This window comes from Lithobates pipiens, unplaced genomic scaffold, assembly GCF_037356315.1.
Source record: "Lithobates pipiens isolate NorthernLeopardFrog02 unplaced genomic scaffold, aLitPip1_a1.2 Scaffold_47, whole genome shotgun sequence".
NCBI lineage: Eukaryota > Metazoa > Chordata > Amphibia > Anura > Ranidae > Lithobates > Lithobates pipiens.
Genome location: NW_027507871.1, coordinates 1,611,350 through 1,683,438, shown reverse-complemented (window position 1 = coordinate 1,683,438; position 72,089 = coordinate 1,611,350). Strand labels below are relative to the sequence as shown.

Here is a 72,089-nt window from a genome sequence, read left to right as displayed (position 1 = left end):
TGTAGCTGCTGGCTTCTAAAAAAAATAAGTCAGTCTGTAAACTACTGACCCACGATGTCCAGTTCACCTACCTACAATACCAAGTGACAGAACAGCCTGCTAGGTAAGGGGATAAAAGGGGAAGCATTGCCATTTTTTAGCCTCTTGGGATGCCATTCAAGGCCAGCCTGCAGTGAGGTCTGTGTGTGTGACCAACAGACTGCGGCCTACAAGACGCGGAGCGGAATTGATCGGCCTCAGAGGTGTTCCAGAGCACAGCCAGCTGGACCAGAATCTGGAGGGACCTGAGGACCCAAGATTTCTAAAGTCTTCCTGCAGTACAGTCATCAGAAGGAGTGGTGCGATGTGACGACGCCAGCTTGGATCGGACTGAGATACCAGTAAAGGAGCCTTACAAACATCTGGGCCTGTTGTGGTGAGCGGGCACTTGCCCGGATCAATATAGTGTACTGTTGACTAAGTGTGTTCATCGATAGACTGCTGGTGAGACTTGTAGACCCACAGAAGTGCTCTCACTTATCTATACGCTGCATACAGTGGAACTTCAGGGTTGCCTTCCCTGTGGTATGAAGTTAATGCTGCATCACATCCACTGCTAAGGAGAAAGTATTACAATTGCCTTCTTATTACAAGTATACAATTATCAGCGCATCACTTATCATACAGACTGCTGCCCACTTGTTTCCCTGTTGACAAATACTGCAGTCTAATACCCTGAGCTAGCTGAAGACCAAGAAGACAAGGGACTTCTATCATCTCCTACAAAGTACTATAGTTCACTTTGCATTGGGAACGTTGCATTACAACCTAGGGGGAGCCCTTGAGCACAGGATATATTTATTGTGTTCATAACAGTTATTGCAGATTTGGTGTGTATAGTTGGAGGTCAGTGGGAAGGCGCTCAATATAAGTGTTGAGGATATTGAGCGTCTGTCTTACTGTGCGCCGGTCTGCATGTACATCCTTATGGTGGCCATTGAATTCTCAGTTTCATGTACACATTGACTGCTATCTATTGTCATTCTTTATTCCTAAGTCACCACAGTGTTTATTGTGCTAACTATTTTCTTAGTAAACTTCTTAAGTGGTTAATTGAGAATTTGTGTGAGACTCCATCTATTACTACAGCTGGCGAAGTGACGGGTTCCAAGGCCATGATACATATACTGTATAGTGTATCCTTGCTGTGTTTCTCTTTACTGCTGGGTCTCGCACTAACATTACCATACAGGTGTGCCAGAGGGGTTGAGACAGTTTTTGGGGTTGAGTGGCAGGGGGCAGTATTGAACATACATCAGCAGCTCCTTCAGGGGCAGTGCTACACATGGGGGCTCACCCGGGATACTCTGCCACTCTGCAATCAAACCCCTCCCCGCTACAAGGCACCCCTATAAGCAACGGAATGGATCCCGCTGCTGTGGTTCAGTGGTGTGAAGCAGACGTAGCTCGCTCAGAAATGAGCGTGGCAATTGAGCACCCAGGGGAGGCTTGGGAGGAAGAACAAATCAGTCAAGTTGTGAAGGCACTCTCCCCAGACAGAAAGGCATGGGTGATCGCCGTCAGACCAGATCGTGGGAACTCTCACACTCATGCACTGTTGGAGTGGAGAAAAGGGGTACCTGAGAATTTCAAAGGAGCAAGTGTACAACTGGCCAACAAAACAAAGTTTTGTCTAATACACCCAAAGGTTCAAAACGAGGGTCTTACCAGCTCCACACGGGTGAAAGTAGCTACAGTGAAAATTCCCTCCGGGCCACCTTTGGCCGTGGTTGGGCCCAAACTCTTTGCAGCCCTAGAGGACTTTGTGTCAAGATGCCAGAAGGACACTCCAGTATACTCTGGAACTGGATATCGCAAGCTCAGCATTTTCTCTGGAAGCCAACCCATGCCTCCAAGAGAGGACAACTTTGAAGAGTGGCTGGACCAGACCACGCAAGCCCTGGATGAATGGGACATTCCTGAGACTCACAAGAAACAGAGAATCGCAGAGAGCTTAAGAGGGCCTGCCTCAGAGGCCATCCACAGTTTAAAGCTCAGCAAGCGAAATTGTGTTGCCGAGGACTACCTGGACATTCTGCAGGATGTGTTTAGGCGAACAGAGAAGGTCTCCAATCTTATCTAACAGTTGGAGCACACTTACCAAGAGGAGAAAGAGAAGCTGTCAGAGTACATGAGATGTTTGGACAAGATTATACACCAGATCTTGCTGAAGAAGGGTCTAGATCCCCGGAAGGTGGATGAAATCCGAACCCAGCAAGTCTTGAGGGGTGCTCAGCCTTTAGACCCCATCACTCTCCTGTTGAGAACCCGTCAAGATGGTGCCCTCTTGAAGTATCCGGACCTGATCCGGATTGTACGCAAAGAGGAGGCCATACTGGAAAGCAAGAAGAAAAGAGGCCAGAGGCCAAGATCTGTTGTTGAAGTCAGGGCAGCCAGTGCAACCGATGGCGACCCCCAGATCAAGCTCCTCAAGATTCAAGTGTCACAGCTGATAGAGATGATGGCTCTGTTGATCACCAGGCCCACTATTTCACCCATTGAGGGAGTTCCAATGCCCAAGAAGTCATTAAGCTCTACAGTTGCAGTGGGGGAGAGCCCAGCACACCAAGGGACCTGCTTCAACTGCGGAGGAGTTGGACACTATCGACGAGTATGCCCAAGCCTAGCAAAGCCAGAGGCACAACACCAAAAGCCAGTGGGAAACTCCAGAGGGCCCTGGTGAAGGAGCCAACCCTAATGCATTAGCTAGCTCCAGAAAACCAGACACCACAAAGAGACCATGGGGGAAGTCTAAACCCTTACCTAGGGCTCCCATTGTCGCTTCTGAGCGCCCTAGTGTCCCACTCCCTTTAACCCAGACCACCCAACATCAGAGAGTCAATGCACACCAGACCCCCAGAGCTCAAAAGAGGATCAAGCCAGATCAGAAACTCTGCAGGAAAGGAGCCCCCAAACAGGCCAAGCCTGCCGCTTCCTATAAATTCCCTCCCAACTTTGTCGGCTTTTTTCCCGAAGTCTCCGTCCAGGTAGAGGGAATCTATACTAAAGGACTCTTGGACACTGGGGCTCCAGTGACTCTCCTCTACAGAGACTTCTATGACAAACGCCTCAAACACCTTCCAATACAGAAGCTAGAAGAGTTAGAGATATGGGTTATTGGGACCCAGAACTTCCCCTACAATGGCTACCCATCTAACTGACCTTTGACCCATCTGTAGCTGGGAAGGCTGAGATGTTTGATACTTTGGCAGTGGTCTGTCCTCGTCCAAGGAGAAATGCAAGTTCTATCAACCTTCAGTCAATTACCTGGGGCATATTGTGTCTGCTGAAGGAGTTGCCCACAGACCCTCAGAAGCTGGAGGCCATCACCTCTTGGCCGAGAGCCACTAATGTGACCGAGCTTAGGTCATTTCTAGGATTCTGCTCGTATTCCCGGAGACTCGTCGAGGGGTTTGTAAAATAGCTCACCCAATCAATGAGCTTTTGAAAAGTGAAGAGGAAGACGATGATCCAGATTCAGTTAAGCCTGTAAAACCAGCCGGAGGGCCCAGGAAGCCCAAGGAGTCCATCCAGGAACAGTGGACCGCTCAGTGTGAAGAGGCTTTCAGACGGCTTAAGTGGAGCCTTAAAACTGCCTGTCAGGATCAGTGTTATTACTTGGATCACCTGCTGGTGTCACTATTTCTTTCAGCACCAAAGGGTGCAGTTCTGGTGGGTGTCTCCCAGCAGATGCACCTGATGGGGAACTTCTGGGAGTATATAAAGCCCCGTACACACGAGCGGACTTTTCAACATCCAAAGTCCGACGGACTGATTCCGTCAGACTATTCGATCGTGTGTGGGCTGCAACGGACTTTTGACTCGCCAAAGTCCGAAGGACTTTAGAATATGGAACATGCTTCAAATTTTTCCGAAGGAACTCCGCCGGACCCGGTCCCTTCGAAAAATTTGCTCGTGTGTATGCTATTCCGACGGACTAAAACCGACGCTAGGGCAGCTATTGGCTACTGGCTATGAACTTCCGTATTCGAATCCAGTCGTACGTCATCACGTTCCAATCCGTCGGAGTTTAGTGTGATTGTGTGTGGCCAAGTCCGCTCAGCCGAAAAGTCTGTCAGAACTCTGTCGGAACTCCGGCAGAACTCCGACGGAACTCCTTCGGAAGTCTGTCGGACATAAGTCCTCTCGTGTGTACGGGGCTTAAGCCTGCCCTTCACCGAGGCTCAGGGCTTCAGAATTCCCCCTGCGAGCCTTGTCCCTGCCTGACCTGATCTGTTGCCTGTGTAACCGTATATTCGGTGACCCATCGCAGTTTGCCACGGAAGTTACGTTCCGTCACCGCCATCTTGCTACACCCCACACTCGACCACAGTAAGGATATGCTAAGAAGGGCTAAAGCGGACATCTTCTTACACCCACCAGAGTTTTGGATCTTACAGGTATTTATAACAGCAAAGTGACTTTACAGGACTTACAGCTCCGTCTGACTGCTTAGATCTTGAATTTTAAAAGCAGCGGCATCCCCGCTCATCTCACAGGTTTGCTAATCTGACAGAAGTTCGCTGCTTTTAAAATTCAACATCTAACCCGTCAGACGGAGTTGTAAGTCCTGTTATTTCACTATATAAACTGACTTCACTGTTATAAATATGTGTTCTTGGATTGCGTGGAAACGTGCGTTTCTGTGCGCATTACCGGAATGCGTAGATGTGAGCGGAGACTGGTATGGTGGAAAGTTGTCACCGCGGTGTGCCGCGTTCCGCCATGTTTCCATTCTTTATCGGTGACCACCATACAGAAAGCTCTTTTTAGAAGCGGGCAGACATGTGCAAAGTGTTCTCTGTGGATGGAAATGTCGGAGGAAAGTTCTTTGTCTCCTTTACTCCGGAGGATGAGGAGCTATAAAATGTGCTGTGAATGTGAGCAGACAGGGAATGTCTATGGCTCTGACCAATGAATACTGGACTTTCCTAAGGTGAGTCCCCGCAAACCACCAACCTTCCCGGGGGGGGGGGGGGGCACATTTTCTTAGAGGGGCTCCCCACAATTTTTGGGTTATGGGGGGTCTCACTGTTGCTATGGAGATAAAGGGTCTCGCTGTGTAATTGGTGTCTCCACAGGGGGGCCGTACAAGCCCAGAGGACCCCCGGCCACCAACAAACCTGTCCAGGGGATTGGCAGGAAAGCTGCAGGTATTGGCAACGAAGAAGAGGAGTCTGCAGAGCCAATCCAACAGGTAGGCCATGTGATAATGATCAGTCCCCCAAGGAGCTTACAATCTAATCTCCCTAACTCCCATTCATACACATACTAGGGCCAATCTACCTCCCAGCATGTCTTTGTAGTGTGGGAGGAAACCAACGCAGGCGCAGGGAGAACATGCACACTCCAGGCAGCAGGTGGCGCTGTGGTTGGGCATTGGAGCCACGACCCCGGTGCTGCCAGGCAGAAAAGCGAACCACTTAATTCCTCTAACTTGTGGTGGGACTGCAGCTTCTTGTTGTATGTTTCTGTACAATGTAACAGCTCCTATGCTGCACTGCAAGTGGATGAAGCTGAGGGACTCGTAGGAAGATCTTAGTCTGCCAAAGACAAGCAGTTACTCATTGGGCCGTTTTATATTTGTAGCGGATGACATTTTGGACAAGGTGTCATACAGGTGTAAATTTAGTTTTTGCCTCAGAACAGTAGTGGGGTTCTGAGGGTTAATTATATAGGTTGGCCTTGACATCAGTCTGGCTGGGCTGTGTTAGAAGTTCTGCCTGGTCATGTGTGTAGTGAGGTGCACATGACAGGCCAGAACCAGGTCTGGTTGGACGTTTTAAGTATCAGCCTTCTCGGGAACCAATCAGTGGGAGTGCCGGGCCTCGCTGAGGAGTCTGGGAAGGGGTACTTAAGATGCTGGGGGTCATGTGTTGAGGGAGAGGAGTTCGTGAGCCCCGTGTGCTCTGTTCTTGTTCCAGGACCGGGGTAGCCCCGTGAGGGGTCCCGTGTCACGGGGTGTTCGACGTCCCGCAACATGCTTCTGCTGGTTACCCTCAATAGACCCGCCTGGTCTGGGGCAGGGATCCGTCTGTTCCCGAGTCTCGGAACCGGCTGGTCCGAGGCGCAGTAACCGAGGGAGGATTCAAGGTGTCCGGGTGTCCGGGTGTGCTCTCGGTTTGGAGGGTCACCGCAGCTCGTGGAAGTGACCGGGGTGGGCTTTTGGGAGGAGGGGCAGAAAGTGGCATCATGAGAAGCGCCTGGTTACTGAATTGTAAAGGACATTGATGAATTCACACTTTTTCCACTACTATTAAGGAGACAGAGAACGTTCCGGGTACTGAGGAAAAAGGTTCCTGTTCACTCTTAGTTACAACTTGTCCACGTTCATAGGATTGTTTCAAGTTTGAATCACTGTGCTGACTGCCATGATCTCTGGCTAGAGATCTGTTCAGCCTTGAAGTGCCCAGCTGCGAGTGGCTACTCTCTGGGTGGAATTAGAGACTTTGTTATATCTGCAGTTCAAGGTGCCGGAGTTCTTCACCCCTCCCCTCTGTTCCTATAAGAGAGACTGTGTTATTGGATGTTATTACTGCAAAATAAAACCTTTCAAAAGCACTTTATTGGTGTCGGCGTCCGAGTTGTTGGGTATAAACTCTGGGAACCCCTAGATGTGGAAGAACAAGCCAAGCGGAGGTAACCGGTAAGCCCAATAAGTCATGGCCGCCCTGCAAAGGGTTATGGCCGCTACATATTTAAATGTCATTTTATTACAAAGAGAGAAATGAGAGTGAAAAGAGAAGAGTTTGTATAGAGAGGGAAGATGGGGGGGGGGGGAGGGGCGGGGCTTGGAGGATATTATGGGACAGAAATCTGGTGATGGAGCTGGTGCCGGTGTTCTGCCGTATAGTGTCCGGCCATCAAATAGTGTCCGCTCCGTATTGCGCATGCGCAGTACGGAGCAAACGAAGCTTTGGAAAATCTCCGATGCTGAACGGCGCCTGCGTGGTGAGTGGTGGTGGTGGCCCCACGATCCAAGCGGACATAGGGTTGTGAATATTAGAGGGCCCCTCACGGGCTCGTCACACTTCGGGCTCGGCTCTTTTTTATTCCTACTCTATGTCCACTTGGATGGCGGGGATAGAACCTGGACTCAGTGCGCAGGCGCCGTTCATCCTCTGCAATTTTCGGAATCTGTGTTGCTGTGTACTGCGCATGCGCACTACACAGAGGACACTATCCGATGGAGGACGTTATATGACAAGACACTGGTCTGCGCACTGGAATGTGGGAGGGGCTTCATATTGATTGTGGGAGGGGCTTATTCATAAAAGCGCGTTGTCCCATGACCTCGTCATTTCCTTGTTGGGTGATTGGTGGAAATCCATTGAGGGGAGAATATATCTATTGGATGAAGAAATGCTGATTTGGTGTTTTTTGGTGATAGAATAACGTGTGATTGGCCCAGAGGTCCTCAGGGTTCTGGGGGAGGGGCCTTAGCACCATCACTGGCGGGGGGGGGGGCACTTTTTGTATTGAATTTTAAGGATAAAAGCACGGGGGATGGGATGACGTTTGATAAATACAAGAAGACGGAATTTTGTGGATGAACATTTTCTAGGACTTTTTTTCAGGGTTTTTTTTTCATGTTTTTCACAAATCTGGATATTGATCTGATGATGTAATGCGCGGCGTTGTATCTGCGCGGCGTTGTATCTGCGCGGCGTTGTATCTGCGCGGCGTTGTGTCTGCGCGGCGTTGTGTCTGCGCGGCGTTGTGTCTGAGCGGCGTTGTATCCGTGTTTTATCTTCATATGTCTTTCACATATGTGAATATTTAGGATTTATTTTGGTGGTGAATGATATGGAAATGATATTGTTGGTAATAGAGATCAGCCGTTAGTAGTGAGGAGGATCGGCGCCAACTTTATTTTACTTTTTTATTTCTATATTTATGCCGTCTAGTTTACAGCTCAGGTTTGTAAACAAACCGGTTGCTATGACAACAGTGTTGTTGACCTTTCTAGCTGATGTCTCATGTAGAGGGCCCTATGTTTCCTTCTAAATCTAAACAACCTTGTTGTCATAGTAACCGCTTTGTTTATGTCTGTCGTGCAAGGCAAAGAGAAAGGCAAGACTCCTCCCACTGGCTCCTCTGGTCACATAACTCGCGGGCTTTTTCCAACTCCGCCCAGAGTTTTTCGCGCCAAGAGTGGATGTCAATCATTTTTTCCCCCCAAAATGGCGTAGTCCAAAAATGAAACCCTCTATCCGATGGCCTAGTACACAGTTCTTTTATTGCAAGGGGTAACGTCAAATCCCGGATTCGAGCCCCCACATGTACCACTGACCCCCGAAGGAGCGGCTGATTTAATTGGGCGTACCGTTACCTTCTTCACCTCGTGTGTCTCGGGGGGTTTCCCGGGGTAGAGGACCCCAGAACTGCAGAGACTGACGCCAGATCCACTTAGAGGGATTTTTATTTTCCAAAAAAGTAATTAAGGAGCCCCGCCCCTCAACATGGGGTTTAGGGGGTTTGGGTAGGAAAGTCCGGGAACTCTTTAGTGCTAAATAAAATAGGAAAAGTCTCTCACATCAGGAAATCCAGAGAACAGCCAATCACAGCTGGATCCTCACCCCCATCGGATCGTCCTTCTCTCACCCCCATCGGATCGTCCTTCTCTCACCCCCATCGGATCGTCCTTCTCTCACCCCCATCGGATAGTCCTTCTCTCACCCCCATCGGATAATCCTTCTCTCACCCCCATCAGATCGTCCTTCTCTCACCCCCATCGGATCGTCCTTCTCTCACCCCCATGGATCATCCTTCTCTCACCCCCATCGGATCGTCCTTCTCTCACCCCCATCGGATAGTCCTTCTCTCACCCCCATCGGATCGTCCTTCTCTCACCCCCATCGGATAGTCCTTCTCTCACCCCCATCGGATAATCCTTCTCTCACCCCCATCGGATCGCCCTTCTCTCACCCCCATGGATCGTCCTTCTCTCACCCCCATCGGATCGTCCTTCTCTCACCCCCATCGGATAGTCCTTCTCTCACCCCCATCGGATCGTCCTTCTCTCACCCCCATCGGATCGTCCTTCTCTCACCCCCATCGGATCGTCCTTCTCTCACCCCCATCGGATCGTCCTTCTCTCACCCCCATCGGATCGTCCTTCTCTCACCCCCATCGGATCGTCCTTCTCTCACCCCCATCGGATCGTCCTTCTCTCACCCCCATCGGATCGTCCTTCTCTCACCCCCATCGGATCGTCCTTCTCTCACCCCCATCGGATCGTCCTTCTCTCACCCCCATCGGATCGTCCTTCTCTCACCCCCATCGGATCGTCCTTCTCTCACCCCCATCGGATCGTCCTTCTCTCACCCCCATGGATCGTCCTTCTCTCACCCCCATCGGATCGTCCTTCTCTCACCCCCATCGGATCGTCCTTCTCTCACCCCCATCGGATCGTCCTTCTCTCACCCCCATCGGATCGTCCTTCTCTCACCCCCATCGGATCGTCCTTCTCTCACCCCCATCGGATCGTCCTTCTCTCACCAGGCCTCGCAGCCAACAGGGTGTTTCCATCAGATACAGTCTCTGCCACAGACTTGTTGTAGAAACACTTGAACTGAAAGATGTAGACAACTCGGAGAACCCTGGTATGGTACCGGTGTCTTGCAGCCGGTCCGGCGATTCCACACACGACCAGATTCACTTGGGGTCCTTCAGCTGGTCCAGGCTCTTGTTGAGAAGCCAACCCTTGCGTTGCCTTCTCCCGAAGAGTCCTCCCCTGGAAACCTTCACAGTTGCTGGGCCTCACCACAAACCGAGACGGCACCGGACCACCTCCGAATCCCTCTTCAGTTTCTTTGCCTCAGGCTAGCCAGCCCCCGAGACCTGTAGTCGGGTGGATCTGCACCCCAGGCCATGAGAGTCCTGGGGGCTGGTCAGGTGGACCAGGACCATCAGGCAGAAAGCCCTTCTGGACCGGAACCCCCGAAACACGTGACATCAGCACCTTAAGTACCCTCTCCCAGAAGGCACAGCAAGAGTGACACTCCCACTGGGCTGGTTCTGAGAGATAGTAAACCCTTAATGCGCCCAACTAGACTGCGTTCTTGACCCTGCCAGGGATGTCAGCGCCACCCATGGTCAGACAGAACACCGTGCAGTCCAGTCAGACTGGTACTGAGATCAAAATTTAGAATAATTAAACCCAAAACCAAACTGCGGTTCCAGGAAAAAGCTAAATAACAAAACACACAGTGCATGCTCTTCAGGAGCCGGCGCTACATACTTCCCCTGCTAATTTAGACGATGTCCTCATCGTCTGGGAAAGAAGAGAAAAACCCAGGAAAAAAAAATAGTTCTATCAAAATTGAGAACCTGAACTTTAGGGTTGGAATGGGGAAAAAGGGGAGGAAAAACAATTAACGTTAAACATTCATCCTCACACACAATGCAGCCCAGGACCCATCTACCTAAACCACCCTCTCTCTAGTGGCTTGATAGAAGATCTCCTGCAAGAAAAAAAACACATAAAACAATAAACCATTATTTTAGGAAGGCAAGTCCCCATCATACGCTGATGAGTCCTTCTCTTCCAACTTAAAGCGGGAGTCCGCCATTTTTTATTTTTTTTTTAAAAGCCAGCAGCTGCAAATACTGCAGCTGCTGACTTTTAAAATAGTGACACTTACCTGCCCAGCGCGCCCGCGATGTCGGCACCCGAAGCCGATCTCTCGATCGTCTCTCGGGTGCTGCCGCCGCCATTTTTGGTATGGGAATCAGGAAGTGGAGCCTTTCGGCTTCATTTCCCGGTTCCCTACTGCGCACGCGCGAGTCGCGCTGCGCAATAAGGATGGTCCCCGCTGTCTCTGGGATCCGTGTGTTTCCCAGCAGGCAGCGGGGGACCTTCGGAAAGGGGCGTATATTCTGCGGAAAGGGGCGTGGCTTCTGCAGAATCTACGCCGGAAGTGGGTGCAGATACCTGTACTGTACACGTACCTGCACCCCCTCCCCCCTGAAAGGTGCCAATTGTGGCACCGGAGGGGGGGGGGGGGTTCCAATGAGCGGAAGGTCCACTTTAGGGTGGAGCTCCGCTTTAACTGTTACCAAAGCCTAGAAACTTCAGAATATTCAGAACGCGCCCTTGCAAAACTCGCACCACCTAGTGGTGAAAGTCATAAGTGCAAGTCCACAAAAATGTTTTTTTTTCTTGCTGTGCAGAGCTTGACACGTAGTCTCTTCAAAGCCTTGCATCTAACTATCTACCCACAGTCCTTGATCTCAAACAAAAAATAAATAAATAAATAAAATAAAGTAAAGTAGAAAGAAAAAAAGTACAGTTCTGGTAACTGTCCTCACCAGTAAAGCCTGGGATCTGGGAAGGTCGGGGACTTTCCTTGGGCATCTATTGTGATAAAATAAACAACATTGTCCCTCCCAGTCTACAGATCACCACCTTGTATACGTGTCTTCCATCACTCCCCTGCTGGAGGCGCCCTGTAAACCTTCCATACATATCCAAGGAGAAAATCTTCTTCCGGAACGGCTTACGAGCCTTTAGGTAGTTCCAGACGTCCTCCGCATACCACTCCTCACGGTGCTGTTCAATAATGTCCATGGCATCCCTGGGCACATAAGGGAATTCAAACCCATATTCTGATGCCACCCATTTATTGAGCAGTCTCTGAGACCTCGCAAGCTTTGGCAAAGCTCTGGCGTTCCCATCCCCCAGGGGGTACACAGGAGTCGGGGGGCCTTGTGCACCAGAGAATCCAAACTTGTTTTGGGTGAAGGCAAAGTTACGGCTTTGGGCAAAGTTAAGTCTATTGTTGGGGTTTCCGCACTTGGCGTTCCACTCCCCGAATTCAGGGCCAGCCATCCGGAGATGCTGCAAGTTGCGGCAACATCATCCGAAATAATCCAGAGCATTTCGTGCGACATCTCCAGCGTCAGAGAGTCCAACTCCGAATCTCTCAGTTCCACCCCTGGGAGATAGTTCCTCACAGTCCCACCCAACACAATGGCCACCGATCTCTCACCATCAGTGTTGGCCGACCTCTCTGAAGCCACTTCCTTCCTCCGGTCAGGTTTAATTGAACTCATGAAGTGTCCTCGACAGCGGCCGCTGCAAGACTTGGATCGCCCCATCTTCTCCAAGGCAGGCATGGTTGTGGCAGTCACAGTAGACAATGCTGTATCCATAACCTGGAGTGCCCGCCAGAAGAGGGCGCTGCTTCCTGTATCTAGCAGAGGGCTACAACAGTCAATTGCAGATCCACCATCAGCCACATGAAGGCAGCATCTGCATAACTGGTTTCAGCCAAGCTGGCCCAAAGTAATCTAATCCCGGAGTTCTTCTTTAAGTGTGATTGGGCCCCCGGGATTGGAAGCTGCAACAATTGGTTTAAATGTACCAAAGGTCAAAATCAGATCTTCATTTCCACATTATATTTCAATGATTTCTCACCTCCTCCTATTAATTGTGAAGTTTGTGATGACCCCGCACATTTCCTTCCTGGAATTCTGGGACACGGAGTCACCACGCGCCTTGTGAGGAGACACTGCTGTGTCACACATTTCATAGAGCCCACCTTCTGAGAGGAGGGGTTTCAGGAGGCGGAGTCTGTACAGAGATCACGGCTTGCAGGCAAGGTACTGTGGGACATGTAGTCATTAGAAATGGAGAAGCTGCAAAGCATGCTGGGAATCTAGGAAGTTGTAGAAATAGGCAGCCAGCAGACAGACGGCACTCACAGCATGAAAGGAGAGTTTTCATGTAAGCCTATAATGGATTGCCATGAATAGCTATTGTTTGTATTGTTGGTACAATGGTGTCACCAGAGAAGGCAAGGAACCCAATGTGACAGAGGCTTTTGGAGGGGACTGCAGGGTGGCCTCTTGCCTACTGACTGTGGGTGGACCCTGGCGTTTGGGGGCTCTATTCTTTAGGAGGTGTGTGCTTGGGGGACCGTTGGAGTAATTTTACTTTGGATTCAAGTCCATGTCTCTCCAAAACACACAGACTCCTCTGGGAACTGGGGGACCCCGATACATATTTGGGGTCTCTTGGCCCAAACCAGAAATAACTGCTATAGACTGTGAGACTTAGAGCAGATGTTAATATAATCATCTCAAGCAACCTGATGCTGGGGTCTCCTGATGCTGGGGTCTCCTGATGCTGGGGTCCCCTGATGCTGGGGTCCCCTGATACTGGGGTCTCCTGATATAGTCTATTAAGGTGTTATGTGTTTTATTAAGTGTGTCTCTCCCATTGTGTGCCTCCTAGGTGTGAATTCCCATTGCTAATTGTGGTAATTGAGTCACCTATTGTTTCTGTCTGTTGGTTAACTCTTGGAGGAATCTATGATGGGCTTAGCCATTTGTCAAGCTGACACAAGGTGGTTTACGATCATGTGGCCACCGTGATTCACAGTCACATGATTGGAAAGCAGGTAGTGATTGGGAACTTTAGGTTGTCTGCTGGTACCTGTGCCGCGGCACGCTCTGGGCACAGCTGTATTTGCACCAATTCACGCAAATTTGCGGCTGCTTGTCGCCGAGGCCCACCTGCTCAAAGGTGCGGCCGGTGCCAAGTGGTTAAAAAACACAGCCCTGCTGCATTGTTCGATGTGTGGGGGTGCCACTAAGAAATAATGGCACCCCTGTCTACTAAAGAGCCAAGCATTTGCCTGTTTGTGATTCCTGAATCGCACAAGTGTGAACCCAGCCCAAGGTTTGAGCCCGAGCCTGAAGTGTGACCCGAGCAACGCTCCTTTAAATGTAAAAAGCAACGTTTTCTCCATACCTTCAGAGTGTCTAATAGTGTTGGGATTGACTTTTTCTTGGCGCCAACTTGGCGGCACACCTGTGACAGAGCTCAGTATGGTGCCAACATGGCAGCACACCTGTGACAGAGGTCAGTATGGTGCCAACATGGCAGCACACCTGTGACAGAGCTCAGTATGGTGCCAACTTGGCAGCACACTTGTGACAGAGCTCAGTATGGTGCCAACATGGCAGCACACCTGTGACAGAGGTCAGTATGGTGCCAACATGGCAGCACACCTGTGACAGAGCTCAGTATGGTGCCAACTTGGCAGCACACCTGTGACAGAGCTCAGTATGGTGCCAACATGGCAGCACACCTGTGACAGAGGTCAGTATCGTGCCAACATGGCAGCACACCTGTGACAGAGCTCAGTATGGTGCCAACATGGCGGCACACCTGTGACAGAGCTCAGTATGGTGCCAACTTGGCAGCACACCTGTGACAGAGCTCAGTATGGTGCCAACTTGGCAGCACACCTGTGACAGAGCTCAGTATGGCGCCTTGGGGGTACACCTGTGACAGAGCTCAGTATGGCGCCAACTTGGCGGCACACCTGTGACAGAGCTCAGTATGGTGTCAACATGGTGACACACCTGTGACAGAGCTCAGTATGGTGCCAACATGGCAGCACACCTGTGACAGAGGTCAGTATGGTGCCAACATGGCGGCACACCTGTGACAGAGCTCAGTATGGTGCCAACATGGCAGCACACCTGTGACAGAGGTCAGTATGGTGCCAACATGGCAGCACACCTGTGACAGAGTTCAGTATGGTGCCAACATGGTGGCACACCTGTGACAGAGCTCAGTATGGCGCCTTGGCGGTACACCTGTGACAGAGGTCAGTATGGTGCCAACTTGGCAGCACACCTGTGACAGAGCTCAGTATGGTGCCAACATGGCAGCACACCTGTGACAGAGCTCAGTATGGTGCCAACTTGGCAGCACACCTGTGACAGAGCTCAGTATGGCGCCTTGGGGGTACACCTGTGACAGAGGTCAGTATGGCGCCTTGGGGGTACACCTGTGACAGAGCTCAGTATGGCGCCTTGGGGGTACACCTGTGACAGAGCTCAGTATGGCGCCTTGGGGGTATACCTGTGACAGAGCTCAGTATGACGCCTTGGCAGCACACCTGTGACAGAGCTCAGTATGGCGCCTTGGGGGTACACCTGTGACAGAGCTCAGTATGGCGCCTTGGGGGTACACCTGTGACAGAGCTCAGTCAATAGATTGGAAAGGAAAATGATGGTGAACAATTGATACAATTTACCGTCATCTTCACATAGGAGAGTGAAGGCACTGGGCAAGGACTTCTCAATAAAGAATAAAATCAAAAAATATGGAAAACTAAATGCAGAACTTTATTGAACAAAATTATTTACAAAATAGACACAAGTCATCCAATGAAATCTCTACACAAAATTCTTTACTTTAAGTAACCAATAAAAGAGATTTTCTGTACAAACTTATTGCCACCATTGCAGAGGACGGCCGTTCTCCAATAGAAGACGACACATTCCAAAGTTTTTGTAGAAAATAAAATTCACTCTCATCCTAAAATTATGACTTCTTTTTCCTTAGAGACAGGAAGTCACAGAAAATCTCCCCAAAACAAGGAGAACGTCTCATCTATTGAGTGTCCTCGTTGGGAGGTTCTCCTGCACTCTTGTATTGGTGAGATTCCGTGGCCCTGAGATAGGAAGTGAGGGTGGATCTCTCCAAACTGACGTCCGCCCCCCATCCCCCATCCCCCCGTCCAACGTGTTTTGTCTGCAGTCAGCAAAGTGCGGGGTAATAAAAAACTGCCCTTTAATTCTTACAGCACTTTTATCACCCGTCCCTCCGCTCATTTCCCACCTCATTTAGCAGGGTGACAACGCTGTTCATTGTGCAGTGAAATCGCGCGGTGGCGTTGTCACCCGGTGGACGAGGTGATCTTAGTTGGATATGAAGTTAAGTAAAAGGCAAACCAACTGTGGACCCGTCACACAAGGTGCCGCGGTAACGGGCGTGCTACCACGCAGCTTCACCGCAATGTACGGCAAACTGTCCAATGAGGCACCAACCATTCTGAATGACACCCCCAGCGTACCTTTCCGGGGGGGGGTGTCAAAGGAAAAGATCCATAAGCCGCACACCATGAAGTAGTCCCAGGTTCCTGGGGTGAGATGAATGGCAGCCTCAGCCCGGACTGCAGCCAGGCCACACCCCCAATGCAATTTGCTCCGCCTTTGGAGAATCGTGGATCCCCATAATTAAGCTCCGAGGGGCCGCCATTCATCTCACCCCAGGAACCTGGGACTACTTCATGGTGTGCGGCTTATGGATCTTTTCCTTGGACCTTTCTGCAGCTTGGAGCTAGGACCAGCTCCCTGCCGGCACTCACAGCGCTCTAGTTGGACGTTACGTCTCCACCAGAGTGGCACCTTGTTGGGGTCACAGTGGCCACCTTGCAGGGGATGTTATGTGACAGTACACCCCAATGTGTGGCAATGCACCACAAGGCACGTTAGTGTGGGTACCTCACCTTGCACTTCATTGCTATGCACGTCCACCGGCATGGTGTGTTGGGGTGCCAAATGACGTGTGTGTTACACAGTTATTGCGGTAAGGTGCACCCCAATGTACTTTCCGATGGATGTGCATTCCATGCGGCACAATGAGTGGCAATCCATTGATGTGCTGCCAAAACTGGTGCATGCAACAGAAGGGCACTTTCAGTGTGTTGGCGCGAGGTGGTGCCATCCATTGTGAGTGAGATATAAATAAAATGTGCAAAATATTTTCTAAGTTTAGGAAAAGTGAAGTCGGAGGAATTCTATTGGCTACAATGCAGGCCGAGTCCAGCTTCGATACGTGGCTTTAGCAGCAGAAGGTCTTCTCCTGCACCATTGACTTAGTGTGACCTTCTAGAGAGGTTTCCGATTGTGAAGTCCAATGGGACTTCTTGCAAAGTCACTGATGTAGAAATGGGGTCTTTCACCTCGCAGGAAATTTAAACTATAGACCACCGGGTAACCTACTAGTGCAGCCATTCTTAACCAGGGTTCCGTGGATCCCTAGGTTTCCTCCACTGGTGGCTTAGGGGGTGACCTGAGTTCTGGCTGACCGACCTCCCATCTGATGGGGCCTCCATGGTTTTAGGTCCAACGCCACATGGCAGAGCCAGCAGCACGACTGCAAGGGCATCATTCTGGCCGACCAGTAAGGAGGCATTCTTCCCACCACCAGGCCACTTTCCCAATCGCCACCAATGGACTAATCTTACCAGAGGTTCCCTGAGGCCCAAAAATGATTTCAAGGGTTCCTCTGGGGGAAAACAATTGTTACTGGAAGGAAACTGGAGATCCCAAACAGATTCCATATCATGTGCCAACACATGATCCCACACCCACGTGTGATCCCGGATCTCCTGTGTAGCCGGCCACCATGCTGCCTACCTATCTAACGCTGCATGTAAATCCTACTAGCTTAAAAGTGCGGCACATTTGGCCTTATTTGTGCTACTGCTTAACTACAAAGTAAGGAATAAAATATTTATTTTTGATCATCTGCATTTCAAGATGGCCACCGTTTGGTACATCTGATATAGAGGATGCCTTCTACCCAAAAAACATCTCACTGGACGTCCAACCACCTTTTATAGGGGAGGCATATTAACTTAAAACACGGGTCTCCAAACTGCGGCCCTTTGCTAGACTTTATCTGGCCCTTGGGGCACTATTCTTTCAAATGACATGAGGCATTATTCCTCCCACTGACACCAATGATGGGGCATTATTCCTCCCACTGACACCAATGATGGGGCATTATTCCCCCCACTGATACCAATGACGGGGCACTATTCCTCCCACTGACACCAATGATGGGGCACTATTCCCCCCACTTATACCAATGATGGGGCACTATTCCTCCCACTGATACCAATGATGGGGCACTATTCCTCCCACTGATACCAATGATGGGGCACTATTCCTCCCACTGATACCAATGACGGGGCACTATTCCTCCCACTGACACCAATGATGGGGCACTATTCCTCCCACTGATACCAATGATGGGGCACTATTCCTCCCACTGATACCAATGATGGGGCACTATTCCTCCCACTGATACCAATGATGGGGCACTATTCCTCCCACTGATACCAATGACGGGGCACTATTCCTCCCACTGACACCAATGATGGGGCACTATTCCCCCCACTTATACCAATGATGGGGCACTATTCCTCCCACTGATACCAATGACGGGGCACTATTCCTCCCACTGACACCAATGATGGGGCACTATTCCCCCCACTTATACCAATGACGGGGCACTATTCCTCCCACTGACACCAATGATGGGGCATTATTCCTCCCACTGACACCAATGATGGGGCATTATTCCCCCCACTGATACCAATGACGGGGCACTATTCCTCCCACTGACACCAATGACGGGGCACTATTCCCCCCACTTATACCAATGACGGGGCACTATTCCTCCCACTGATACCAATGATGGGACACTATTCCTCCCACTGACACCAATGATGGGACACAACTTCTCCCACTGACACCAATGATGGGGCACTATTCCTCCCACTGACACCAATGATGGGGCACTATTCCTCCCACTGACACCAATGATGGGGCACTATTCCCCCCACTGACACCAATGATGGGACACAACTTCTCCCACTGACACCAATGATGGGGCACTATTCCTCCCACTGACACCAATGATGGGGCACTATTCCTCCCACTGACACCAATGATGGGGCACTATTCCTCCCACTGATACCAATGATAGGGCACTATTCCTCCCACTGATACCAATGATGGGGCACTATTCCTCCCACTGACACCAATGATGGGGCACTATTCCTCCCACTGACACCAATGATGGGGCACTATTCCTCCCACTGATACCAATGATGGGGCACTATTCCTCCTACTGATACCAATGATGGGGCACTATTCCTCCCACTGACACCAATGATGGGACACTATTCCTCCCACTGACACCAATGATGGGGCACTATTCCTCCCACTGACACCAATGATGGGGCACTATTCCTCCCACTGACACCAATGATGGGGCACTATTCCTCCCACTGATACCAATGATGGGGCACTATTCCTCCCACTGATACCAATGATGGGGCACTATTCCTCCCACTGATACCAATGACGGGACACTATTCCTCCCACTGACACCAATGATGGGGCACTATTCCTCCCACTGACACCAATGATGGGACACTATTCCCTCCACTGTTACCAATGATAGGGCACTATTCCTCCCACTGACACCAATGATGGGGCACTATTCCTCCCACTGACACCAATGATGGGGCACTATTCCTCCCACTGACACCAATGATGGGGCACTATTCCTCCCACTGATACCAATGATGGGGCACTATTCCTCCCACTGACACCAATGATGGGGCACTATTCCCTCCCACTGACACCAATGATGGGGCACTATTCCTCCCACTGACACCAATGATGGGGCACTATTCCTTCCACTGACACCAATGATGGGGCACTACTTCTCCTCCTACCGAAAACCAACCCTGAGGCCATGTTTATCCTCACTGATGCTGGGCCCAGGACATTTTGTTACCCCCACTGTCCACAATTTGGCCCCTAATGTCTGAAGGACAGAAAACGGACCCTTTGAAAAGTTTGGAGACCCCTGGCTTAAAATAAAGATGTCCAATGGAATCTTTTTCTTTTCATAGAGATTGGTCACTGTGGAGGTTCCGATGAGACCTGGTGAGCACCATTTGAATCTATTTACACTTGTTGCATTGCGGGTTGCACCTGATAGATGAAGGCACTTCTCTCTAGTTTATGATATACCCTCCTCTCTCCCAGCCAAGCAGCTTCATGCAAAGACACCAGCAGCAAAGATTTAAAGGGTCAGTCCACCCAAAAAACTTATTTTTTTAGTTTGGTAAGCTGAGTCTCCTCCTGACTTGTCAATGGTGGGATTATCCTGCTGAGGTTCCTTGTCATGTCCCGTCCATATTAGAGTTTCGGGTGTTCCTTATCTCCTCATTGCAATGTTCCTGTCTGCCCACCATAAGAGTGTTGGGTGTTCCTACTGTTCTTATTGCAACCTCCATGTAATAAAATAAAGAAAACCCAACTTCATTAACCCAATTCATATATTTTCCAAAATATCCAAAAATTCAGCTGTCTTCTGGCCAATCATTTGATAAATGAGGTCCTTCTTCTGCTTCAGCAGGTGGACATCGTCCTTATGAACTCAACTCCATTATCTGTTGCACTGTAAGCCAAGGCCAACGAGATGGACCACAGTGGGGTTGATGACATGGGCTCCTGATCACAGTGGGGTAGATGACATGGGCCCCTGATCACAGTGGGGTTGATGACATTGGGTGTCTTTCAACCTTGAAGACCATTGGCCCTGGACCACAGTGAGGTTGTGATGACATTGGGCACCATTCAACCGTGAAGAGCATTAGCCTGGACCAATCTGTAGTTGATGACTCTGGCCGCCATTCAACCTTGAAGAGCACTGGCCCTGGACCACAGTGGGGTTGATGACATGGGCCCCTGATCACAGTGGGGTTGATGACATGGGCCCCTGATCACAGTGGGGTTGATGACATGGGCCCCTGATCACAGTGGGGTTGATGACATGGGCCCCTGATCACAGTGGGGTTGATGACATGGGCCCCTGATCACAGTGGGGTTGATGACATGGACCCCTGATCACAGTGGGGTTGATGACATGGGCCCCTGATCACAGTGAGGTTGATGACATGGGCCCCTGATCACAGTGGGGTTGATGACATGGGCCCCTGATCACAGTGAGGTTGATGACATGGGCCCCTGATCACAGTGGGGTTGATGACATGGGCCCCTGATCACAGTGGGGTTGATGACATGGGCCCCTGATCACAGTGAGGTTGATGACATGGGCCCCTGATCACAGTGGGGTTGATGACATGGGCCCCTGATCACAGTGGGGTTGATGACACTTGGCCCCATTCAGCCTTGAAGAGCCTTGACCTTGGACCACAATGCAGAGTGTCCACAAGGGGCAGTAAAGGAGAAGTCGTTCCTTTTTATTTTTTCAGGTCCCTCATTATAGCCACCGCTGGTGTGAAGTGTATAAATCTGATCTCTCCATCATCTACCAAGAAGTGAAGTTTCAGTTCTGGTTGGGATGACTTTGGTGCCCATATTTTTATATTCATGCCAACCCAAGTCTGATGCCACCTGTCACCATAGATTTGTCACAAATGGGCCTTGATCTATACATCCCCTCCCCCCCCCCCCCCAAGTTTATTTCCTGCAGGACAGAGCAGGGGGTCCCGATTGGTGGTGGTGATTATTGATCAGTGCGGTTTGGATTCCACGAGAACTTGGCAGGTGACTCGGAACGTTCGATGGATGAATGACGACTGAACAGAACTATATTAGTATTAAGTGATTCCACGTTAGCCGAGAATGTCGGCGTCTGTCACAAATATTCCTCGATTTTCTCTATACACCCCCCCAGGTTAATCTCTCGCAGGACATTGAAGAGCTGGTCCCGCTTGGTGGTGGGGCCGCCGTCCCGCGTCAGCCAGACCTGCAGCATTGCGTACTGAGCGTCGCCGTAATGTCTGTGGTCCTTCTCGGAGGTTTCGATGATGTGGTCGCTCAGGCCCAAGCGTCGGACAAACTCGCCCCAGCGGCGTAACGGAATGCTGTCGATAATGGCGTACTTCACTTCCGGGGCTGAGGGAAGAAAGAACATCGAAATGTTACAATGCTGAGAGATAAGTGTAGCGATTCACCAATAATAATACATTGGGTGCTGTCCTGCGCCCGTGTCATTAAATGTTCTTGTGTGGAGTGAAAGGATGGGAGCGCCGAGCCGCGGGGGGGGGGGGGGGGGGGGGGGGTCAGTCCAGATATGAATTGTTATTCCTCACGTAAAGGTGTATCAAGATTTGATACCAACGCGTTTCGTTGGTTATGCCCAAATCCCCCTTTCTCAAGGCCAGTCATATTAAAGCTGAAGGTTATTCTGCTTATACTCTTCCCTCTCTATGAAAGGAATCGCACCCATCTACATTACAAGTGATTGTAAACCTCAGACATGAAATCTGAACAAAGCACATCCCTCTATAGTGTGTACTTATCTCAGTCCAGAGCACTGAGTGTCATTCCTGTCTGCTGCCTCCTTCCTCTGTCTGCATGAGACTCCTCCCCCTCCCCATCTGCATGAGACTCATCCCCCTCCTTCCTCTATCTACATGAGACTCCTCCCCATCTGCATGAGACTCCTTTCCTTCCCCATCTGCATGAGACTCCTCCCCCTCCCTATCTGCATGAGACTCCTCCCCATCTTCATGTGACTCCTCCCCCTCCCCATCTGCATGAAAAACTTCTCCCCGTCTGCATGAGACTCCTCCCCATCTGCATGAGATCCCTCCCCATCTGCATGAGACTCCTCCCCCTCCCTATCTGCATGAGACTCCTTTCCCTCCCCTCCCCATCTGCATGAGTCTCCTCCCCCTCCTTCCTCTATACACATGAGACTCCTCCCCTTCCCCCCATCTGCATGAGACTCCTCCCCCTCCCCATCTGCATGAGATTCCTTCCCCTTCCTTCCTCTATCTGCATGAGACTCCTCCCACTCCCCAAGACTCCTCCTTTATCTATCTGCATGAGTCTCCTCTCCCTTCCTCTATCTACATGAAACTCCTCCCCCTACTTCCTCTATCTGCATGAGTCTCCTCCCCCTCCTTCCTCTATCTGCATGAGTCTCCTCCCCCTCCTTCCTCTATCTGCATGAGTCTCCTCCCCCTCCTTGTGCTATCTGCATGAGACTCCTCCCCCTTCCTTCCCTCCCCCTTCTTCCTCTATCTACATGAAACTCCTCCCCCTTCCTTCCCTCCCCCTCCTTCCTCTATCTACATGAGTCTCCTCCCCCTTCCTCCCCTCCTTCCTCTATCTACATGAAACTCCTCCCCCTCCTTCCTCTATCTGCATGAGACTCCTCCCCCTTCCTTCCCTCCCCCTCCTTCCTCTATCTACATGAAACTCCTCCCCCTCCTTCCTCTATCTACATGAAACTCCTCCCCATCCCCTCCTTCCTCTGCTATTAGACTGCATCCCCATCTGCTATCTGCAAGAGACCCCTCCCCCTCCTTCCTCTGATATCTGCATGAGACTCCTCCACCTCTCCTTCTACCGCTATCTGCATGAGACTCCTCCCCCTCCTCTTTCCTCTGCTATCTGCATGAGTCACTTTTGACAAGTTTTCCTGACACCAAGAGATAAAAGGTGACAGGGGAGGGAGCTCCAGCACACAGCCTGTGACTGACAGCCTTAGCTCTGTTCCTGTGTGAAGGGGGTGTCTCCCTTCCCTCCAATCAGCTCTCAGAGCTCTCCACCACTTGGTTTTCAGAGCTCCTGTGTATATTCTGCACTTGGGATGGATGTAGAGAAGACAGCAGATAAACAGGTACAACGTATGTCTCCAATATGTTATCTGTGCAATAAGAGAACCGAGAAATGTGCCATTGTATCCGTTCTGTTCATTCATCACTCCTTTCATCCTTCAAGGTCCAGAGCATTTGTGTCCCGGCCCCTCCCACAGGGGTTTGGAGGAGGAGTCACTTTATGACAGATATACTATATATTATCCATGGGGGGGGCCATCAGACGTTACCATGGTTACTGTCTACAACTGGGAATCTTAGCTGTAATATCTCCCCAATGGAGGGACAAGAAAGATTTTAGCATGTGATTCTACCTCCCCCCAACATTCATGGGGTTCCTAACAACCCCCAATATTCATGGGGGTTCTCATCACCCCCCCGACACTCATGGGGTTCTAATGCCCCTCCAACATTCATGGGGGTTCCCGACACCCCCCCAACATTAATGGGGTTCCTAACACCCCCTCCAACATTCATGGGGGTTCCCAACACCCCCCAACATTCATGAGGTTCCTAACGCCCCCTCCAACATTCATGGGGTTCCTAACGCCCCCTCCAACATTCAAGGGGTTCCCAACACCCCCCCAACATTCATGGGGGTTCCCAACATCCCCCCAACATTTATTGGGTTCCTAACACCCCCCAACAATCATGAGGTTCCGAATACCCCCCCAACACACATGGGGTTCCTAATGCCCCTCCAACATTCATGGGGGTTCCCGACACCCCCCCAACATTCATGAGGTTCCTGACACCCCCCCAAAACATTCATGAGGTTCCTAACGCCCCCTCCAACATTCATGGGGTTCCTAACGCCCCTCCAACATTCATGGGGGTTCCCAACACCCCCCAACATTTATTGGGTTCCCAACACCCCCCAACATTCATGGTGGTCCCAACACCCCCCAACATTCATGTGGGTCTATTGCCCCCCCAAAATCCATGGGGTTCCTAACACCCCTCAACATTCATGGGGTTCCCAACGCCACCCCAAAATTCATGGGGTTCCTAACAACCCCCCCAACATTCATGTGGTTCTATCTCCCCCAACATTCATGGGGTTCCTAACAATGCCCCCCAACATTCATGGGAGTTCCCAACGTCCCCCCAACATTCATGGGGGTTCCTAACACCCCCCAACATTCATGGTGTTCCCAACACCCCCCAACATTCATGGGGGTTCCCAACACCCCCCCGACATTTATTGGGTTCCCAACACCCCCCAACATTCATGGTGTTCCCAACACCTCCCAACATTCATGGTGGTCCCAACACCCCCCCAACATTCATGTGGGTCTATTGCCACCCCAAAATTCATGGGGTTCCTAACAACCTCCCCAACATTCATGTGGTTCTATCTCCCCCAACATTCATGGGGTTCCTAACAATCCCCCCACAACATTCATGGGGGTTCCCAACGTCCCCCCAACATTCATGGGGGTTCCCAACGTCCCCCCAACATTCATGGGGTTCCCACACCACCCCAAAATTCATGGGGTTCCTAACAACCCCCCCAACATTCATGTGGGTCTATCTCCCCCAACATTCATGGGGTTACTAACAATCCCCCCAACATTCATGGGGGTTCCAAACACCCCCCAACATTTAGGGAGGTTCCCAATGCTCAACATTCATGGGGGTTCCCAACACCCCCCAACATTCATGGGGTTCCTAACAACCCCCAACATTCTTATGGGTCTATCTCCCCCAACATTCATGGGGGTTCCGAACCGCCCCCCCCCCCCCAGCGTCCCTGTGGCATGTTTCCTTACTGTTCAGACTTGGCGGTGATTGAATGTTGGTGATGTCCGGCAGTGGAAGGGATCCGTTCTGTAACAGCGGTTGGGTGGAATGTTGTACAATGTAGATGTTTTCATCTTCGAGATTCTTTATGGTTTTCGAATCTTCTTTGTCTTCATTGTTATTCTGAAAAATATGGAAGAATTAAAAAACGCTGATCTGCACTGTGATAGTAATTCTATAAAGAATGGAGCGCTCCTTCCTAGAAATATCTCTTTATATTGTGAGTGATGAAATGAGAGATAAAGACCCCCCAGAGAAAAAGACCCCCCAGAGATAAAGAGCCCCCCAGAGATAAATGGCCCCCCAGAGATAAATGGCCCCCCCAGAGATGAAGACCCCCCAGAGAGATGAAGATCCCCCCAGAGAGATAAAGACGCCCCCAGAGATAAAGACCCCCCCAGAGATAAATGGCCCCCAGAGAGATGAAGATCCCCCCCGAGAGATAAAGACCCCCCAGAGATAAATGGCCCCCCAGAGAGATGAAGACCCCCCCAGAGATAAAGACGCCCCCAGAGATAAAGACCCCCAGAGATAAAGACCCCCCAGAGATAAATGGCCCCCCAGAGATAAATGGCCCCCCAGAGATAAAGACCCCCCAGAGATAAAGACCCCCAGAGAGATGAAGACCCCCCAGAGATATGAAGACCCCCCAGAGATAAACACCCCCCAGAGATGAAGACCCCCCAGAGAGTGATTGGTGGTGTGAAGTGTGGATCTAGGGGAGGCATATCATTGAGGTGGAAGGGATCTCCGCTGTAAAAGCGTAGTTTGATCGATGGATCCTCCCCTGAGGAGAGCGGATGTTTCTCCTGTTGGTGGTTCCGCTTCACAGACACATCACTAGAAGAACTTCCTGCACAATTTTCAGTGACCGCGGATGTCACTTTGTGGGCGGAGCTCTCCAACCTTTATACGGGATTCACCAGCACGGATATTTTCTGGACATCTCTGGTATACTCAGATCTGATTGGACGATTAGTTGTATGATTTTTGCACAATTGTCTGCCATACACATTCGATCGCTCTGATTTTTGTTTTTTATACACTTCATATTTATGTGGAGAGATATTTCTGTGAAGGAGCGCACCATTTATTATTCTGTATACTCCATGAGTGCGATTCTGACAGCGGCAATACGAATGTAATACTTACGCTGGAGGGAGTCCGTCCGATACTGTCTGCAAAGGAACGGAAAAGAGCGTTAGAACAGCGAAGGAAGCGCAATCCTTCAATATGGCCGCCCATGGAGGGATTACTACAGATGGCCAGTATATATGTGACCCCCAAATCCCCGCTAATCCCCCGACACGTGTGCAGAGCGCACCCAGAACCCCTCACATAACATTTACTGGATACTCGAGACTGCAGACAGTACAATGCATGATCAGAGACTGCGGACATAGTACAGAAGATGATCAGAGACTGCGGACATAGTACAATGCATGATCAGAGACTGCAGACATAGTACAATGCATGATCAGAGACTGCAGACATAGTACAATGCATGATCAGAGACTGCAGACATAGTACAATGCATGATCAGAGACTGCAGACATAGTACAGGGGATGATCAGAGACTGCAGACATAGTACAGGGGATGATCAGAGACTGCAGACATAGTACAGGAGATGATCAGAGACTGCAGACATAGTACAGGAGATGATCAGAGACTGCAGACATAGTACAGGAGATGATCAGAGACTGCGGACATAGTACAATGCATGATCAGAGACTGCAGACATAGTACAGGAGATGATCAGAGACTGCAGACATAGTACAGAAGATGATCAGAGACTGCGGACATAGTACAATGCATGATCAGAGACTGCAGACATAGTACAATGCATGATCAGAGACTGCAGACATAGTACAGGGGATGATCAGAGACTGCAGACATAGTACAGGAGATGATCAGAGACTGCAGACATAGTACAGGGGATGATCAGAGACTGCAGACATAGTACAGGAGATGATCAGAGACTGCAGACATAGTACATTAGACTGTCTAAATTGAAGTGTCTTCATCTTACCTGTAGATTTGTGGGGGGGGGAGGGGTGTTTTCTGGCATAGTATATATACACCCCAAAGGCGATCAGCACCACCACAGCCATTATGGCGGCTGCACCAAGACCGGTCCATAGAAGTCCTTTATTTTCTAAAATAAAAAAATAAAATGCTTTAAGGGTTGAAAAAACCTCATTCATCATATTCCCCACCCCCTCCTACAGGATGTGACAAAAGTAAGTACACCCCTCAGTGACATTCCTTCTCTCTTTTCATGTGACAACACTGAAGAAATGACACTTGTCTACAATGTAAAGTAGTGAGTGTACAGCTTGTATAACAGTGTAAATTTCCTGTCCCCTCCAAATAACTCAACACACAGCCATTAATGTCTAAACCGCTGGCAACAAAAGTCAGTACACCCCTAAGAGAAAATCTCCAAATTGGGCCCAAAGTGTGAATATTTTGTGTGGCCCCCATTATTTTCCAGCACTGCCTTCACCCTCTTGGGCATGGAGGTCACCAGAGCCTCACAGGTCACCACTGGAGTCCTCTTCCCCTCCCCCATGATGACATCACAGAGCTGGTGGGTGTCGGATACGTTTGATGTGATATATGTAGAGAGACAGCACAGGCCATTAGTGTACAGAAGCCATGTTTACAGAAAGACCGAGCGGGAACAGGAAACACAACACAGGAAGAAGTACAACAGAGACGCACCATAGAGTTGCATTTAAAGAAACATCATTCATAACAACCTTCCCCTCCTCCACCTTCCCTCTGAGGATCCCCCACAGATGATCAATAGGGTTTAGGTCTGGAGACATGCTTGGCCAGTCCATCACCTTTACCCTCAGCTTCTTTAGCAAGGCAGTGGTGGTGTTGGAGGTGTGTTTGGGGTGGTTATCATGTTGGAATACTGCCCTGCGGTCCAGTCTCTGAAGGGAGGGGATCATGCTCTGCTTCAGTATGTCACAGTACATGTTGGCATTCATGGTCCCCTCAATGATCTGTAGCCCCCCAGTGCCGGCAGCACTCATGCAGCCCCAGACCATGACACCCCCACCACCATGTCTGACTGTAGACAAGACACACTTGTCTTTGTCCTCCTCACCTGGTTGCCCCCACACACGCCTGACACCATCTGACACCAAATACCTTTATCTTGGTCTCATCAGAGCACAGGACATGGTTCCAGTAATCCATCTCCTTAGTCTGCTTGTCTTCAGCAAACTGTTTGTGGTCTTTCTTGTGCATCATCTTTAGAAGAGGCTTCCTTCTGGGACGACAGCCATGCAGACCAATTTGATGCAGTGTGCGGCGTATGGTCTGAGCACTGACAGGCTGACCCCCCTCCCCACCCCTACAACCTCTGCAGCAATGCTGGCAGCACTCATACATCTATTTCCCAAAGACAACCTCTGGATATGACGCTGAGCACGTGACCTCAACTTCTATGGTGGACCATGGCGAGGCCTGTTCTGAGGGGAGCCTGTCCTGTTATACCGCTGTATGGTCTTGGCCACCGTGCTGCAGCTCAGTCTCAGGGTCTTGGCAATCTTCTTATAGCCTAGGCCATCTTTATGTAGAGCAACAATTCTTATCTTCAGATCCTCAGAGAGTTCTTTGCCATGAGGTGCCATGTTGTGCTTCCAGTGACCAGGATGAGAGAGTGAGAGCGATAACACCAAATTTAACACACCTGCTCCCCATTCACACCTGAGACCTTGTAACACTAACGAGTCACATGACACCGGGGAGGGAAAATGGCTAATTGGGCCCAATCTGGACATTTTCACTTAGGGGTGTACTGACTTTTGTTGCCAGCGGTTTAGACATTAATGGCTGTGTGTTGAGTTATTTTGAGGGGACAGGAAATTTACACTGTTATACAAGCTGTACACTCACTACTTTACATTGTAGACAAGTGTCATTTCTTCAGTGTTGTCACATGAAAAGAGAGAAGGAAAGATTTACAGACATGGGAGGGGTGTACTTACTTTTATCACATACTGTATGTGATTTGTAACATGGATGGGGGAATTGTATATCAGTATTCCAGAAACTTTTCTCACCTTCCGGATTTTTGACTTTCTCGGGATTGGGACAATGATCCTTACACTCCGATCCTTCACACCTAGGGGTAGAAATTATCATTACATACAAACACAGTATGCATGGGTCCAGTACAGGGGTCTCCAAATGGCGGCCCAGGGGCCCGATGTGGCCCTTTGTATGTCTTTATCTGGCCCTTGGAGCACTATTCCCCCCACTGACACCAATGATGGGGCACTATTTCCCCCACTGACACCAATGATGGGGCACTATTCCTCCCACTGATACCAATGATGGGGCACTATTCCTCCCACTGATACCAATGATGGGGCACTATTCCTCCCACTGATACCAATGATGGGGCACTATTCCTCCCACTGACACCAATGATGGGGCACTATTCCTCCCACTGATACCAATGATAGGGCACTATTCCTCCCACTGATACCAATGATAGGGCACTATTCCTCCCACTGATACCAATGATGGGGCACTATTCCTCCCACTGATACCAATGATGGGGCACTATTCCTCCCACTGACACCAATGATGGGGCACTATTCCTCCCACTGATACCAATGATAGGGCACTATTCCTCCCACTGACACCAATGATGGGGCACTATTCCTCCCACTGATACCAATGATGGGGCACTATTCCTCCCACTGACACCAATGATGGGGCACTATTCCTCCCACTGATACCAATGATGGGGCACTATTCCTCCCACTGATACCAATGATGGGGCACTATTAATCCCACTGACACCAATGATGGGGCACTATTCCTCCCACTGACACCAATGATGGGGCACTATTCCTCCCACTGATACCAATGATGGGGCACTATTAATCCCACTGACACCAATAATGGGACACTATTCCTCCCACTGACACCAATGATGGGGCACTATTCCTCCCACTGACACCAATGATGGGGCACTATTCCTCCCACTGATACCAATGATGGGGCACTATTCCCCCCACTGATACCAATGATGGGGCACTATTCCTCCCACTGACACCAATGATGGGGCACTATTCCTCCCACTGATACCAATGATGGGGCACTATTCCCCCCACTGATACCAATGATGGGGCACTATTCCTCTCACTGACACCAATGATGGGACACTATTCCTCCCACTGCCACCAATGATGGGACACTATTCCTCCCACTGATACCAATGATGGGGCACTATTCCTCCCACTGACACCAATGATGGGGCACTATTCCTCCCACTGACACCAATGATGGGGCACTATTCCTCTCACTGACACCAATGATGGGGCACTATTCCTCCCACTGACACCAATGATGGGGTATTTTATACTCTCACTGGTCACAGTGCAGCCCCCTGAAGGCCTAAAGGATGGTAACCTGGCCCTTTGTGTATAAAGTTTGGAGCCGCCTGGCCCAGAAGATCCCGAGTCTTACTATATCCATAGAGTGGAGCCGCCCTCAGACATGACCAGGTCAGCGAGTGAAGATAAAGGATACAAAGCCTATTGAATGCAGCACCTCCCACATCACCCCCCATAGTGCCCCCCATAGTGCCCCCCAACCTTCCATAGTAGACTGCAGTGCCATCCAGCCCTTTGCAGTACCCACCACCCAGCCCCCCATAGTGCCCCCTACAGTGTCCCACTCTGCCCCCAACCAACTAACACCCCCGCAGCACCCTCCAGTCTGCCAAAGTCCCCATTCTCTTAAAGAGACCCACCCCAGCCCCATTCAAGGACTCCATCCCCCGCAGCCTCCTGCCCCCATCTTCTACAGGGCTACAAAGCTTGCTACAGAGTTTCCCATCCCCCCACAGTGACCCCCCCCCACAGTGACCCCCCCACAGTGACCCCCCCCACAGTGACCCCCCCCCCACAGTGACCCCCCCCCACAGTGACCCCCCCCCCACAGTGACCCCCAGCCCCATCCTATATTTTAATACATATATTGCATCCCCATACTTCTATCGTGTTAGTAAACTTTTTGGGGCATGGAAGGTTTGGCCGCATGTGCCGGGCCCCGGGCAGAACCCGTGTTCTGGAGGAAAGTTGGCGGTTGGTGTGGAATTAGCGGCTGCGATAAATTCTGCTACTTACTCTGAACACGGGCGACACGTCTTCTCCGAGACATGGAAGAAGAAATTATAGAAGCATTGGCAGATGGTGTCCTTGTCATCGTGGCCTGCAATGGAGACATTCATGAAGATCACAGAATACACGGCACAGAATACACGGCACAGAATACACGGCACAGAATACACGTCACAGACTCGTCACAGAATACACGGCACAGAATACACGGCACAGAATACACGTCACAGACTCGTCACAGAATACACGTCACAGACTCGTCACAGAATACACGGCACAGAATACACGGCACAGAATACACGGCACAGAATACACGTCACAGAATACACGTCACAGAATACACGGCACAGAATACACGGCACAGACACGTCACAGAATACACGGCACAGACACGTCACAGAATACACGGCACAGACACGTCACAGAATACACGGCACAGAATACACGGCACAGAATACACGTCACAGAATACACGGCACAGAATACACGGCACAGAATACACGGCACAGACACGTCACAGAATACACGGCACAGACACGTCACAGAATACACGGCACAGACACGTCACAGAATACACGGCACAGAATACACGTCACAGAATACACGTCACAGAATACACGGCACAGACACGTCACAGAATACACGGCACAGACACGTCACAGAATACACGGCACAGACACGTCACAGAATACACGGCACAGACACGTCACAGAATACACGGCACAGAGACATCACAGAATACACGGCACAGAATACACGGCACAGACACGTCACAGAATACACGGCACAGAATACACGGCACAGAATACACGGCACAGAGACGTCACAGAATACACGGCACAGACACGTCACAGAATACACGGCACAGAATACACGGCACAGAATACACGGCACAGAGACGTCACAGAATACACGGCACAGAATACACGGCACAGAGACGTCACAGAATACACGGCACAGAATACACGGCACAGAATACACGGCACAGAGACGTCACAGAATACACGGCACAGACACGTCACAGAATACACGGCACAGAATACATGGCACAGAGACGTCACAGAATACACGGCACAGAATACACGGCACAGAATACACAGCACAGACACGTCACAGAATACACGGCACAGAATACACGGCACAGACACGTCACAGAATACACGGCACAGACACGTCACAGAATACACGGCACAGAATACACGGCACAGACACGTCACAGAATACACGGCACAGAATACACGGCACAGAATACACGGCACAGAGACGTCACAGAATACACGGCACAGAATACACTGCGCAGAGACGTCACAGAATACACGGCACAGAGACGTCACAGAATACACGGCACAGAATACACAGCACAGCGACGTCACAGAATACACGGCACAGACACGTCACAGAATACACGGCACAGAATACACGGCACAGCGACGTCACAGAATACACGGCACAGAATACATGGCGCAGAGACGTCACAGAATACACGGCACAGAGACGTCACAGAATACACGGCACAGAATACACGGCACAGAGACGTCACAGAATACACGGCACAGAGACGTCACAGAATACACGGCGCAGAGACGTCACAGAATACACGGCGCAGAATACACGGCACAGAGAGGTCACAGAATACACGGCACAGAATACACGGCACAGAGACGTCACAGAATACACGGCACAGACACGTCACAGAATACACGGCACAGACACGTCACAGAATACACGGCACAGACACGTCACAGAATACACGGCACAGACACGTCACAGAATACACGGCACAGACACGTCACAGAATACACGGCACATAGACGTCACAGAATACACAGCACAGACACGTCACAGAATACACGGCACAGAATACACGGCACAGAATACACTGCACAGAATACACGGCGCAGAGACGTCACAGAATACACAGCACAGACACGTCACAGAATACACGGCACAGACACGTCACAGAATACACAGCACAGACACATCACAGAATACACGGCACAGACACGTCACAGAATACACGGCACAGACGCGTCACAGAATACACGGCACAGACGCGTCACAGAATACACGGCACAGAATACACGGCACAGAATACACAGCACAGACACGTCACAGAATACACGGCACAGAATACACGGCACAGACACGTCACAGAATACACGGCACAGACACGTCACAGAATACACGTCACAGAATACACGGCACAGAATACACGGCACAGAGACGTCACAGAATACACGGCACAGAATACACGTCACAGAATACACGGCACAGAATACACGGCACAGAGACGTCACAGAATACACGGCACAGAATACACGGCACAGAATACACGGCACAGAATACACGGCACAGAGACGTCACAGAATACACGGCACAGACACGTCACAGAATACACGGCACAGAATACATGGCACAGAGACGTCACAGAATACACGGCACAGAATACACGGCACAGAATACACAGCACAGACACGTCACAGAATACACGGCACAGAATACACGGCACAGACACGTCACAGAATACACGGCACAGACACGTCACAGAATACACGGCACAGAATACACGGCACAGACACGTCACAGAATACACGGCACAGAATACACGGCACAGAATACACGGCACAGAGACGTCACAGAATACACGGCACAGAATACACTGCGCAGAGACGTCACAGAATACACGGCACAGAGACGTCACAGAATACACGGCACAGAATACACAGCACAGCGACGTCACAGAATACACGGCACAGACACGTCACAGAATACACGGCACAGAATACACGGCACAGCGACGTCACAGAATACACGGCACAGAATACATGGCGCAGAGACGTCACAGAATACACGGCACAGAGACGTCACAGAATACACGGCACAGAATACACGGCACAGAGACGTCACAGAATACACGGCACAGAGACGTCACAGAATACACGGCGCAGAGACGTCACAGAATACACGGCGCAGAATACACGGCACAGAGAGGTCACAGAATACACGGCACAGAATACACGGCACAGAGACGTCACAGAATACACGGCACAGACACGTCACAGAATACACGGCACAGACACGTCACAGAATACACGGCACAGACACGTCACAGAATACACGGCACAGACACGTCACAGAATACACGGCACAGACACGTCACAGAATACACGGCACATAGACGTCACAGAATACACAGCACAGACACGTCACAGAATACACGGCACAGAATACACGGCACAGAATACACTGCACAGAATACACGGCGCAGAGACGTCACAGAATACACAGCACAGACACGTCACAGAATACACGGCACAGACACGTCACAGAATACACATCACAGAATACACAGCACAGACACATCACAGAATACACGGCACAGACACGTCACAGAATACACGGCACAGACGCGTCACAGAATACACGGCACAGACGCGTCACAGAATACACGGCACAGAATACACGGCACAGAATACACAGCACAGACACGTCACAGAATACACGGCACAGAATACACGGCACAGACACGTCACAGAATACACGGCACAGACACGTCACAGAATACACGGCACAGAATACACGGCACAGAATACACGGCACAGAGACGTCACAGAATACACGGCACAGAATACACGGCACAGAATACACGGCACAGAATACACGGCACAGAGACGTCACAGAATACACGGCACAGAATACACAGCACAGACACGTCACAGAATACACGGCACAGAATACACGGCACAGACACGTCACAGAATACACGGCACAGACACGTCACAGAATACACGTCACAGAATACACGGCACAGAATACACGGCACAGAGACGTCACAGAATACACGGCACAGACACGTCACAGAATACACGGCACAGAATACACGGCACAGAATACACGGCACAGAGACGTCACAGAATACACGGCACAGACACGTCACAGAATACACAGCACAGAATACACGGCACAGAGACGTCACAGAATACACGGCACAGAATACACTGCACAGAGACGTCACAGAATACACGGCGCAGAGACGTCACAGAATACACGGCACAGACACGTCACAGAATACACAGCACAGAATACACGGCACAGAGACGTCACAGAATACACGGCACAGAATACACTGCACAGAGACGTCACAGAATACACGGCGCAGAGACGTCACAGAATACACGGCGCAGAGACGTCACAGAATACACGGCACAGACACGTCACAGAATACACGGCACAGAATACACGGCACAGCGACGTCACAGAATACACGGCACAGAATACATGGCGCAGAGACGTCACAGAATACACGGCACAGAGACGTCACAGAATACACGGCACAGAGACGTCACAGAATACACAGCGCAGAGACGTCACAGAATACACGGCGCAGAGACGTCACAGAATACACGGCGCAGAGACATCACAGAATACACGGCACAGACACGTCACAGAATACACGGCACAGACACGTCACAGAATACACGGCACAGACACGTCACAGAATACACGGCACATAGACGTCACAGAATACACAGCACAGACACGTCACAGAATACACGTCACAGAGACATCACAGAATACACGGCACAGAATACACGGCACAGAATACACTGCACAGAATACACGTCACAGAGATGTCACAGAATACACATCACAGAATACACGGCGCAGAGACGTCACAGAATACACAGCACAGACACGTCACAGAATACACGGCACAGACACGTCACAGAATACACGGCACAGACACGTCACAGAATACACGGCACAGACACGTCACAGAATACACGGCACAGAATACACGGCACAGAATACACTCCACAGAATACACGGCACAGACACGTCACAGAATACACGGCACAGACACGTCACAGAATACACGTCACAGACACGTCACAGAATACACGTCACAGACACGTCACAGAATACACGTCACAGAGACATCACAGAATACACGGCACAGAATACACGGCACAGAATACACTGCACAGAATACACGGCACAGAGACGTCACAGAATACACATCACAGAATACACGGCGCAGAGACATCACAGAATACACGGCGCAGAGATGTCACAGAATACACGTCACAGAATACACGGCACAGAATACACGTCACAGAATACACGGCACAGAATACACATCACAGAATACACGGCACAGAATACACGGCACAGAATACACGTCACAGAATACACGGCACAGAATACACGGCGCAGAGACGTCACAGAATACACGGCACACAGACGATACAATGCTCCTGCCCTGTGTGTGGCGGGTTGCGGTGTCTTCATGGTACCCCACTGCTCTTACACTCTGCATTGTGCCACGCAAATTTTATTATCCATTGTGGTACATCGGGAGCCCATTCCTTATAAAACATGGCAGATAAGAAGAACAGGGGGTGGGGGAGGTTATATTGTGCCAGAATGAAGGAGAATATTCCAGCAAAATATTTTTTTTTGATCTTTTATTGGAAATTGTTTTTTTGCTTCTAGTCTGCATGGTAATCTCTATCATTCTTCTTTGCAGTTGGGCGACGCGTTTCATTGGCCATTTGCAGGAAGATAACTTACACTTGAAGGCCTGGGTCCCATTCCGGCATGTGGTGCACTCCTGGCATGTGAAGTCTTGGCCGCTGTATTGCTTGAAATGCCCCTCAGGGCACCCGCATTCCGTGTCCTTCCCCGGACTGCACCGCGACAACGTGATCTGACCGTATTCTGGAAACAAAATCTCAAATTATTGGACATATTACAGGAAATGAAATACTGGAAAAGAGGCGGCCACCTGGGGTCTTCAGCAGAAGGGGGTACGAAGAGGGCAGGACCTACAGCCAATGAACCAGACATCCTCATCTCCATGATTTCTCCTCATCGCCATAACTCCTCCCCATCGCCATAACTCCTCCCCATCGCCATAACGCTTCCCCCATCGTTATAACTCCTCCCCATCGCCATAACTCCTCCCCATCACCATAACTCCTCCCCATCGCCATAACGCTTCCCCCATCACCATAACTCCTCCCCATCACCATAACGCTTCCCCCATCGCCATAACTCCTCCCCATCACCATAACGCTTCCCCATCACCATAACTCCTCCCCATCACCATAACTCCTCCCCATCACCATAACGCTTCCCCCATTGCCATAACCCCTCCCCATCACCATAACCCCTCCCCATCACCATTACTCCTCCCCATCGTCATAACCCCTCCCCCATCTCCATAACATATAAACATATCCAGCACTACATCCACTTGAACAATCCATGAACGTTGATATTATACATTTAATTATAGATTTGTCTGTATCACTTTTACCCCCCCGCTACAGAAGAGACGACCTGGCTGTACTCACGTGTCAGGCAGGTGGTGCACGACACACAACGCTTGGAATTGTTGGGAATATCTGAGTACGTTCCACTCTCACAAGGGACGCAGTGCGGGGCCTGACCCACTCCGCTGCAGTCCTTGGCCACCCTGTAACCTGGAAGACATAGACAGATATGATCTACCTCTGTGTGGAAGCAGTGGTCTCTCTGCAGAGTTCTGACTCTAGAACTAGAGAGCTAGAACTCTCCAATCCCGGGAGGGGCCTGCAAATAAGGCAGCTTATTAGACCTCTGCAGAAAGCTTGCTGCTTCTACATAAAGAGCAAGACACCTTCTCTGCAGCAGGTGGCAGGTGACACGGGTAGGTGACTTGGGGTTCATTTGGTGGTTGGAGTACATTTGGTGGTTAGGTACCATTTAATGGTTGGGTACATTTGGTGGTGGGGTATATTTGGTGGTTGGGTACATTTGGTGGGTTACATTTGGTGGTTGGGTTAAATTTGCTGGGTACGTTTGGTGGGTTACATTTGGTGGTTGGGTACATTTGGTGGGTTACATTTGGTGGTTGGGTTACATTTGGAGGGTTACATTTGGTGGGTTACATTTGGTTGGTGGGTACCATTTGTTGGTTGGGTACATTTGGTGGGTTACATTTGGTGGTTGGGTTATATTTGGTGGGTTACATTTGGCGGTTGGGTTATATTTGGTGGGTTACATTTGTTGGTTGGGTACATTTGGTGGTTGGGTACATTTGGTAGTTGGGGTACATTTGGTGGTTGGGTACATTTGTTGGTTGGGTACATTTGGTGGGTGGGTTACATTTGGGGGTTGGGTTATATTTGGTAGTTGGGGTACATTTGGTGGTTGGGTACATTTGTTGGTTGGGTACATTTGGTGGGTGGGTTATATTTGGTGGGTGGGTTATATTTGGTGGGTTACATTTGGTGGTTGGGTACATTTGGTGGTTGGGTACCATTTGGTGGTTTGGTTACATTTGGTGGTTGGGTTACATTTGGTGGGCACATTTGGTGGTTGGGTACATTTGGTGGTTGGGTACATTTGGTGGTCGGGGTACATTTGGTGGTTGGGGTACATTTGATGGTTGGGTTACATTTGGTGGTTGGGTTACATTTGGTGGGTACATTTGGTGGTTGGGTTATATCTGATGGGTTACATTTGGTGGTTGGGTTACATTTGGTGGTTGGGTACATTTGGTGGTTGGGGTACATTTGGTGGGGGGTTACATTTGGTGGGGGGTTACATTTGGGGGGTTACATTTGGTGGTTGGGGTACATTTGGTGGTTGGGTTACATTTGGTGGTTGGGGTACATTTGGGGGTTACATTTGGTGGTTGGGTTACATTTGGTGGGTTACATTTGGTGGGTTACATTTGGTGGGTTACATTTGGTGGGTTACATTTGGTGGTTGGGGTACATTTGGTGGTTGGGTTACATTTGGTGGGTTACATTTGGTGGTTGGGGTACATTTGGTGGGATACATTTGGTGGTTGGGTTACATTTGGTGGTTGGGTTACATTTGGGGGGTTACATTTGGTGGTTGGGGTACATTTGGGGGTTACATTTGGTGGTTGAAGTACATTTGGGAGACAAGGAAGGGGCGGAGACAGTAAGGTAATAGATGAGATAGGAATGGGGACGCACCCGTGAGGCATTTGGGGCAGCAGTAGTTTTGTTTCTTGGGTTTGTACTCGTGGTTGCTGCAGGAGGCGGAGACATTCTCCGATCTCTTCTCTCTATGGGAAGACGTGTTGAAGCCGATTGGCTCGCCGTGGATCAGCAGAGCGTTGGGAAGAGGGATAGCGAGGGTCTGATATACATCGGGGAAGACCCCCAGGAAGGACACCTGAAAAAAGAAAATAATATTATAGAACAAATGAGGGTTTTGGGTTCTTTCAGTCATTTTCTTTATTGGTTATAAAATGCAGATTATGAAGATCGATTTATAAAAAAACATTTTCTGCCGAATCATCAGAAACCTTCACACAAACGTCACTTTGTACTGCGATTATTTACTATGATCCTCAGCGCCATCTAGTGGGCAAAATTCCTGAAATAACTCAATCAGGAAAGTTCTGCATTATAACCACTAGATGGCGCCGAGGATCAGACGAGATATCATCAGATTACGTGGAACAGTGGAAGTTTGTGTTGTGGCCGTTCTAATCTCTGTCACATCCGTACAGCAACCGATTATTCTTTTTATAAATTGTTCTCGTGTTGAGCAAAAAAAAAGGTATAAATGGGGAAAGATAAAATGTGGAACACAAATTTCACCCAAGATTCAGAGTTACTCAAATCCATCCAGTTCAGCCACAAAACAATTACAATACGATCCCATAGGCACAAATAATCCAGCATGGGAGTGGAGGTAGAGACATGTGGAAGGTCTGGCAGGGGAGCGGAGGTAGAGACACGTGGAAGATCCAGCATGGGAGCGGAGGTAGAGACACTTGGAAGGTACGGCATGGGAGCGGAGGTAGAGACACGTAGAAGGTCTGGCATGGGAGCGGAGGTAGAGACACGTGGAAGGTACGGCATGGGAGCGGAGGTAGAGACACGTGGAAGGTCTGTCATGGGAGCGGAGGTAGAGACACGTGGAAGGTCTGGCAGGGGAGCGGAGGTAGAGACACGTGGAAGATCCAGCATGGGAGCGGAGGTAGAGACACGTGGAAGGTCTGTCATGGGAGCGGAGGTAGAGACACGTGGAAGGTCCGGCATGGGAGCAGAGGTAGAGACACATGGGAGGTCTGGCATGGGAGCGGAGGTAGAGACACATGGAAGGTCTGGCATGGGAGCGGAGGTAGAGACACGTGGAAGGTCCGGCATGGGAGCGGAGGTAGAGACACATGGAAGGTCCAGCATGGGAGCGGAGGTAGAGACACGTAGAAGGTCTGGCATGGGAGCGGAGGTAGAGACACGTGGAAGGTACGGCATGGGAGCGGAGGTAGAGACACGTGGAAGGTCTGTCATGGGAGCGGAGGTAGAGACACGTGGAAGGTCCGGCATGGGAGCGGAGGTAGAGACACGTGGAAGGTCTGGCAGGGGAGCGGAGGTAGAGACACGTGGAAGATCCAGCATGGGAGCGGAGGTAGAGACACGTGGAAGGTCTGTCATGGGAGCGGAGGTAGAGACACGTGGAAGGTCCGGCATGGGAGCAGAGGTAGAGACACATGGGAGGTCTGGCATGGGAGCGGAGGTAGAGACACATGGAAGGTCCGGCATGGGAGCGGAGGTAGAGACACGTGGAAGGTCCGGCATGGGAGCGGAGGTAGAGACACATGGAAGGTCCAGCATGGGAGCGGAGGTAGAGACACATGGAAGGTCTGGCATGGGAGCGGAGGTAGAGACACATGGAAGGTCTGGCATGAGAGCGGAGGTAGAGACACATGGAAGGTCTGGCATGGGAGCGGAGGTAGAGACACATGGAAGGTCTGGCATGAGAGCGGAGGTAGAGACACATGGAAGGTCCAGCATGGGAGCGGAGGTAGAGACACATGGAAGGTCTGGCATGGGAGCGGAGGTAGAGACACGTGGAAGATCCAGCATGGGAGCGGAGGTAGAGACACGTGGAAGGTCTGTCATGGGAGCGGAGGTAGAGACACGTGGAAGGTCCGGCATGGGAGCGGAGGTAGAGACACATGGAAGGTCTGGCATGAGAGCGGAGGTAGAGACACATGGAAGGTCTGGCATGGGAGCGGAGGTAGAGACACATGGAAGGTCTGGCATGAGAGCGGAGGTAGAGACACATGGAAGGTCCAGCATGGGAGCGGAGGTAGAGACACATGGAAGGTCCGGCATGGGAGCGGAGGTAGAGACACGTGGAAGGTCCGGCATGGGAGCGGAGGTAGAGACACGTGGAAGGTCCGGCATGGGAGCAGAGGCAGAGACACGTGGAAGGTCCAGCATGGGAGCGGAGGTAGAGACACGTGGAAGGTCTGTCATGGGAGCGGAGGTAGAGACACGTGGAAGGTCCGGCATGGGAGCGGAGGTAGAGACACGTGGAAGGTCCGGCATGGGAGCAGAGGTAGAGACACATGGAAGGTCCGGCATGGGAGCGGAGGTAGAGACACATGGAAGGTCTGGCATGGGAGCGGAGGTAGAGACACGTGGAAGATCCAGCATGGGAGCGGAGGTAGAGACACGTGGAAGGTCTGGCATGGGAGCGGAGGTAGAGACACGTGGAAGGTCCAGCATGGGAGCGGAGGTAGAGACACATGGAAGGTCTGGCATGGGAGCGGAGGTAGAGACACGTGGAAGATCCAGCATGGGAGCGGAGGTAGAGACACGTGGAAGGTCTGGCATGGGAGCGGAGGTAGAGACACGTGTAAGGTCCAGCATGGGAGCGGAGGTAGAGACACGTGTTAGGTCTGGCATGGGAGCGGAGGTAGAGACACGTGGAAGGTCTGGCATGGGAGCGGAGGTAGAGACACATGGAAGGTCTGGCGTGGGAGCGGAGGTAGAGACACATGGAAGGTCCACACTTGTGTGGATGGAGATCAGTAGAATATATTGAATGTATAATATTGATGAGAAGTGTAAGGAGCCCATAGACCATAGATGAAATATCAGAGGTCCAAACATCTCACCTTTGAGACAGAGAAAGAAATAGAGGACATGGATTCTCTCTGCTGCACTGCAGATGAATGAAGAGGAACCAGAGGCTTCCTGTTCATTCATAAACGGAAGCATAGTAAACAGTTTCCTATGATCACTTATGAATGGCCACAGGAGTGATCCATACCATTTGTCCAATTCAGAAAAGGAAGGGGCCGGTAAATGACATATATACTGGGCCCTTCCCCCACTCTCCATCTGCCTGTGCACCTGTAGGGAGAAGGAAGGCGGGGCGCTGTGGGCGGAGGAGGGGGAGGGGTCCGGGCACACAGAGGGGAATCAGATGTGGGCAGCCCAGAGAGGGGGATCAGTGCGATGGAAGGGAAGACAATTACAGAACAAAGGACTGTGTCTGTGTCTCTCCCTCCAGCAGCTGAAGGCTGGTGGGAGGGGGAGAAATTGGCTTTCAGCTGCTGGAGGAAGAGACACAGACACAGTGCTTTGTTCTGTAATTGTCCTCCCGTCCCACCATACCGATCCCCGTGTACCCCCCTACAGGAGGCCCTGTCTCTATCCCTGCCCGGCATTGCAGCCCAAGCTTCAGCATGACAGCCATGGAGTCGGCATTCTCCCCATGACAGCCACGGAGCCGGCATTCTCCCCATGACAGCCACGGAGCCGGCATTCTCTACCATGACAGCCACGGAGCCGGCATTCTCCCCATGACAGCCATGGAGCGGCATTCTCTCCCATGACAGCCATAGAGTCGGCATTCTCTCCAATGACAGCCATGGAGCCGGCATTCTCTCCCATGAAGACCACAGAGTCAGCATTCTCTCCCATGACAGCCACAGAGTCGGCATTCTCTCCCATGACAGCCACGGAGTCGGCATTCTCTCCCATGACAGCCACGGAGGCGGCATTCTCTCCCATGACAGCCACGGAGGCGGCATTCTCTCCCATGATGACCACGGAGCTGGAATTCTCTCCCATGACAGCTATGGAGCCGGCATTCTCTCCCATGATGACCACGGAGCTGGAATTCTCTCCCATGACAGCTATGGAGCCGGCATTCTCTCCCATGACAGCCACGGAGTCGGCATTCTCTCCCATGACAGCCACGGAGTCAGCATTCTCTCCCATGACGACCACGGAGTCGGCATTCTCTCCCATGACAGCCACGGAGACGGCATTCTCTCCCATGATGACCACGGAGCCGGAATTCTCTCCCAGGACAGCCACAGAGCCGGCATTCTCTCCCATGACAGCCACGGAGCTGGCATTCTATTCCATGACAGCCACAGAGCCGGCATTCTCTCCCATGACAGCTGCTGACCCGGCATTCTCTTACATGACAGCCGCGGAGCCGGCCTTCTCTCCCATGACGGCCATGGAGCCGGCGTTCTCACCCATGACAGACGCGGAGCCGAAATTCTCTCCCATGACAGCCGTGGAAGTGGCATTCTTCCTTACCATGGCGGCCTTCGTAATCTCCCATGATTGGGTCCCTTGAAGCGCTCGGTCAGCAGGGGGCACCGGCCGGTGTCGGCACGTGACAATAGATGTCCGCCGTTCACCAAACTCGACCTTTACCATTCAATTCCCAAATCTGCGGCTTTCATTAACCCCTTCCCGACCAGCTGAGGTACATTTCCTGCGACAACCGACGTACCTGTATGTGGAAGGAGGATAGCGAGCATGCCCGTGGACTCAATGAAGCAGTGAACAACAGGGCAGGAGGAAGGCAGCCCAGGGCAGGAGGAAGGCAGGGCAGGGCAGGAGGAAGGCAGGGCAGGAGGAAGGCAGAGCAGGACAGGAGGAAGGCAGAGCAGGACAGGAGGAAGGCAGCGCAGGGCAGGAGGAAGGCAACCTAGGGCAGCAGGAAGGCAGAGCAGGGCAGGAGGAAGGGTGCCCAGGGCAGGAGGAAGACAGTGCAGGGCAGGAGGAAGGCAGCCTAGGGCAGGAGGAAGGCAGAGCAGGGCAGGAGGAAGGCAGCCTAGGGCAGCAGGAAGGCAGAGCAGGGCAGGAGGAAGGCAGCCCAGGGCAGGAGGAAGGCAGAGCAGGACAGGAGGAAGGCAGAGCAGGACAGGAGGAAGGCAGAGCAGGACAGGAGAAAGGCAGCCCAGGACAGGAGGAAGGCAGCACAGGGCAGGAGGAAGGCAGCGCAGGGCAGAAGGAAGGGTGCCCAGGGCAGAAGGAAGGGTGCCCAGGGCAGGAGGAAGACAGTGCAGGGCAGGAGGAAGGCAGCCTAGGGCAGGAGGAAGGCAGAGCAGGGCAGGAGGAAGGCAGAGCAGGACAGGAGGAAGGCAGCCCAGAGCAGGAGGAAAGCAGGGCAGGGCAGGAGGAAGGCAGGGCAGGAAGAAGGCAGAGCAGGACAGGAGGAAGGCAGAGCAGGACAGGAGGAAGGCAGCGCAGGGCAGGAGGAAGGCAGCACAGGGCAGGAGGAAGGGAGCCCAGGGCAGGAGGAAGGGAGCCCAGGGCAGGAGTAAGGGTGCCCAGGGCAGGAGTGCAGGGCAGGAGGAAGGCAGAGCAGGGCAGGAGGAAGGCAGCCCAGGGCAGGAGGAAGGCAGAGCAGGGCAGGAGGAAGGCAGAGCAGGACAGGAGGAAGGCAGAGCAGGACAGGAGGAAGGCAGTGCAGGGCAGGAGGAAGGCAGCCCAGGGCAGGAGGAAGGCAGAGCAGGGCAGGAGGAAGGCAGAGCAGGACAGGAGGAAGGCAGAGCAGGACAGGAGGAAGGCAGCCCAGGGCAGGAGGAAGGCAGGGCAGGGCAGGAGGAAGGCAGAGCAGGAGGAAGGCAGGGCAGGAGGAAGGCAGGGCAGGGCAGGAGGAAGGCAGAGCAGGAGGAAGGCAGGGCAGGAGGAAGGCAGCACAGGGCAGGAGGAAGGCAGAGCAGGAGGAAGGCAGCACAGGGCAGGATGAAGAGAGCAGCCAGAGCAGAGTAAGTTTAATGTTGTTCTATTAATTGTTCTAAGGGGGAGGGGCTGGCCTGGGAGGAGGGGCAGTGACACCCCAGCATGGGAGAAAAAGCAGAACAGAGCCGAGGAGGAAGAGGAAGGTGCTTCATCATCATAGCTGAAGCCTGAGACTATTTACCTCATTAAAATAGTAAAATCTGCTTCATAGAGCTGAATGGAAACAAAGTTTGTTGTTTGGTGAAAATCCGGAGATCCAAACACCGGAGAATTCACTAAAATATCATTTATAAGAATTGCTTCTTCCCCCTTCAGTCACAAAAACGTCACAAATAATTCATTCCAATGTACTTTCTATAAGATGTATATATATATATACTGTGTGTATAATACAGAGAAGGGAGACAATTCAGAAAAAAATACCATCAATTGCTGCCTCACTGCGCCCCAAACGCTGCCACTGTCCCCCATAAAACGCTGCCACTGTGCCCATCAAATGCAGCCACTGTAACCCCCCCTTTGCCCGCTGTGGGACCTTGCAGCGGGTCAGACAGCGGCTCCTGTGTCCTCCATGTGTCTCCTCCCCTCTTCCTGATAGGCGTCCAAATGCAGCGCACCTGATTGGCGGAGAGGCGGTTCAGTGTAATACACTTGGATGGACGCCGAGCGCAATGCTTTGTGCTCCAAGTTCACCTTTTTTAAGCTTATTAGAGCCTCTGGCTCAAATCAGGTGCTTCAAAAACACCCCCGCCGCTGGAATTCTGGCACCGGAATAGGGGGCGGCAGCCATGGATAGATGCATCCAATGCATGAATCTATCCATTAGAGGGGAGTGGCTGGAGAGAGGGGCGGGACCCATAATGGACGCACCGCCACTGATACAGAGAGAGAGGGGGAGATGCAGTATACAGAGAGGGGGAGATGCAGTATACAGAGAGGGGGAGATGCAGTATACAGAGAGGGGGAGATGCAGTATACAGAGGGGGAGATGCAGTATACAGAGAGGGGGAGATGCAGTATACAGAGAGGGGGAGATGCAGTATACAGAGAGGGGGAGATGCAGTGTACAGAGAGGGGGAGATGCAGTATACAGAGAGGGGGAGATGCAGTATACAGAGGGGGAGATGCAGTATACAGAGAGGGGGAGATGCAGTATACAGAGAGGGGGAGATGCAGTGTACAGAGAGGGGGAGATGCAGTGTACAGAGAGGGGGAGATGCAGTTTACACAGAGGGGGAGATGCAGTTTACACAGAGGGGGAGATGCAGTATACAGAGAGGGGGAGATGCAGTATACAGAGAGGGGGAGATGCAGTGTACAGAGAGGGGGAGATGCAGTGTACAGAGGGGGAGATACCGTATACAGAGGGGGGAGATGCAGTATACAGAGAGGGGGAGATGCAGTATACAGAGAGGGGGAGATGCAGTGTACAGAGAGGGAGAGATGCAGTATACAGTGTACAGAGAGGGGGAGATGCAGTATACAGAGGGGGGAGATGCAGTATACACAGGGGGAGATGCTGTATACAAAGAGGGGGAGATGCAGTATACACAGGGGGAGATGCCGTATACAAAGAGGGGGAGATGCAGTATACAGAGAGGGGGAGATGCAGTATACAGAGAGGGGGAGATGCAGTATACAGAGGGGGGAGATGCCGTATACAAAGAGGGGGAGATGCAGTATACAGAGGGGGGAAGATGCAGTATACACAGGGGGAGATGCCGTATACACAGGGGGAGATGCCGTATACACAGGGGGAGATGCCGTATACACAGGGGGAGATGCTGTTGGGACACAAACTGTTAGATGCGAATGTCATCAACTCCAGCCACCTGTCTGTTGTGTAAATGAGTCTAGTCTGGCTTGGAAGAATATTCCACACATTAGATTAGGTTTTAGTCTTCTACTGTATTATAAATACTTGTCATTTTGGTTCTAATAAATCAGTCCATGTTGAGCAGCTAAGCAAGTGTCGTCTTGTTTTGTGCTTGTGAGCGGTTGGAATATCTGATATCTATATTCAGACTTAGGAAGCGGTATACTGACGGAAGCTCTCAATCGGAGTGTGGGATTGGTTCCGTCACAAGTCCCTTTTCTGAAAACCAACCAATAAACACTTATTGGGATTATTTTAACAAAAATATGTAGAAGAATAGAAATTGCCCTAAAAAGATGAATGAATTTGTTTTTTTAAATCTTTTTTTGTTTTGGATTTGTATTATAGCAGAAAGTAAAAACAATTGTAACTATTTTTTTTGTTTATACTGCAACAAATTGTCAGGTAAAGTGACGCGTATCACAAAATAAAGGCCTGGTCATTAAGTGGGGGGTAAATCTTTCCAGGGCTGAAGAGGTTGAAAAACAATCCCTGGTGATCCCGCCATTAACATCCCCGGCTCCCCCTCATTACACAAACATGGTCAGATGGTGACTAGCAAGAAACCGACATTGAGAAATGTGGCGTGCGTTGTAGATGGGAAGTGGCTACAAACGGGAGGCAAGAGATCAGCAGCACCGACATTTTGTATGATACACAGAGCTTTAGCAAACTAAATGTCATCCAGTTGGGGTTTATATCTGTACAATGAACACACGGCGGAGGTCAGATCTGCGACACGTCAGCGGATGATGCGACTTCTCTGAAGTGTATAAATTTCATCTACAATCTCAGCCATAGAACAAGCGGAGGAACTTCAAGGGAGACCCCTCTGCCCACCCCCCTCCCAACCTGGGCCCCATCTCAATCCAGCAATGTGCCCAAGAGCAGCGGCTCTCCTGGCTCTCTCTATCCTCATTGGCTCAGAGAGAGCAGCCATTGGCTCCCACTGCTGCCAGTCACAGCCAGTAAAGGAGAGAGAGCAGCAGTGGGCGGTCTTTATTACAGGAAGTCTCACACTGGATGTCTGCACAGATCCGGGAGAAATACACAAATCTCTCCGAGATGCAGGAAGAAGACGCCGGACCGATGGATTGTTCATCCAACGTGTGTCTCTAGCGTGTGTCTCCACTAACATGTTTCGAGGGCGAACCCTCTTCATCAGGTCTGGTGACGAAACAAGCTTGCAGAGAAATTTTATGAGCACCAATCCTGCCAAAGCTCCGCCCATCATAAACCATTGTCATTTCCTCCTCCATAAACTCCTTTTATTTCATCCTCCTTCCCCATCTCAGTGCTGCACCCCTCCCCCGCTCAAGACTGACATTCATTCATTTGAAGAAAATTTTCCCCAAAAAATGTCCCTCGATTTTTTATTATATTTTTTGCTTAAAACTGATTGTTGAACCCCCTTTAACTTTACCGAACATTCTAAAAACAACAAATTTCAAAGAAAATTCTACAGGCATGAGGCCAGCTTCATTGTTATGTCCAACACTGGCCCTAAGATAGGGGAATTTCCAGAGGAATTGGGGCCCAAAAGAGGGTCCTTCTAGGATGCGTCACTAGAGGGGTCACCGGCAGGAGGAAGGAGGTCCTGATTCCTCTATATAGATCTTTATATCACTAGAGGGGTCACCAGCAGGAGGAAGGAGGTCCTGATTCCTCTATATAGATATTTATATCACTAGAGGGGTCACCGGCAGGAGGAAGGAGGTCCTGATTCCTCTATATAGATCTTTATATCACTAGAGGGGTCACCAGCAGGAGGAAGGAGGTCCTGATTCCTCTATATAGATCTTTATATCACTAGAGGGATCACCAGCAGGAGGAAGGAGGTCCTGATTCCTCTATATAGATCTTTATATCACTAGAGGGGTCACCAGCAGGAGGAAGGAGGTCCTGATTCCTCTATATAGATCTTTATATCACTAGAGGGGTCACCAGCAGGAGGAAGGAGGTCCTGATTCCTCTATATAGATCTTTATATCACTAGAGGGATCACCGGCAGGAGGAAGGAGGTCCTGATTCCTCTATATAGATCTTTATATCACTAGAGGGGTCACCGGCAGGAGGAAGGAGGTCCTGATTCCTCTATATAGATCTTTATATCACTAGAGGGGTCACCAGCAGGAGGAAGGAGGTCCTGATTCCTCTATATAGATCTTTATATCACTAGAAGGGTCACCAGGAGGAGGAAGGAGGTCCTGATTCCTCTATATAGATCTTTATATCACTAGAGGGGTCACCAGCAGGAGGAAGGAGGTCCTGATTCCTCTATATAGATCTTTATATCACTAGAGGGATCACCGGCAGGAGGAAGGAGGTCCTGATTCCTCTATATAGATCTTTATATCACTAGAGGGGTCACCAGGAGGAGGAAGGAGGTCCTGATTCCTCTATATAGATCTTTATATCACTAGAAGGGTCACCAGGAGGAGGAAGGAGGTCCTGATTCCTCTATATAGATCTTTATATCACTAGAGGGATCACCGGCAGGAGGAAAGAGGTCCTGATTCCTCTATATAGATCTTTATATCACTAGAGGGGTCACCAGCAGGAGGAAGGAGGTCCTGATTCCTCTATATAGATCTTTATATCACTAGAGGGGTCACCAGCAGGAGGAAGGAGGTCCTGATTCCTCTATATAGATCTTTATATCACTAGAGGGGTCACCAGCAGGAGGAAGGAGGTCCTGATTCCTCTATATAGATCTTTATATCACTAGAGGGGTCACCAGCAGGAGGAAGGAGGTCCTGATTCCTCTATATAGATCTTTATATCACTAGAGGGGTCACCAGCAGGAGGAAGGAGGTCCTGATTCCTCTATATAGATCTTTATATCACTAGAGGGGTCACCAGCGGGAGGAAGGAGGTCCTGATTCCTCTATATAGATCTTTATATCACTAGAGGGGTCACCAGCGGGAGGAAGGAGGTCCTGATTCCTCTATATAGATCTTTATATCACTAGAGGGGTCACCAGCGGCAGGAAGGAGGTCCTGATTCCTCTATATAGATCTTTATATCACTAGAGGGGTCACCGGCAGGAGGAAGGAGGTCCTGATTCCTCTATATAGATCTTTATATCACTAGAGGGGTCACCGGCAGGAGGAAGGAGGTCCTGATTCCTCTATATATAGTAGATCTTTATATCACTAGAGGGATCACCGGCAGGAGGAAGGAGGTCCTGATTCTTCTATATAGATCTTTATATCACTAGAGGGGTCACCAGCAGGAGGAAGGAGGTCCTGATTCCTCTATATAGATCTTTATATCACTAGAGGGGTCACCAGCAGGAGGAAGGAGGTCCTGATTCTTCTATATAGATCTTTATATCACTAGAGGGGTCACCAGCAGGAGGAAGGAGGTCCTGATTCCTCTATATAGATCTTTATATCACTAGAGGGGTCACCAGCAGGAGGAAGGAGGTCCTGATTCCTCTATATAGATCTTTATATCACTAGAGGGGTCTCCAGCAGGAGGAAGGAGGTCCTGATTCCTCTATATACATCTTTATATCACTAGAGGGGTCACCAGCAGGAGGAAGGAGGTCCTGATTCCTCTATATAGATCTTTATATCACTAGAGGGGTCACCAGCGGGAGGAAGGAGGTCCTGATTCCTCTATATAGATCTTTATATCACTAGAGGGGTCACCAGCAGGAGGAAGGAGGTCCTGATTCCTCTATATAGATCTTTATATCACTAGAGGGATCACCGGCAGGAGGAAGGAGGTCCTGATTCTTCTATATAGATCTTTATATCACTAGAGGGGTCACCAGCAGGAGGAAGGAGGTCCTGATTCCTCTATATAGATCTTTATATCACTAGAGGGGTCACCAGCAGGAGGAAGGAGGTCCTGATTCTTCTATATAGATCTTTATATCACTAGAGGGGTCACCAGCAGGAGGAAGGAGGTCCTGATTCCTCTATATAGATCTTTATATCACTAGAGGGGTCACCAGCAGGAGGAAGGAGGTCCTGATTCCTCTATATAGATCTTTATATCACTAGAGGGGTCTCCAGCAGGAGGAAGGAGGTCCTGATTCCTCTATATACATCTTTATATCACTAGAGGGGTCACCAGCAGGAGGAAGGAGGTCCTGATTCCTCTATATAGATCTTTATATCACTAGAGGGGTCACCAGCGGGAGGAAGGAGGTCCTGATTCCTCTATATAGATCTTTATATCACTAGAGGGGTCACCAGCAGGAGGAAGGAGGTCCTGATTCCTCTATATAGATCTTTATATCACTAGAGGGATCACCGGCAGGAGGAAGGAGGTCCTGATTCTTCTATATAGATCTTTATATCACTAGAGGGGTCACCAGCAGGAGGAAGGAGGTCCCGATTCCTCTATATAGATCTTTATATCACTAGAGGGGTCACCGGCAGGTGGAAGGAGGTCCCGATTCCTCTATATAGATCTTTATATCACTAGAGGGGTCACCGGCAGGAGGAAGGAGGTCCTGATTCCTCTATATAGATCTTTATATCACTAGAGGGGTCACCAGCAGGAGGAAGGAGGTCCTGATTCCTCTATATAGATCTTTATATCACTAGAGGGGTCACCAGCAGGAGGAAGGAGGTCCTGATTCCTCTATATAGATCTTTATATCACTAGAGGGGTCACCAGCGGGAGGAAGGAGGTCCTGATTCCTCTATATAGATCTTTATATCACTAGAGGGGTCACCAGCAGGAGGAAGGAGGTCCCGATTCCTCTATATAGATCTTTATATCACTAGAGGGGTCACCGGCGGGAGGAAGGAGGTCCCGATTCCTCTATATAGATCTTTATATCACTAGAGGGATCACCAGCAGGAGGAAGGAGGTCCTGATTCCTCTATATAGATCTTTATATCACTAGAGGGGTCACCAGCGGGAGGAAGGAGGTCCTGATTCCTCTATATAGATCTTTATATCACTAGAGGGGTCACCAGCAGGAGGAAGGAGGTCCCGATTCCTCTATATAGATCTTTATATCACTAGAGGGGTCACCGGCGGGAGGAAGGAGGTCCCGATTCCTCTATATAGATCTTTATATCACTAGAGGGGTCACCAGCGGGAGGAAGGAGGTCCTGATTCCTCTATATAGATCTTTATATCACTAGAGGGGTCACCGGCAGGAGGAAGGAGGTCCTGATTCCTCTATATAGATCTTTATATCACTAGAGGGGTCACCAGCGGGAGGAAGGAGGTCCTGATTCCTCTATATAGATCTTTATATCACTAGAGGGGTCACCAGCGGGAGGAAGGAGGTCCTGATTCCTCTATATAGATCTTTATATCACTAGAGGGGTCACCAGCGGGAGGAAGGAGGTCCTGATTCCTCTATATAGATCTTTATATCACTAGAGGGGTCACCGGTTGATAGGAGTTGATGGGGGGAATGAACTTCCATCAGAGGTAATGAGACAATCAGATGTGGACATGTTTGGCACAAATATAGATCTATATTCAGACAAAACAATAAAAAAAAAAAAAAAAAAACAACAACAAAAAACAAAAATCAGACTGGATGGAGCACTCACTATCCTTTCTTCTCCCGTCACTTTTCTATTTTTCTCTTTTCTAATTCAAATTTTTCCTTCCTAATTCGGGAGTTTTGATAAATGATTAATTCTCCCTGAACTAAAAAAATGACAAAAATGTTGACCTTTGATGTATGAGCCGGTGAGGTAGAGCGGCGGAGGGGGGCGATTATGGGGCGAGCGGCCCTGACACACTCTGTGCCAGGCCACACCACCCAATGTCATCTCAGGGCTTCCCGTAAAAGAGATTTCCTAATCCAGGAAACAGAGACTCTTCTACAACAAGTGGCAGAGAAAGTCAGCCGAACGAAAACCAGAATCATCCAGTCCAGAGAGAAAACACGACAGACCAATCATCTTATTTACTGCTTCTTTTTATTTTATATCTTTGTTATTATTTTATTTTTACTAATCGATCGAATTCCGGTTAAAGCCTCATAAAATAAGATTGCCGGTTATCGATGGAATATAAATATAACTCTGGGAAATATTTTTTATTAAATGCTTTTTTCTTTTCATTACATGTCATTTTATGATTATTTTTTTGGATGTTTTATATACAACAAGTACAATTAGCAGAACTGCGCAGTCCGGTGCGGTCAGCTTGTAGCTACTGAATAACGACAAGTCTCAGCTAACATATCCGGGTCTGTTGTGGGGAGGGTCCTGCCTAAAGCTCTGGACAACAGTGTCAATATGGGGCCCCAAGGATGTCACAGGCCATGCTACGGCTATGAGACCCAATATGGGGCCCCAAGGATGTCACAGGCCATGCTACAGCTATGAGACCCAATATGGGGCCTAAAGGGTGTCACAGACACTACTACTCCCATGGGGCACCTGCACAGGGGCCCATCGATACCTAGCTACACAGTGACCTATGAAGGTAGCCATAGCATTAGAAAACGCATAGCAATAAAATTATGTTCTATATATTTTGAAATTCTCTAAACATTTGCTGTGAGGACAACAAGGAATTCTTCCCACTGATCACCAATGTAAGGAACATTCTTCTCACTGATCACCAATGTAAGGAACATTCTTCTCACTGATCACCAATGTAAGGAACATTCTTCTCACTGATCACCAATGTAAGGAACATTCTTCTCACTGATCACCAATGTAAGGAACATTCTTCTCACTGATCACCAATGTAAGGAACATTCTTCTCACTGATCACCAATGTAAGGAACATTCTTCTCACTGATCACCAATGTAAGGAGCATTCTTCTCACTGATCACCAATGTAAGGAACATTCTTCCCACTGATCACCAATGTAAGGAACATTCTTCTCACTGATCACCAATGTAAGGAACATTCTTCTCACTGATCACCAATGTAAGGAACATTCTTCTCACTGATCACCAATGTAAGGAACATTCTTCTCACTGATCACCAATGTAAGGAACATTCTTCTCACTGATCACCAATGTAAGGAACGTTCTTCTCACTGATCACCAATGTAAGGAACATTCTTCTCACTGATCACCAATGTAAGGAACATTCTTCTCACCGATCACCAATGTAAGGAACATTCTTCTCACTGATCACCAATGTAAGGAACATTCTTCCCACTGATCACCAATGTAAGGAACATTCTTCTCACCGATCACCAATGTAAGGAACATTCTTCTCACTGATCACCAATGTAAGGAACATTCTTCTCACTGATCACCAATGTAAGGAACATTCTTCTCACTGACCACCAATGTAAGGAACATTCTTCTCACTGATCACCAATGTAAGGAACATTCTTCCCACTGATCACCAATGTAAGGAACATTCTTCTCACTGATCACCAATGTAAGGAACATTCTTCTCACTGATCACCAATGTAAGGAACATTCTTCCCACTGATCACCAATGTAAGGAACATTCTTCCCACTGATCACCAATGTAAGGGACATTCTTCTCACTGATCACCAATGTAAGGAACATTCTTCCCACTGATCACCAATGTAAGGAACATTCTTCCCACTGATCACCAATGTAAGGAACATTCTTCCCACTGATCACCAATGTAAGGAACATTCTTCCCACTGATCACCAATGTAAGGAACATTCTTCCCACTGATCACCAATGTAAGGAACATTCTTCTCACTGATCACCAATGTAAGGAACATTCTTCTCACTGATCACCAATGTAAGGAACATTCTTCTCACTGATCACCAATGTAAGGAACATTCTTCTCACTGATCACCAATGTAAGGAACATTCTTCTCACCGATCACCAATGTAAGGAACATTCTTCTCACTGATCACCAATGTAAGGAACATTCTTCCCACTGATCACCAATGTAAGGAACATTCTTCTCACCGATCACCAATGTAAGGAACATTCTTCTCACTGATCACCAATGTAAGGAACATTCTTCTCACTGATCACCAATGTAAGGAACATTCTTCTCACTGATCACCAATGTAAGGAACATTCTTCTCACTGATCACCAATGTAAGGAACATTCTTCCCACTGATCACCAATGTAAGGAACATTCTTCTCACTGATCACCAATGTAAGGAACATTCTTCTCACTGATCACCAATGTAAGGAACATTCTTCTCACTGATCACCAATGTAAGGAACATTCTTCTCACTGATCACCAATGTAAGGAACATTCTTCTCACTGATCACCAATGTAAGGAACATTCTTCTCACTGATCACCAATGTAAGGAACATTCTTCTCACTGATCACCAATGTAAGGAACATTCTTCTCACTGATCACCAATGTAAGGAACATTCTTCTCACTGATCACCAATGTAAGGAACATTCTTCTCACTGATCACCAATGTAAGGAACATTCTTCTCACTGATCACCAATGTAAGGAACATTCTTCTCACTGATCACCAATGTAAGGAACATTCTTCTCACTGATCACCAATGTAAGGAACATTCTTCTCACTGACCACCAATGTAAGGAACATTCTTCTCACTGATCACCAATGTAAGGAACATTCTTCTCACTGATCACCAATGTAAGGAACATTCTTCTCACCGATCACCAATGTAAGGAACGTTCTTCTCACTGATCACCAATGTAAGGAACATTCTTCTCACTGATCACCAATGTAAGGAACATTCTTCTCACTGATCACCAATGTAAGGAACATTCTTCTCACTGATCACCAATGTAAGGAACATTCTTCTCACTGATCACCAATGTAAGGAACATTCTTCTCACTGATCACCAATGTAAGGAACATTCTTCTCACTGATCACCAATGTAAGGAACATTCTTCTCACTGATCACCAATGTAAGGAACGTTCTTCTCACTGATCACCAATGTAAGGAACATTCTTCTCACTGATCACCAATGTAAGGAACATTCTTCTCACTGATCACCAATGTAAGGAACATTCTTCCCACTGATCACCAATGTAAGGAACATTCTTCTCCACTGATCACCAATGTAAGGAACATTCTTCCCACTGATCACCAATGTAAGGAACATTCTTCTCACTGATCACCAATGTAAGGAACATTCTTCTCACTGATCACCAATGTAAGGAACATTCTTCTCACTGATCACCAATGTAAGGAACATTCTTCTCACTGATCACCAATGTAAGGAACATTCTTCTCACTGATCACCAATGTAAGGAACATTCTTCTCACTGATCACCAATGTAAGGAACATTCTTCTCACTGATCACCAATGTAAGGAACATTCTTCTCACCGATCACCAATGTAAGGAACGTTCTTCTCACTGATCACCAATGTAAGGAACATTCTTCTCACTGATCACCAATGTAAGGAACATTCTTCTCACTGATCACCAATGTAAGGAACATTCTTCTCACTGATCACCAATGTAAGGAACATTCTTCCCACTGATCACCAATGTAAGGAACATTCTTCTCACCGATCACCAATGTAAGGAACATTCTTCTCACTGATCACCAATGTAAGGAACATTCTTCTCACTGATCACCAATGTAAGGAACATTCTTCTCACTGATCACCAATGTAAGGAACATTCTTCTCACTGATCACCAATGTAAGGAACATTCTTCTCACTGATCACCAATGTAAGGAACATTCTTCTCACTGATCACCAATGTAAGGAACATTCTTCTCACTGATCACCAATGTAAGGAACATTCTTCTCACTGATCACCAATGTAAGGAACGTTCTTCTCACTGATCACCAATGTAAGGAACATTCTTCTCACTGATCACCAATGTAAGGAACATTCTTCTCACTGATCACCAATGTAAGGAACATTCTTCCCACTGATCACCAATGTAAGGAAACATTCTTCTCACTGATCACCAATGTAAGGAACATTCTTCCCACTGATCACCAATGTAAGGAACATTCTTCTCACTGATCACCAATGTAAGGAACATTCTTCTCACTGATCACCAATGTAAGGAACATTCTTCTCACTGATCACCAATGTAAGGAACATTCTTCTCACTGATCACCAATGTAAGGAACATTCTTCTCACTGATCACCAATGTAAGGAACATTCTTCTCACTGATCACCAATGTAAGGAACATTCTTCCCACTGATCACCAATGTAAGGAACATTCTTCCCACTGATCACCAATGTAAGGAACATTCTTCTCACTGATCACCAATGTAAGGAACATTCTTCTCACTGACCACCAATGTAAGGAACATTCTTCTCACTGATCACCAATGTAAGGAACATTCTTCCCACTGATCACCAATGTAAGGAACATTCTTCTCACTGATCACCAATGTAAGGAACATTCTTCTCACTGATCACCAATGTAAGGAACATTCTTCTCACTGATCACCAATGTAAGGAACATTCTTCTCACTGATCACCAATGTAAGGAACATTCTTCTCACTGATCACCAATGTAAGGAACATTCTTCTCACTGATCACCAATGTAAGGAACATTCTTCTCACCGATCACCAATGTAAGGAACATTCTTCCCACTGATCACCAATGTAAGGAACATTCTTCTCACTGATCACCAATGTTAGGAACATTCTTCCCACTGATCACCAATGTAAGGAACATTCTTCTCACTGATCACCAATGTAAGGAACATTCTTCCCACTGATCACCAATGTAAGGAACATTCTTCCCACTGATCACCAATGTAAGGAACAGTTCTTCTCACTGATCACCAATGTAAGGAACATTCTTCCCACTGATCACCAATGTAAGGAACATTCTTCTCACTGATCACCAATGTAAGGAACATTCTTCTCACTGATCACCAATGTAAGGAACATTCTTCTCACTGATCACCAATGTAAGGAACATTCTTCTCACTGATCACCAATGTAAGGAACATTCTTCTCACTGATCACCAATGTAAGGAACATTCTTCTCACTGATCACCAATGTAAGGAACATTCTTCTCACTGATCACCAATGTAAGGAACATTCTTCTCACTGATCACCAATGTAAGGAACATTCTTCTCACTGATCACCAATGTAAGGAACATTCTTCTCACTGATCACCAATGTAAGGAACATTCTTCCCACTGATCACCAATGTAAGGAACATTCTTCCCACTGATCACCAATGTAAGGAACATTCTTCCCACTGATCACCAATGTAAGGAACATTCTTCCCACTGATCACCAATGTAAGGAACATTCTTCTCACTGATCACCAATGTAAGGAACATTCTTCTCACTGATCACCAATGTAAGGAACATTCTTCCCACTGATCACCAATGTAAGGAACATTCTTCTCACTGATCACCAATGTAAGGAACATTCTTCTCACTGATCACCAATGTAAGGAACATTCTTCTCACTGATCACCAATGTAAGGAACATTCTTCTCACTGATCACCAATGTAAGGAACATTCTTCTCACTGATCACCAATGTAAGGAACATTCTTCTCACTGACCACCAATGTAAGGAACATTCTTCTCACTGATCACCAATGTAAGGAACATTCTTCTCCACTGATCACCAATGTTAGGAACATTCTTCTCACTGATCACCAATGTAAGGAACATTCTTCTCACTGATCACCAATGTAAGGAACATTCTTCTCACTGATCACCAATGTAAGGAACATTCTTCCCACTGATCACCAATGTAAGGAACATTCTTCTCACTGATCACCAATGTAAGGAACATTCTTCTCACTGATCACCAATGTAAGGAACATTCTTCTCACTGATCACCAATGTAAGGAACATTCTTCCCACTGATCACCAATGTAAGGAACATTCTTCTCACTGATCACCAATGTAAGGAACATTCTTCTCACTGATCACCAATGTAAGGAACATTCTTCCCACCGATCACCAATGTAAGGAACATTCTTCTCACTGATCACCAATGTAAGGAACATTCTTCTCACCGATCACCAATGTAAGGAACATTCTTCTCACTGATCACCAATGTAAGGAACATTCTTCTCACTGATCACCAATGTAAGGAACATTCTTCTCACTGATCACCAATGTAAGGAACATTCTTCTCACTGATCACCAATGTAAGGAACATTCTTCTCACTGATCACCAATGTAAGGAACATTCTTCTCACTGATCACCAATGTAAGGAACATTCTTCTCACTGATCACCAATGTAAGGAACGTTCTTCTCACTGATCACCAATGTAAGGAACATTCTTCTCACCGATCACCAATGTAAGGAACATTCTTCTCACTGATCACCAATGTAAGGAACATTCTTCTCACTGATCACCAATGTAAGGAACATTCTTCCCACTGATCACCAATGTAAGGAACATTCTTCTCACTGATCACCAATGTAAGGAACATTCTTCTCACTGATCACCAATGTAAGGAACATTCTTCTCACTGATCACCAATGTAAGGAACATTCTTCTCACTGATCACCAATGTAAGGAACATTCTTCTCACTGATCACCAATGTAAGGAACATTCTTCTCACTGATCACCAATGTAAGGAACATTCTTCTCACTGATCACCAATGTAAGGAACATTCTTCTCACTGATCACCAATGTAAGGAACATTCTTCTCACTGATCACCAATGTAAGGAACATTCTTCTCACTGATCACCAATGTAAGGAACATTCTTCCACTGATCACCAATGTAAGGAACATTCTTCTCACTGATCACCAATGTAAGGAACATTCTTCTCACTGATCACCAATGTAAGGATCATTCTTCTCACCGATCACCAATGTAAGGAACATTCTTCTCACCGATCACCAATGTAAGGAACATTCTTCCCACCGATCACCAATGTAAGGAACATTCTTCTCACTGATCACCAATGTAAGGAACATTCTTCCCACTGATCACCAATGTAAGGAACATTCTTCTCACTGATCACCAATGTAAGGAACATTCTTCCCACTGATCACCAATGTAAGGAACATTCTTCTCACTGATCACCAATGTAAGGAACATTCTTCTCACTGATCACCAATGTAAGGAACATTCTTCTCACTGATCACCAATGTAAGGAACATTCTTCTCACTGATCACCAATGTAAGGAACATTCTTCTCACTGATCACCAATGTAAGGAACATTCTTCTCACTGATCACCAATGTAAGGATCATTCTTCTCACTGATCACCAATGTAAGGAACATTCTTCTCACTGATCACCAATGTAAGGAACATTCTTCTCACTGATCACCAATGTAAGGAACATTCTTCCCACTGATCACCAATGTAAGGAACATTCTTCTCACTGATCACCAATGTAAGGAACATTCTTCTCACCGATCACCAATGTAAGGAACATTCTTCCCACTGATCACCAATGTAAGGAACATTCTTCCCACTGATCACCAATGTAAGGAGCATTCTTCTCACTGATCACCAATGTAAGGAACATTCTTCTCACTGATCACCAATGTAAGGAACATTCTTCTCACCGATCACCAATGTAAGGAACATTCTTCCCACTGATCACCAATGTAAGGAACATTCTTCTCACTGATCACCAATGTAAGGAACATTCTTCTCACTGATCACCAATGTAAGGAACATTCTTCTCACCGATCACCAATGTAAGGAACATTCTTCCCACTGATCACCAATGTAAGGAACATTCTTCTCACTGATCACCAATGTAAGGAACATTCTTCTCACTGATCACCAATGTAAGGAACATTCTTCTCACTGATCACCAATGTAAGGATCATTCTTCTCACTGATCACCAATGTAAGGAACATTCTTCTCACTGATCACCAATGTAAGGAACATTCTTCTCACCGATCACCAATGTAAGGAACATTCTTCCCACTGATCACCAATGTAAGGAACATTCTTCCCTCTGATCACCAATGTAAGGAACATTCTTCCCACTGATCACCAATGTAAGGAGCATTCTTCTCACTGATCACCAATGTAAGGAGCATTCTTCTCACTGATCACCAATGTAAGGAACATTCTTCCCACTGATCACCAATGTAAGGAACATTCTTCTCACTGATCACCAATGTAAGGAACATTCTTCCCACTGATCACCAATGTAAGGAACATTCTTCTCACTGATCACCAATGTAAGGAACATTCTTCTCACTGATCACCAATGTAAGGAACATTCTTCTCACTGATCACCAATGTAAGGAACATTCTTCTCACTGATCACCAATGTAAGGAACATTCTTCTCACTGATCACCAATGTAAGGAACATTCTTCTCACTGATCACCAATGTAAGGAACATTCTTCTCACTGATCACCAATGTAAGGAACATTCTTCTCACTGATCACCAATGTAAGGAACATTCTTCTCACTGATCACCAATGTAAGGAACATTCTTCTCACTGATCACCAATGTAAGGAACATTCTTCTCACTGATCACCAATGTAAGGAACATTCTTCTCACTGATCACCAATGTAACCCTGCAATCGTGAGTTATAGATATAATAATTTTTAGCAGAGGGTTGCCTGAGGCCAGAAAGGTATTTGAAGGGTTCCTCTGGGTTGAAAAGTTTGAGAAATGCTGACATACAGAGTTGACATTAAAAATTTAAGTCACTGGAGGACCTTCCTTCGAGATGAAAATTCGAGAGGGAGAGGGGCCCCATCATGGTTATGCTGTGTGGCCCCACCAAAGCTAATTACATTGTAAGGTTGTAAGACACAAGCCCACCGAGTTCAACCAACAGAAAAATTGAAAATTGTATCAAATACTCTCATGTTCCTTTCTTGGTGCTTCTCCAGGGCGGCATAAAGAGATCCACCACTATGAAGACACCAGAAACAATAAATCAATAAAAAGCGTAATATACAGAACTTTAGGCAGAAAGAAAGATTTCAGGTACAACCTCCAAATACGGACCCCTATATCTATGGTGGATCCAGAGGAAGGCAGCCACCCCTTTAAGAAAGCATGATCCAAGTTATTTTTGACTTCCCTTCCTGGGAATCCACCATGGCTATCGGCTTCTGTATATGGAGGTTGTAGCTGAAAGAAAACACCTGCCACATGAAGCCAGTGTGACCATCAGAAGGAAATCTCCACTCACCAGAAAGAAGAAGGCTTTCATTTTCGAGGTTCCTCCTCGCCGCCGTTCTTATTATTTCCACCGAACGCTCGGAAAGACGCTTTGGCACATTTTTCCAAAGATTCGTTCAGTCCGGTTTATCCAACAGCGAGCCACCAAAACTTTCAGCACTCCTTAGAGGGATCCTTAGTGAGCATTCCCCATCAGTTTAGACGACTTTATCGGTCAGTAAAGGGTTGAGATCCAAGCGATGTGAGGCCGTCTGTTCCCTCTGCTCCTTCCTGCCTCTCCCCCCCCCACTTCTCTCTCTGGCTGTGACCCCTCCCTGATACAGTCAGGATCCCAGAAGTAAGAACCCAGCCAAGTATGACATCAGGAAATGACAGCGTAGGGCGAGGGTGGGCGGAGCCTGGCGGAGGACATCAAAGCAGAAACTTTGTTACAATGCAAATATCATGTAAAAATAGACGGAAGGGAATTGTCAGTGACGTCGGGATTTATTGTACTCACTGAAAGTCGCATGGAAATGAAACCCAAAACCAGAAACGTCACATTACCAATCATTAGATTAGCACAGGGATGGTGGGAACCCCTCATAATGGGCACAGCGGGTGTACAGACCCGGGAACTCAGCACAGGGATGGTGGGAACCCCTCATAATGGGCACAGCGGGTGTACAGACCCGGGAACTCAGCACAGGGATGGTGAGAACCCCTCATAATGGGCACAGCGGGTGTACAGACCCGGGAACTCAGCACAGGGATGGTGGGAACCCCTCATAATGGGCACAGCGGGTGTACAGACCCGGGAACTCAGCACAGGGATGGTGGGAACCCCTCATAATGGGCACAGCAGGGGTACAGACCCGGGAACTCAGCACAGGGATGGTGGGAACCCCTCATAATGGGCACAGTGGGTGACCAGACCCGGGAACTCAGCACAGGGATGGTGGGAACCCCTCATAATGGGCACAGTGGGTGACCAGACCCGGGAACTCAGCACAGGGATGGTGGGAACCCCTCATAATGGACACAGCGGGTGTACAGACCCAGGAACTCAGCACAGGGGTGGTGGGAACCCCTCATAATGGGCACAGCGGGTGTACAGACCCGGGAACTCAGCACAGGGATGGTGGGAACCCCTCATAATGGGCACAGCGGGTGTACAGACCCGGGAACTCAGCACAGGGATGGTGGGAACCCCTCATAATGGGCACAGTGGGTGACCAGACCCGGGAACTCAGCACAGGGATGGTGGGAACCCCTCATAATGGACACAGCGGGTGTACAGACCCGGGAACTCAGCACAGGGATGGTGGGAACCCCTCATAATGGGCACAGCGGGTGTACAGACCCAGGAACTCGGCACAGGGATGGTGGGAACCCCTCATAATGGGCACAGCGGGTGTACAGACCCGGGAACTCAGCACAGGGATGGTGAGAACCCCTCATAATGGGCACAGCGGGTGTACAGACCTGGGAACTCAGCACAGGGGTGGTGGGAACCCCTCATAATGGGCACAGCGGGTGTACAGACCCAGGAACTCAGCACAGGGGTGGTGAGAACCCCTCATAATGGGCACAGCGGGTGTACAGACCCGGGAACTCAGCACAGAGATGGTGGGAACCCCTCATAATGGGCATAGCGGGTGTACAGACCCAGGAACTCAGCACAGGGGTGGTGAGAACCCCTCATAATGGGCACAGCGGGTGTACAGACCCGGGAACTTAGCACAGGGATGGTGGGAACCCCTCATAATGGGCACAGCGGGTGTACAGACCCGGGAACTCAGCACAGAGATGGTGGGAACCCCTCATAATGGGCATAGCGGGGGTACAGACCCGGGAACTCGGCATAGGGATGGTGAGAACCCCTCATAATGGGCACAGCGGGTGTACAGACCCGGGAACTCGGCACAGGGATGGTGGGAACCCCTCATAATGGGCACAGCGGGTGACCAGACCCGGGAACTCAGCACAGGGATGGTGGGAACCCCTCATAATGGGCACAGCGGGTGTACAGACCCGGGAACTCAGCACAGGGATGGTGGGAACCCCTCATAATGGGCACAGCGGGTGACCAGACCCGGGAACTCAGCACAGGGATGGTGGGAACCCCTCATAATGGGCACAGCGGGTGTACAGACCCAGGAACTCAGCACAGGGATGGTGAGAACCCCTCATAATGGGCACAGCGGGTGTACAGACCTGGGAACTCAGCACAGGGGTGGTGAGAACCCCTCATAATGGGCACAGCGGGTGTACAGACCCGGGAACTCAGCACAGAGATGGTGGGAACCCCTCATAATGGGCATAGCGGGTGTACAGACCCAGGAACTCAGCACAGGGGTGGTGAGAACCCCTCATAATGGGCACAGCGGGTGTACAGACCCGGGAACTCAGCACAGAGATGGTGGGAACCCCTCATAATGGGCATAGCGGGGGTACAGACCCGGGAACTCGGCACAGGGATGGTGGGAACCCCTCATAATGGGCACAGCGGGTGTACAGACCCGGGAACTCGGCACAGGGATGGTGGGAACCCCTCATAATGGGCACAGCGGGTGTACAGACCCGGGAACTCAGCACAGGGGTGGTAAAAACCCCTCATAATGGGCACAGCAGGCGTACAGACCCGGGAACTCGGCACAGGGGTGGTGAGAACCCCTCATAATGGGCACAGCGGGTGTACAGACCCGGGAACTCGGCACAGGGATGGTGGGAACCCCTCATAATGGGCACAGCGGGTGTACAGACCCGGGAACTCAGCACAGGGATGGTGAGAACCCCTCATAATGGGCACAGCGGGTGTACAGAACCGGGAACTCAGCACAGGGATGGTGGGAACCCCTCATAATGGGCACAGCGGGTGTACAGACCCGGGAACTCAGCACAGGGATGGTGGGAACCCCTCATAATGGGCACAGCGGATGCACAGACCCGGGAACTCAGCACAGGGGTGGTGAGAACCCCTCATAATGGGCACAGCGGGTGTACAGACCCGGGAACTCAGCACAGAGATGGTGGGAACCCCTCATAATGGGCATAGCGGGGGTACAGACCCGGGAACTCGGCACAGGGATGGTGGGAACCCCTCATAATGGGCACAGTGGGTGACCAGACCCGGGAACTCAGCACAGGGATGGTGGGAACCCCTCATAATGGACACAGCGGGTGTACAGACCCGGGAACTCAGCACAGGGATGGTGGGAACCCCTCATAATGGGCACAGCGGGTGTACAGACCCAGGAACTCGGCACAGGGATGGTGGGAACCCCTCATAATGGGCAAAGCGGGTGTACAGACCCGGGAACTCAGCACAGGGATGGTGAGAACCCCTCATAATGGGCACAGCGGGTGTACAGACCTGGGAACTCAGCACAGGGGTGGTGGGAACCCCTCATAATGGGCACAGCGGGTGTACAGACCCAGGAACTCAGCACAGGGGTGGTGAGAACCCCTCATAATGGGCACAGCGGGTGTACAGACCCGGGAACTCAGCACAGAGATGGTGGGAACCCCTCATAATGGGCATAGCGGGTGTACAGACCCAGGAACTCAGCACAGGGGTGGTGAGAACCCCTCATAATGGGCACAGCGGGTGTACAGACCCGGGAACTCAGCACAGGGATGGTGGGAACCCCTCATAATGGGCACAGCGGGTGTACAGACCCGGGAACTCAGCACAGAGATGGTGGGAACCCCTCATAATGGGCATAGCGGGGGTACAGACCCGGGAACTCAGCACAGGGATGGTGAGAACCCCTCATAATGGGCACAGCGGGTGTACAGACCCGGGAACTCGGCACAGGGATGGTGGGAACCCCTCATAATGGGCACAGCGGGTGACCAGACCCGGGAACTCAGCACAGGGATGGTGGGAACCCCTCATAATGGGCACAGCGGGTGACCAGACCCGGGAACTCAGCACAGGGATGGTGGGAACCCCTCATAATGGGCACAGCGGGTGACCAGACCCGGGAACTCAGCACAGGGATGGTGGGAGCCGTGTATTATAAGAGGGATTCACTATAAAATGCCCCATCCATTCATATCCCCTCCTCCGCTACACCAACAGGGGTAGAATCCGTGCAATTCCCCAACCGCATGGCAATCGCTGCAAAACGCACGATGAGCATTTCGGTGCCACTCATTTCAAATGGCACCCCAAACGTGGCACAGTTTTGCCGTGATTGGACGGGCTGCGATTGCGGTTGCGGTGAAACACGCCTTTAGAAAAAATCGCACGAAGGTTGTTGCGGAAAAAAAGGAGTGGGAGATTCTTGGATGACGGAGGCGCATAAGGCGGCCCATCGAAGCCGATGTGTGAGACGTGCGATCGCGTAACCACACAAGACCACAAATCGGACGGTCAGTCGGAGTCCTGCACCTACCCCAATCTATGGCGCGGGCAGCGTTTCCCTCCGGGGGGGGCTTCCCCTGCATCACAGCAGCCCCCATTGGAATCTGGACGCATGGACGTGCAGTGCGCCCCTAATCTACATGCAGTGCGCCCTGCATCACGGCAGCCTCCATTGGAATCTGGACGCATGGACGGGGGAGGGACGCCGTGCGCCCCTAATCTATATGCAGTGCGCCCCTAATCTACATGCAGTGTGCCCCTAATCTACATGCAGTGCGCCCCTAATCTACATGCAGTGTGCCCCTAATCTACATGCAGTGTGCCCCTAATCTACATGCAGTGCGCCCCTAATCTACATGCAGTGCGCCCCTAATCTACATGCAGTGTGCCCCTAATCTACATGCAGTGTGCCCCTAATCTACATGCAGTGCGCCCTGCATCACGGCAGCCTCCATTGGAATCTGGACGCATGGATGGGGGAGGGACGCCGTGCGCCCCTAATCTATATGCAGTGCGCCCCTAATCTACATGCAGTGTGCCCCTAATCTACATGCAGTGCGCCCCTAATCTACATGCAGTGCGCCCCTAATCTACATGCAGTGTGCCCCTAATCTACATGCAGTGCGCCCCTAATCTACATGCAGTGCGCCCCTAATCTACATGCAGTGCGCCCCTAATCTACATGCAGTGCGCCCCTAATCTACATGCAGTGCGCCCCTAATCTACATGCAGTGCGCCCCTAATCTACATGCAGTGCGCCCTGCATCACGGCAGCCTCCATTGGAATCTGGACGCATGGATGGGGGAGGGACGCCGTGCGCCCCTAATCTATATGCAGTGCGCCCCTAATCTACATGCAGTGTGCCCCTAATCTACATGCAGTGCGCCCCTAATCTACATGCAGTGTGCCCCTAATCTACATGCAGTGCGCCCCTAATCTACATGCAGTGCGCCCCTAATCTACATGCAGTGCACCCCTAATCTACATGCAGTGCGCCCCTAATCTACATGCAGTGTGCCCCTAATCTACATGCAGTGTGCCCCTAATCTACATGCAGTGTGCCCCTAATCTACATGCAGTGCGCCCCTAATCTACATGCAGTGCGCCCCTAATCTACATGCAGTGCGCCCCTAATCTACATGCAGTGTGCCCCTAATCTACATGCAGTGCACCCCTAATCTACATGCAGTGCGCCCCTAATCTACATGCAGTGTGCCCCTAATCTACATGCAGTGCGCCCCTAATCTACATGCAGTGTGCCCCTAATCTACATGCAGTGCGCCCCTAATCTACATGCAGTGCGCCCTGCATCACGGCAGCCTCCATTGGAATCTGGACGCATGGATGGGGGAGGGACGCCGTGCGCCCCTAATCTATATGCAGTGCGCCCCTAATCTACATGCAGTGCGCCCCTAATCTACATGCAGTGCGCCCCTAATCTACATGCAGTGCGCCCCTAATCTACATGCAGTGTGCCCCTAATCTACATGCAGTGCGCCCCTAATCTACATGCAGTGCGCCCCTAATCTACATGCAGTGCGCCCCTAATCTACATGCAGTGCGCCCCTAATCTACATGCAGTGCGCCCCTAATCTACATGCAGTGCGCCCCTAATCTACATGCAGTGTGCCCCTAATCTACATGCAGTGTGCCCCTAATCTACATGCAGTGCGCCCCTAATCTACATGCAGTGCGCCCCTAATCTACATGCAGTGTGCCCCTAATCTACATGCAGTGCGCCCTGCATTACGGGCCGCCACTGATTGAAACTTTGTTTACTTTGAATAACACAATGATATGCAAAAGGGAAGAAATTTGTTTTTTTTCTTTCTTGTATGTGATTGGATGATTGGGGTGAACAGAACTACTCCTTATTTACTAAATTAGAGGTGGATAGAAACCCAAAAATAAAAAAATAAATCTATTTTGCCATTTCCACCCTTAGATGTGGGGACTGCAGTCATTTCTCTCCCTTTAATTGTATCGGGTGATCCGGCCAATATCACACTTTTGGTTAAATTAATAAAAGATTTTTTTAGAGATATTCATCCTGTGAACTTGTATCTACCTTTGTCCTCTGCGAATTGGACATGAACAAACACTCTTCGGTTATTTTCCCTCCAGGTTGAAAGTTATTCATTCATACAGTGAATCAGGAAAATACTATTTTATGGTCACTAGATGGCGCTGATCTTGAAAGAAAATAAATATATATATATATATATATAGGTCAAAGCCTCAGCTGCCTGTGTGACCCCATTGGGGAGATTTCCCTGGGACAACAAAGCAAAAGTGCAAGCAGAGTAAGACACGGACAACAATCAGAGTCCTTCCCCATAAAAATCTGCTTTTATCTGTGTCCCCATTAGAGAGCTTCTTGGCCCCCACAATGTGTGCTCTGGTTCTGCCCATTTACACTTCCAGTACCTCTAGGACCCCTGAGACCTCCAGGATTCCCAGGTACCACCAAGACCTCCAGGACCCCTGAGACCTCCAGGATTCCCAGGTACCTCCAGGACCCCTGAGACCTCCAGGATTCCCAGGTACCTCCAGGACCCCTGAGACCTCCAGGATTCCCAGGTACATCCAGGACCTCTAGGACCCCTGAGACCTCCAGGATTCCCAGGTACCTCCAGGACCCCTGAGACCTCCAGGATTCCCAGGTACATCCAGGACCTCTAGGACCCCTGAGACCTCCAGGATTCCCAGGTACCTCCAGTACCCACAGGACCCCTGAGACCTCCAGGATTCCCAGGTACCTCCAGGACCCCTGAGACCTCCAGGATTCCCAGGTACCTCCAGGACCCCTGAGACCTCCAGGATTCCCAGGTACCTCCAGTAGCTCCAGGACCCCTGAGACCTCAGGAATTCCCAGATACCTCCAGGACCCATGAGACCTCCAGGATTCCCAGGTATCTCCACTACCTCCAGGACCCCTGAGACCTCAGGGATTGCCAGGTACCTCCAGTACCTACAGAATCCCTGAGACCTCCAGGATTCCCAGGTACCTCCAGGACCCCTGAGACCTCCAGGATTCCCAGGTACCTCCAGGACCCCTGAGACCTCCAGGATTCCCAGATACCTCCAGGACCCATGAGACCTCCAGGATTCCCAGGTATCTCCACTACCTCCAGGACCCCTGAGACCTCAGGGATTGCCAGGTACCTCCAGTACCTACAGGATCCCTGAGACCTCCAGGATTCCCAGGTACCTCCAGGACCCATGAGACCTCCAGGATTCCCAGGTATCTCCAGTACCTCCAGGACCCCTGAGACCTCAGGGAATGCCAGGTACCTCCAGTACCTCCAGGACCCCTGAGACCTCCAGGATTCCCAGGTACCTCTAGGACCCCTGAGACCTCCAGGATTCCCAGGTACCTCCAGTACCCACAGGCTCCCTGAGACCTCCAGGATTCCCAGGTACCTCCAGGACCCCTGAGACCTACAGGATTCCCAGGTACCTCCAGTACCTCCAGGTTTTCCATGTTTCCTGGGGGTAACTGTATTCTCTGATGAGGAGGGTAGTTTAGGCACCGGCCTTTGAAATGGCTGGAGATGTGCCTTATTGACTGCTAACTTAGTGCTAGACTGCTATAATACTGAACCTGCTGTTACCTATCTGTTTCTGACCCAGATTTTCTGACCTGACTACTTTCTCTTGCCTACCACCTGCCTCTACCTCTGCCTGAATCTTAATACGCACTTAACTGTTGCCTGCCTTGACCTCTGCCTGGCCCTGACTCTTTTCTTGCCTACCACCTTACCCTCTGCCACCTGCCTTGACCTCTGCCTGGGCCTGACTTCTCTCTTGTCTGCTGCCTGCCTTGACCTTTTCCTAGACTTGACTACTCTCTCAGCAGCCAACTGCCTTGACCTCTGCCTGTACCTGACTACTCTCTTTCCTGCTATTTGCCTCAACCTTAGTCTAGACCTGGACCCGACTCTTCTCTTGCCTACCTCCCACCTTGACCTCTGCTTGGACTTGAATACTCTCTGAGCTGCCACCTACCTTGACCTCTGACTTGACCTTAACTCTCTCTTGTCTGCTGCCTGCTTTGACCTCTGTCTACACCTGACTTATGTCCTGCCTGTTGCCTCTGCCTGTACCTGGCTATACTCTGACCTACCACTTCTCTTGGCCTTTGCTTGGACCTGACTACTCTCTCAGCTGCCACCTGCCTCAACCTCTGCCTAGGCCTGACTACTCTCTTTTCTGCCACTTGCCTCGACCTTGTCTAGAGACCTGACTACTCTCTTTTCTGCCACTTGCCTCGACCTTGTCTAGAGACCTGACTACTCTCTTTTCTGCCACTTGCCTCGACCTTGTCTAGAGACCTGACTACTCTCTTTTCTGCCACTTGCCTCGACCTTGTCTAGAGACCTGACTACTCTCTTTTCTGCCACTTTCCTCGACCTTGTCTAGAGACCTGACTACTCTCTTGCCAGCTGCCTGCCTTATCTTCTGCCTGGATTTGACTATTCTCTTGACGGCCGCCTGTCTCCACCTCTGCCTGGACCTGACTACTCTGTTCCCTGCCTCAACCTTTGCCTGGACCTTACCACTCTCTTGTCTGTTGCTCTGTGAACAGTTTCTGCCCCGTAGCCCTTCTATCCAGCAACCCCTTGGTGGGGAGACCCTGAGCACAATGAACATTGCTGCCAGTTTGAAACAATGAAAACCAGAGATCATGAGGATTTATGGCCTATCACCCCTTGCATGATGAAGAGCAACTATCACTTAGACCAGTTGTCGTCAAACCCCGTCCTCAGGGCCCACTAACAGGCCAGGTTTTATGTATTACCTTGGAGGAGATGCAGACGAGATTACTGCAATCACTGAGCAGCAAATGATATCACATGTGATGTATTTCAGTTATCCTGCAAACCTGGCCTGTTAGTGGGCCCTGAGTGCAGGGTTGATGACCACTGACTTAGACCAATTTGCAAACCAGAGTTCATTTGGGTTTTCCGGCCTGTTAGCACATTGCTCTGGTGATTGGTGAAGACCAACTATCACTTAGACCCGTTTGCAGAATTGAAAACTAGAGAACATTAGGGGTTTCCGGCCTATCACCCTTTGCACATTGCTCTGGTGACTATCCAGGGCCGTCTTTAAGGCAGGGCAAAAGGGGCAGCTGCCCTGGGCCCTGTCATTGTTGTGGGGCCCAAAGCAGCTGCCTCATACTTGCCAACTATCCCAGTTTAAATTCCCTCGTCCCTTGAAGTTTTAGTCCTGTGCTGTGTCCCGATATCTCAGTGTGACGTTCTGGTACTTATGCTGCCCAGCTCTGCCCTATTGTTGTATACAAGTAACTCACCTGTAGACCCTGTGTTTACATGTAAATAACCGGCATTCATATGTAAATAGCAGCAGCATTAGTAAGTAAATAGATGCGGCCAGCAGCATTGATATGTAAATAAAGGCAGCATTCATATGTATATCATGCTTCCCTGCTGTGAAGAGGTGATGTGCTGTAACCTCTAGCAACCAATCAGTGCGTAGTATTACTGTACAGTAACCTCTAGCAACCAATCAGCATGTGGTATTACTGTACAGTAATCTCTAGCAACCAACAAGCAGAAATCATGTGCTGTAACCTCTAGCAACTAATCAGTGAGCCGTAATGTGTGCTGTAACCTCTAGCAACCAATCAGTGCGTAGTATTACTGTACAGTAACCTCTAGCAACCAATCAGCATGTGGTATTACTGTACAGTAATCTCTAGCAACCAACAAGCAGAAATCATGTGCTGTAACCTCTAGCAACTAATCAGTGAGCCATCTTGTGTGCTGTTAGCTCTAGCAACCAATCAGTGCGTAGTATTACTGTACAGTA

General features: G+C 49.7%; 1 protein-coding gene across 1 annotated transcript; it reads right to left on the bottom strand.

Moving 5' to 3' along the window:
* Positions 1 to 15,163: 15,163 nt before the first annotated feature.
* LOC143956929 (tumor necrosis factor receptor superfamily member 1A-like) lies at positions 15,164 to 62,213 on the bottom strand. Its single transcript, XM_077467098.1, has 10 exons — positions 61,913 to 62,213; positions 39,236 to 39,437; positions 37,601 to 37,729; positions 36,816 to 36,962; positions 31,248 to 31,332; positions 29,169 to 29,230; positions 27,119 to 27,244; positions 26,241 to 26,266; positions 25,058 to 25,211; positions 15,164 to 21,573 (listed from the first exon to the last, which is right to left on the bottom strand). Exons 1-10 carry the CDS (start codon positions 61,931 to 61,933, stop codon positions 21,314 to 21,316), a joined length of 1,212 nt encoding a protein of 403 aa, XP_077323224.1. The 5' UTR covers positions 61,934 to 62,213; the 3' UTR covers positions 15,164 to 21,313.
* Positions 62,214 to 72,089: the final 9,876 nt, after the last annotated feature.

Excerpts from the sequence above, each read along its gene's own strand:
- LOC143956929 (XM_077467098.1), bottom strand. The coding sequence starts at position 61,933 with ATGAAAGCCTTCTTCTTTCTG. Across the intron at positions 31,333-36,815 it reads TGGGACCCAGGCCTTCAAGT|GCCACGATGACAAGGACACC; the intron begins GTAAGTTATCTT and ends TCTCCATTGCAG. Across the intron at positions 26,267-27,118 it reads CCCCCCCCACAAATCTACAG|ACAGTATCGGACGGACTCCC; the intron begins GTAAGATGAAGA and ends GTTCCTTTGCAG.